Source organism: Macaca mulatta, chromosome 17 (assembly GCF_049350105.2).
Source record: "Macaca mulatta isolate MMU2019108-1 chromosome 17, T2T-MMU8v2.0, whole genome shotgun sequence".
Lineage (NCBI taxonomy): Eukaryota > Metazoa > Chordata > Mammalia > Primates > Cercopithecidae > Macaca > Macaca mulatta.
Genome location: NC_133422.1, coordinates 80273014 through 80345102, shown reverse-complemented (window position 1 = coordinate 80345102; position 72089 = coordinate 80273014). Strand labels below are relative to the sequence as shown.

General features: G+C 36.8%; 1 long non-coding RNA gene across 1 annotated transcript; it reads right to left on the bottom strand.

Moving 5' to 3' along the window:
• Positions 1 to 20407: 20407 nt before the first annotated feature.
• LOC144336143 (uncharacterized) lies at positions 20408 to 32303 on the bottom strand. Its single transcript, XR_013407648.1, has 3 exons — positions 32174 to 32303; positions 23058 to 23150; positions 20408 to 20694 (listed from the first exon to the last, which is right to left on the bottom strand). It is a non-coding gene; the product is annotated as an uncharacterized LOC144336143 (long non-coding RNA).
• Between the last annotated feature and the right edge of the window lie 39786 nt (positions 32304 to 72089).

The window sequence follows — 72089 nt, the reverse complement described above, 5'->3', positions numbered from 1 at the left end:
TTGTCATACTTATATCATAATCAGCTACACTGGTTTAAACGATACTGTTTTGATTATTTTTTCCTGCCCAGTCTTTCTTAGCAGCCTGCGGCATCATCTGATTTCTGGGGTTAACAGTTAAGCCTCAAAAGAAAGCAGTAAATTATCGCCTCTCCATTGAAGTTCCCAAGAAATGTGAGCCTATTTCTTTTTCCAAAGCTCATTCCAAAACTGACAGAATTCACTGCCAGTTAGTATTTGGATCTTGAACACTTAAAGGTCAAAAACAGTAGCAAAACAACAATGAATGAAAATTACTGTTGTCCTGAAGAAAGGCATGGTAATAATTTATATGTTCATTTGTTCTGGGTCCTATATTTTTCCCAAGCAGGTTCCAAAACTATATTTTACACTTTTCAATAGTTTCCAGCAGAACATAGGCTTCTTATAGTAAAATAGAGACACTGGGGAGCATAAGAAAAAACATTTAAAATAACATTTTATCTTTCCCAATGTGGGAAATCTCAGAAAATGAATCTATCAAAACATCAAGTTCTAATTTTTTGTGCTTCCTTGTTACGAACAAATGTCATGTGTCTTCTGCGAATCGTGTAAGTCAGATGTTTAGCGAAGATCACAACCCTGAAATACAACCACAGCTTCTTGCCTATTAGTTCAACCCAAACACCAAACACTAGTATTCCATTTCCTCCATTCACCAGCCTCATTACAGCTATCTGACTTCACCTTTTAAAATTTCATTTTATTTAACAAGCATTTATTTATATCCTAGTTTAACCTCACCGCTCCCAAGGCTTTTAACAATGTTTTATTCCCGAGTAAACATGGACTAGATTATTTTCTACTAGCTAAATTTACAGGAATACTCCAAATGTTTTCTTTTCTGGTCAAAGAGAGCTTTCCAGATTACCTCCATTAAACAGTCCTAAGTCAGTTCTTTATATGAGCCTAAAACCTGTAGGAACATACTCTTTAAATTCCAACACTTCTCCTCTCCATTAGAGACTGCTAGTCTACTACAGGTGTCACAAAAATCTTCGTACATTTTAAGGATTTTAAAAAATATTTATTTTTGTTCTACAGTAATTTCTAAATGCATTTATGTTGTAGCAGGATGAGTGGCAGACAAAACTCCTCAGACACCGAGTTACAGAAGGAAGGGGTTTATTCGGCCGGGTGCATCGGCAAGACTTTAGTCTCAAGAGCTGAGCTACCCGAGTAACCAATTCCTTTCCCTTTTAAGGGCTCACAATTCTAAGGGGGTGCATGTGAGAGGGTCGTGATTGATTGAGCAAGCAGGGGGTACGTGACTGGGGGCTGTGTGCACCGGTAATTAGATTGGGACAAAACAAGATAGGGATTTTCACAGTGCATTTCTATACAATGTCTGTAATCTATAGATAACAGAACCAGTTAGGTCAGGGGTCGATCTTTAACACCAGGCCTAGGGTGCGGGGCCGGGCTGTCTGCCTGTGGATTTCATTTCTGCCTTTTAGTTTTTACTTCTTATTTCTTTGGAGGCAGAAATTGGGCATAAGACAATATGAGGAGTGGTCTCCTCCCTTATTCCCCCCTTTTGAGAGTCTCACTCATTTTATTAGTGGGAGTTCTCACTTTCATTTTCACTACCCATGTCTTCTTGCAAGACAGATCGATAGTGATTTATATAGTACATTTGTGCTGAGGCATTTTGGTGAACTAAGGTAGCAATGAAGCTGTTTATCATTCGAATAAGTACAGGTAGCAAACAAGGGAGCAGTAGGCAGGTTCCTATTATTATTATAACTCCTATTTTAAGAGTTTTAAATCCTCCTAGCGCTGGGAACCATTTTCCAAACATGGCCCCAGGATCAAATCCATGCCACACTTGCATAGGCACATGTGCCAGTTTTGTCATATCTCTAACTATGTCTTGAACTACTTGCCCTTGATTATCTATGTGTAGGCAGCAATTATTAAGGTTAAATTTCCTGCAGATCTCTCCTTCAGCTGCTAGCAAGTAGTCGAGAGCTAATCTATTTTGATAGATAGCATTTCTCATCTGAGTTTCTTGCCGGGCCAGAATAGTCAAGGCTCTGCCGGTTTTATTAGTGATTATTTCTAAGACAGCTTGTACGGTATGATTCGGTTGATCATTTAAATGGGGGTCCAGTATCCCCATAAGCCATCTTGTACCCAAGTAGCAGGCCCATAATATTGTATGATTCTCTCAGGGGGCCATTCATCATCTTTCCAATTTCCTATAGCTATGCTTCTCTTTCCACAAGAAACATAGACAGGGAAGCCCAGGAGTTTGCCTCTTTTTATGGGCAGTAAGAAGAAAGATGGTTTAATAGTGCCAATAACACAACTGCCCACTGGTCAGGTAATTTGGCATAAGCTTGATGCCCACATATCTAATACAATCTAGTGGGGGCTGTCCAGTCCCAGTGGGACTCTGGGTGGGCCCACACAGTTTGCAACTTTGGGAATTTGCTAAATGGATTTCTCTCTGTGTGATTTGAACTCCACCAAGTGACTGTTTCTGTGGTACCATTATACAGTTTCTGTCCCAGACAACTAAGTCGTCCTACAGGGTGAGTGAATTCTTTTCCTTCTCTAGCTATGCAATATTGTCCAATAATTGAGGATTTTAGGACCCAAAAATTATCGGGGTGATTCTTTTGAGCTGGAAATTCATCAGGAACTGGGTCTGTAGGCACTAATTATCGGGCTTCCCATGGCCATTGATCTCCCGTTACAGTTCCTCCACGTACATAACATGAAGTGACATTGAGAGACTGGGCTATATGCTCAGCTAATAAAAAAACAAAGTTCTTGTTTTTTCTGGAATTTCTGGTACTGGTACCTTTGGTTCATCGTAGAAAGTTTGAAACACTGGCTCAGGAGAGCGTTTGTAAACTTCTCCTTGAACCAAGATATTTACTCGAGGATCCAGTCTGGCCCCGTCAATTTCTAAGGTCACATACTCCTCTTTTTTCTAGCAAGGATCAAGGGTAGTGGTTATTACTAGCTCTAAGGGATTACATTGTCCCTTAGTACAGGAAGGGCCATTTTTTCCTTTCTGAAGGTGGACTGGATCCTTTACATCATTTTTTTTCTTTTATCCAAGTGGCCTAAATGACACAAGACCAGTATTTACATTTATTTCCACACAGTCCTAATTTATGACAGATGTACTTATTTTCTGCCATATAGCCTCTTTTCTAATTAAGACAACCACAACTTATTCCTAACTTATTACTATTAATGACAGCACAGGTATCAAATTTTAAGGTGACTTGTTTGGGCACCCTTTTTTCTTCTATTTTGGCTAACACTTTACTCATATCGTTTATGAGCCCCCACCAGTCCTCAGTCCTTAATCTTATTTTAAAAACTGTGGTCATGGGAGGCTCAGATGGGTCCCAACACACGTCAGGTTGGTCATTTCCTGGGCTATGTACCTTGTGTAGAATAACATTATACAAACAAGTTCTTTTTAGAGTTCCAGTACACTTACAATAACTCTAAAATAATAGGACCGTAGCAACCTTTTGTCCTACCTCAGTGATTTGATGTATACACTGGGAACAGCCCTCAGTCTGAGGAAGGTCAGTTGAAGTCCTTACTGTAAAAGTCCAAATTTTCAGGAAAATGAGTCCCGTGATGAGTTTCCTCATGCTCCAGCCGTGCATGGACCAGTCAGCTTCCGGGTGTGACTGGAGCAGGGCTTGTCGTCTTCTTCAGAGTCACTTTGCAGGGCTTGTTGAAGCTGCTCCCATTCACGTACCGCTTACAGTCTACTAATGTTTAAGGATGGTCTCAGAGGTTGGGCCTGCTAGAATAAACTGAGTCCAACACCTCTCTCTACACAGTTATGTTCAACTGGGCTCTCTGATACTGGGAACAAGGTGGTGGGGTTTAAGGTTTTGCAAGCTTCAATGGTTATGTGGGGATTTTCACATAGCAAGCTTTGGTACTTGGTTTAGCTAGCATTTGTTAACCAGTGATGTCCTTTGGTATTTATTAAAGTTACCACAGCATGGGGGGTATTTATATTCAGGTTTTGGCTAAAGGTTAGTTTATCTGCTTCTTGTGCTAACAGGGCCTTTGCTACTAGGGCTCTTAGGCCTGGGGGCCAGCCTTTGTTAACTCTGTCTAGTTGTTTTGAGAGATAGACCATTGGACTTTGTCAGGCGCCAGTCTGGGTTAAAACTCCAATTACCATTTTTTTCTCTTTCTGACACATAGAGTGTAAAGAGTTTTGTCAGGTCAGGTAGCCTCAGGGCTGGGGACGACATGAGTTTTTCTTTTAACTCATGAAAAGCTCGTTGCTGTTGGTTGTAATAGATGTAGTTTATCTAATCGACATTTTTGTTAACCACCACCTACTAAAATATTGACTCAAATCCTGCAGCTATTTGATTTCAAGCTTTAAATTGATCTGGTATTCCTCATGGGACTCCAATTGCGTCTAAATAGACATGAGAGTCGAAAGACTCATAAGGGGCTTCTCTCGTTTTATGATGTCTTACTATTATTTTTTCCTTCTGGTTGATGAAATGCCAGGGTGAAAGGGATAGCCAATTGGACTAAAGTACAAGTGCCACTCCAGTTATTCAGCAGAGTGCCCAGTAAAGGTCCACCACAATACCACCACACATCCGCTCAGGGATGAACAAGGGCTGACTGATTGATAAGCTCTTGAAAATTCTTAAGCTCACTGCACCCTTTCAGGTCTCCAAGGAATGCTAAGTTTCCTCCCTGCTGTGAGAGACTTGAAGTGAACTTAGTGTTGGGAGACAGAAGCTGGATGGCCCTCGGGGGCTGAAACTCAGGGACTTTGGGATATAGCAGAGGGAGCCTGGCATGACTTGTTACTCCAGGCTGAAGAATCCTGGAAAAGAGCTATCATGCAGCCTACACCTGGTCAACTGGAGGACCACCTCAGTGGAAGGGGGACAATCTGGGCCTCTGGCCTGCCATGTGCACAAGCATAACAATTGCTTTTGTTTAAGGTGCAGATGGAATATTTGATCCATTTTAACCAGGCATTTGCATCTTGGTATCCTGTCTTAATTGCTAAAGTTTAAGTCTTTAACTCCTGTGATCCTCTAGTAAAATGAATGTATGGTTTTAGGGAAATTACAAAAACCACTTGGGGCAGTCCATCCTGGCTCTTTAGTGGTCCACAGAACATCGGATCAACTATGGAATGAAAGCTGTACATCGGAGGGCAACACTCCTGGTTGGCCCCGGGGTCTTTATCGAAATCTCCCTGGATTAAATGGTCCTAGTTTACTAATGCCTAGTCTGAGGAGAGTCAGGAGGGACAGAAGTACTTTTCTGAAGTAGAAAGCTGTCTTTGACTTGGCAAGTCCTCACAGGGTATAACAAGGCAGGCATTAAATGTAATAGTTTGAGGCGAAATTGACTTGGTTATATTAATAACTAAATGGTCAGCAATAGAATGAGGAAAGAAGAATAATAGGATAGATTAAACGAGTTAGATTTTTCTTAGCTTTAGTTTGGTAGGGTTTTCCCCTGGGACTATGGCCCATGACTCTGGAGGGGGTGGCGCTTTCTTGACTCGGGTGTGATAAGGGCCATCTTTTTTTGCTGTACGAACAGCAGTCTTGGTGGTTAGCAGCACAAGGTAGGGTCCTTCCCAGGGTGACTCGAGTTTTTCTTCTACCTTTCAATGAGAACGTGATCTTCAGGCTGGTGCTGGTTTACTGGAAATTCTAGGGGTGGTATATGTGCTAAAAGAGTTTCAGTTTTTTCTTTTTTTTTGCAAGAAAGGAAAGTGGAAGATAAACCAAGTACATAATTTTTAAGAAATCGACCTTTTGTTTTAAATGTGGGGACCTTGGCAGTGGACTTTATAGTCCTTAGTGCCTTTTTACAGAGAAATTTCCTTTAGCACCTATTTTTATTAGTTTTTAAACCAAAAAAAAGCCAAGTACCATTTTACATTTAACAGTGCTTCTTGTATGATTTTTATATCAGATAAGCTAAATTTTATCTTTGTATTAGTGTGTTATTAACGTTAAACCTAATTTTAATAAAATCTTGCAGACATATTTATTTAATTTTTAATGTTTGACCATAAGGTAAGATTTTATAGACTCTTTTTAACCTTTTCTAATTTTTGCTAAAGAGCAGGTTGGTGCTTTAAGAAAAAACCTGTTATACTTTAATGTCCAGTTCACAGAAAAACTGGATGATACTTCTTTAACTTTAGCTAATATGTTTACACACAGAATGTTCTTTACAATTAACGTTTTAAGTCTTGCTTAAAACTTCAAAACAGTAATTTTTAACTTTTTAATGTAGGTAAAATTTTACATTCTTATGCCTCCTTATAATTCTTTTACCAAAGGTATATTTTGCTTTTCTTATACACCTTTCACATAAACTATTTTTTTCCCCAATAGTTTTACATTCAGGAGGCCTAGTTACTTTTAAATTATACAACATTTTTTGCATAAATTCTTTTTTTAACACACCTTTTTTATAACCTTTATTTTTTTCTTTCACAACCTTTACAGGCAATTTTTTTGACATGCCTTAACTTTCTGTCTTATTACAAACATTTCTTTATTTAAATAACCAGTTAATTTATTTCAGGACAAGAATTTACCATATAACACTGTTTTTATATAAATTCTGCCCCCCCTTTTTTTCTTCTTTATTTTTTTTTTCTGAAGATGATAACTATTCTTTTCCAAAGTGAACCTTCTTTTATGTCTGTGGGCTAGACTGTCTAAAGCCACAAGAAGTTACTGTAATACATGTCACACTGTTAACTTTCAGCAAACTTCACTTTTGTTGAAAACCTTGTAAGTTTGGGATTTTAATTATCCTTTGCTATTAATAAGACTTGTTTTGTCCAAATTAGGATTGGTATGATGGCTTTTAAAGGAATAGGGTACACTTCGTTTTTTCTTAACTACTTATATATCTCTCTCTTTCTTTCTCTCTTTGACTTCCCTTTTGCCTCTGTCTCTTCCTCTCTCTCTGCCTCTGTCTTTCTCTCTCTCTCTCCTTGACTCCCTCTTTGTCTATCTCTTCCTCTCCATCTCTTCCTCTCTCTCTCTTTGCCTCTTTTCCTCTGTCTCTTTCCTTTCTCTCTCTTTGCTGGTCTTTCCTTGCCTTTGCCAGCCGCTTACGCTGCTGTTCTCTCAATCACTGTGTGTTGGGGGCGGGGGGTCTAAAACAAGCTGGTCTGGGTTCCCTGGCTTACAGGTTACCTTGTGCCATACCTTTGAAACAAGGGACCTGTCCAGGCTTCCTTCTAATGGCCAACCTACCTCTAATGCTGGCCAGTCTATCTTACACAAAGTTTTAAGTTTTCCTGGTGTCATAGTACTCCATAGTCTCCCTTAAATCCTTTTTTTGACATTTTTCAATATAGTTCCTAGTGCGGTGGGCTTACTTTGTGCCTCACCCATGTTTCCTCTAGACAAAGCACCACACTCACACCGCACGCACACCACAAAACAAACGACGGGTAAAAAGGGCACGCACACACTTTTATAGTTTACACCAAACCAAAATCACAACCAAAATCAGAGTATCCAGAAGTCCAAGCCAGGTCAAAACCAAAACCAAAGTATCAAGCAATCCAAGTCAAGTCAAAAACAAAAACCAAAGTGCCGGTACAGGCACACCATGGGTGATCAGGCCACGCTTCCACTCAAATGGAGTAGGCAAGTTCCCAAGACCAATCCTGTCAGGCAATTCAAACCAAGTCAAAACCAAAACCAAAACCAAAAAAGTGCCGATAAAGGCACGCCGTGGGTGATCAGGCCACCCTTCCACTCAAACGGAGTGGGCAAGTCTCAAAGACTAGTCTTACCAAGTTTTAGAAGTTCAGACTCCAAGTGCCCGTTCCTTCCTGGTGTTCAGCCACTGCGTTGATCCTCCACAGGGTCCTGCCACACACTGCTCTGGCGAGTCGTCCCACCGGGGCAAATGCCTACCCGGGATCTCTCTCAGGATCCGCGTGGCTCAGGCTGGTCGGAGTCCCCGGCAGGGATATTCCACAGGGCAGGCTTAAGCCGCCTAAGGAGCTGCCGTGACCATCCACTATTCACCTCGCTTCCCAGTCAGGGAACCAAGAAACGTAGCAGGACCAGCGGCAGACAAAACTCCTCAGACACCGAGTTAAAGAAGGAAGGGGTTTATTCGGCCAGGGGCGTCGACAAGACTTCAGTCTCAAGAGTTGAGCTCCCCGAGTGAGCAATTCCTGTCCCATTTAAGGGCTCACAACTCTAAGGGGGTGCCTGTGAGAGGGCCGTGACTGATTGAGCAAGCAGGGGGGTACGTGATTGGGGGCTGTGTGCACCGGTAATTAGATCAGAACAAAACAAGATAGGGATTTTCACAGTGCTTTTCTATACAATGTCTGTAATCTATAGATAACAGAACCAATTAGGTCAGGGGTCGATCTTTAACACCAGGCCCAGGGTGCGGCGCCAGGCTGTCTGCCTGTGGATATTTCTGCCTTTTAGTTTTTACTTCTTTCTTTGGAGACAGAAATTGGGCATAAGACAATATGAGGGGTCGTCTCCTCCCTTAATGTAACTTAGATGATCTGCTGTACTGTCTGTTTATATATATATATATATATATATATATATATATATATATATATATGTTTTAGGCCAACTCAAATTCCTTCAAGAACCAGGTAAGATAGATACCAATCTGTGAAGTTCCCAGGAGTATATTAGACTTTGTTATGTCAGAGGCTTCCTCACTATGAAGCACACCATTAATATTTTAAGGAAAAAAATGTGCTGCTAATTGAACTGTGATAAAATAAATTATTTAGAATACTTTATTCTTATTTAAAAGCTACTATAACAGATTTAAACATTTTTATTAAATATATTATCAATATAGAAAAAGAAATATTAATAAATAATAGTAGATAAGGATTCCTGTCTTCCCATTTAGGTTTTCTCAATCTTTTCTCAGCTGGGAGTTTTCCACGTCCACTGTTTTTTGAACAATCCACCATCTGTATATTAAGAATATTGGTAATGGAGCATTTTCTTTTTTTTCTTTTTTTTTCTTTTTTTTTGAGACGGAGTCTCGCTCTGTAGCCCAGGCTGGAGTGCAGTGGCCGGATCTCAGCTGACTGCAAGCTCCGCCTCCTGGGTTCACACCATTCTCCTGCCTCAGCCTCCCAAGTAGCTTGGAGGACAGGCGCCCGCCACCTCGCCTGGCTAGTTTTTTTTTGTATTTTTTAGTAGAGACGGGGTTTCACCGTGTTAGCCAGGATGGTCTCGATCTCCTGACCTCGTGATCCACCCGTCTTGGCCTCCCAAAGTGCTGGGATTACAGGCTTGAGCCACCGCGCCCGGCCCCTCTAATGGAGCATTTTCTAAAATGGCACTCTGTTCTTGCCTCTGAGATTTTCATTCAACCCATTGCCTCCGATGGCAAATCTTGATGCCATTGCATTTTTGAACTTTCCAGAAAGCCTAAGCCGATTTTCACATAATAGCTGGATGTCGTATTTCTTTAAACAGTTTTGTCGACTGAAACTTTGAGGAGTTACAGTGGTCTGGTCATGTTACCTGAATTTCCAACAATCAGTTTTCACAGGCAGTGACAGCCATGACAAATGGCTGCTGCTCACCAGCATTTGAACAATGCCATCAATTTTAAGATCTACCCAGTTTAAGAACTGTTTTAATGTAACAAAACGTCCATCCTAGAATCAAAGAAATACGACAATACAAATAGTTGGATCTGTTAAAAAGTAGACAGCATATTCAGAACCAAAAGCCATGTAAAGGAAAACATATATGAAAAATATACACTAGCATTATTTTACATGGATCATCTGTTTTTTTCACAATTCTACTTTACACATATTTATGCTATTCATCTATGCTACTTCTCCACTATTTTCTAATATTTAAACTAGCGCAAACCACAAACTTGTACGTTATTTCACCTCATCACTGATTTAAGTTTAAAAAAAAACACACAAGCATTGTTACAATATTCTTAAATGTTTGTTTTTGCATTTGTTTTAACATCTAGAGTATATTTAGCACACAGATTTATAGTATAATTTAGATAACTATTACTTCATGATGAGTTATCCCATATTTAGCATCTTAAAACCATATACATTTATTATCTCTTACTCTCTGTAGGTCAGAAATTCAGCTGTGGCTTAGCTGGCTGCCTTTGGTTCAAATTCTTTGATGAGGTTTTATCTCCCCATCAGCTGAACCTATTGTCTTATCTAAAGACTCAGCTTCTTCTGAACTGCCTCTCCATAGGGCTGCATCAGGCAACTGTTTTCCCTCAGGGCAAATAAAACAAGAGAAAATGAAAGACAGCCCACAAGGCAGTAATCACAATTGTTTTATAACATAATCTTGGAAGTGACATCATTTCTGCCCTATTATATTGATAAATACGAGTTGGAATCATTAGAGCCATCTTAGGGTCTTCCTACCACATAGAGCTACAAATGGTGCCTGTTGAAAATGTGGATGATTCAATTTCATCCCTTACCTTTTGTTTACTTACTTCCTAAATATGAATTTAATGACTACTAAATCCCAGACATTATACTTGTGACCGAGGTCTCAATGCCTAAACAAGAAAGAATGATCATTGGAAGTCAACGAAGGCAAGGCATAAAGTGTAAAATGTTTTGAAAGGTGAGTATATGTTACCAAGCAGCAAAACTATTCAAGTTGAGGATAATGACAAAGCTATGGGTGAACAAAATAATGTGGCTAATTTTGGCAAATGTAAATTTTCAGAGGTGGGGTGAAAGTGATAGTCATTAGAAATGATTTTTTAAAGTAGATTGTAATTCATAAAGGGTTTTAGGTAGGGTTTGTCAATGATTAAGCCATGGGAAACCACTATAAAGGAGAGTAACATGATCATAGTAACGAAAGTTACTATGTTGCTGATAACAAAAGTTATCAGCAGTAAAGGTGGAGTCTGAGAAGAAAGATTCAGTAATTATATAGGAGGTGTAATCCAAGGATATAATCTTCAATTGAATGTGGTGGGGAGAAGCAGGCCACAATCAATGCTGAAATGTATTTAGATTAATATTGGCTTTGGTAAAAAGTGGCACCCTTTAAAATTATAATACATGTATTGAAAAAGACCTTTTTTTTTTTTTTTTTTTTTTTTTGAGACCAAGTTTCACTCTTGTTGTCCATGCTGGAGTACAAGGGTGCAATCTTGATTCATCACAACCTCCGCCTCCCGGGTTAAAGCGATTCTCCTGCCTCAGCCTCCCAAGTAGTTGGGATTACAGGCATGCACCACCACGCCCGGCTAATTTTGTATTTTCAGTAGAGACGGGGTTTCTCCATGTTGGTCAGGCTGGTCTCGAACTCCCGACCTCAGGTAATCCACCTGCCTCGGCCTCCCAAAATGCTAGAACTACAGGCATGAGCCACCATGCCAGGCCTGGAAGAGACATTTTTTTTGTGGCAAGTCATATAAGGTAATTGTGATATATATAATTTAAGTTGCCTGTGGCAATAAAGTCTAGTGATTAAAAGCACAGGGATTGCAGAAAGTCATACATGCGTTAGAATATTGTGAAGTCCACTACAGAAACGTGGACAAGATTTTTAGCTTCTCAATGTAGGCATACAAATCTTGGTCTGCAGGTTTGGTGAAAATGAGCACATTGACATATAAATCTTATAAAAGTAAAATTTTACTTTGGTAGCTGAAAAGATATATTATTAGCAAATGAATCCAGAATGTACCTGACAAGATTATTTAGTGACAAGATTTAGTGACAAGATTACTCTGAGTCTCTCCATATTCTCTGAGGGGAGCATCAGGTGAATGCCATGGATAGTCTGCAGCACAAACCCCTAATGGGATGTTACAGCAATCTCTTATGCCCTGCTCATATCATAGTGTATGTACCTTTAGCACAACTCATATCCAGGTTTTAGGCAAAATATTTTCCTTTGTCCTATCAGGGTCATTTTGCTCCACTGTTTTTATGTTTTATGATGATGACCAGGTATCATGCATGCATAAATACAATGAAACAATGAAACTGTAATCTAATTCAGTGGCAATCTCCTGTTCTCTGATGAAATTTAATAATCAAGAACAACATAATACAGGCGGTAATTCTTTCTACCTAGTAAGAAAACATGTTATTGCTAACTTAATTGCTACAAGGCACATTATCCTATTTTTAGTAAGTGAACAGTTTATTGCACTCACCCTCAGACACTAATTGGAACGGATTTTGAGCCACCTTCAATTACTGTTGCCCTGTTTTAAGGTACAGTGGCTGATGAACCATTGTATTTTAATTTTCCCCCCAAATCCCTGACTGATTTATGTAGATATTTTTATAGATCAGAACATCATCTATCTAACATGGTGTGTAAATCCTCCAAACTGCCAGAAAGAAGTTGAGGGCCAAGTGATTTAGTGTTACAACTTCATAAATTCTATCCACTTCCTTTAGAAGAGCCTCCTGAATTCTTGTAACGATATTACCAATAATTTTTATAGTGGTGAAAATATTAGCAATCATACTTTTCAATTTCCATTCCCTTATTTCCAGAGAGCTTATATATAATATCCATGGGACCTAGCAGCTTACAGTATGCAGATCCCAGTTCTGAGGAATTTTGGCCCCGTGTGATGAGTAAACTACTGTGATAAGTCATTATGGAAGGATGGGAGATACAACAAGCCCCACTGCTGGTATCCTTGTTCCAGTAAAAAACAATAATTTATAAATGAATAAGTCTCCCAACCAGTAATATCACTTTTTAAAGGAAATCACGGATATGTAAATTATAGTATTAGCATGAATCAAGGTCATCTGCAGAGCGAGACAACTTCTGTTATGTTACTTGCACTGTGGTGAATATTGATATTCACTGTGGTGAATACTGATATAATATGTGAATCTTCTGCTTGTACCTCAGGGTGTTTCTGTAAAATTAACACCAAGCTTACTTCTTCCGTTATTGAAGGAACATTGAATAAATATTTTTTTCCTTCTAGACAGAACTACATTGTTTGGCTGTGTTGATTTTTTTAGCTAGATAGATAAACATTGGCATGGTAATTTTCACATGAATTACTATCAATCTGTTTCAAAATCTAGTGGTTATTGGGTAACCGGGAGGTCCAATGCACATGACCTGTTTTTGCCTAATACTGTATAGCTTTGGCTGTAAAATTATTATTTTTTCACTGTTGATCATTTGAGTTTATGCTTCTGAGTGTGCAGTTTGATTGGTGAGGATAATAATTACAGTTGTTGCAGGTATGAGCTCGCTCTATCTAGAGAAAGAATCCAGTGCAGTCAGGTCAAGGCATATTTTCACCTGGCCTTGATGGTAAAGATACCGTATAGTCCACTTTTCAAACCTGTGGACTTCCTTTGTGCCCTGGTGAACAGTTTTATGATGCTATAATCATGAAAGTTTCTTGCTGGCTTGGAGGGCTGCTGCTGTGATTGCTTTGTTCTTGATTAGTAGCTAAAGCAAAGTGTTTTCTAGTCCACAATAAGATAGCACTCAGCCATTCTGAGCCTATTAGATGTGAGGCCAGGTTGTAATTTCAGACATCTCGGTAATAATACCTGCTTTGCAATTCCAAAAGGCAGGTGGAGACCTGCCCCTTTGGTGGGTATTTGCATTTAACATGTTGGGAGATTTGTTCTATTTCTATCCATAGCCCCCAGCTGCACAGTGTGGCTCCACAAGTGAATCAGCTTTTACTATTTCATCCCCATACTTTTCTAACCATAGCAGGAGCCATTAATTAATGAATACTCTGCTTCCTTAGGCCCTCTAGATCTGTTTTTTGAGCTGTATTGATATTGCTCTCCTGTAACTAATGTGTATCTCTCATCCAGATAGGAATATTTTAAACGATGCTAATTCACTAGGTTACAGTGACTGGAGTTCCCGTAAAATATCTATCTGGACTTTCCAATAAGAGGAAGGACCTGTCAATAATAAATCTTCATTAAATTCACTTTTCACTCCTAAGAACACACAAAGCTAAAGAAATGTGTAATCCCCTCCCAAGAGATGGGATTTCATCTTACCAAAATAATATAGATTACATATTTCATCAAGCATCACTATTTCATGATGATTACTTGTTCCCTGGGCCCCTTATACTGCATAACAAGGGCAGAAGGTATGTCTTCATGCAGTGATAACTATGGAAGGCTGCAGGTGCCACTAACGCAGGCTAGGGATGGAATCTACAGGTCTTCTCTTAGGGACACAATCTGGTGGAATTCAGTTTTATTTAATCAAATCAGTGTGACCCATCACCACGCCTTAGGTTTGTAAACATTGTTCTTAGTTGCTATCTGTCATCCTAGGGATACCTAACATGAAATAGAAGTAGTTTCTGAGTATGTAGTACCTTGTAGCCTTTGTCATTTGCCTCATCTCTCTCACCCCTTCTCTTTTATCATTTGTCATGCTATAATTTAGAGGCAGTATACTGTAGTAATTAGAAACATGGATTCTAAAGCCAGACTACCTGTATTCCAATGCTGGCTCTACTGCTTTTGAGAAGTCAGGAATTCTCAATTTCTTCCTCTGCAAAATGGGGATCATAATAGTACCAAACTTAAATATCCAGTTGTAGTAACGGTTATTACTTGATAAATGTAATATGCATCTTAGAACAATATCTGGCACATAATAAGTATTCTATAGTATGAACCATCAATTACAATTACTTGAGCAGAAATAGTTACTGGGCACCTCCTCTCTGAGGAATTGCCTTGCCCCATCCTCCCGAGGTGAAAATGAGAAAACAAAGCAGATGCTGGTAACACTATAGCATTCCATTTTGCATAGATGCATAGAACTAGAAGAATAGCAGTTTCCTCTTCAGAAGACAATACTTCCAGATTCTTTCTCATCCTTCCAGCATTATTCTTTCTCAATAGCATAAATTGTGTCTAACAGAAGGAACTTGTGCATGCTTGGAGTATGCCTGTGGGCTCCAACCTCTCTACACTTGAGTGGTAATTAAATCAATCAAAGTCTTTCTCTGCTATGATTCCAAGTGCTTTCTGAGAGTGCAAGCTGCCTGAGGCAGCTTCTCCCCTTCTGCTTTCAATTAAGTTATCACTGCCCCCACTTGTCTAGTGAATTGAGAAAAAAGGAACATATGTCTTCCAGGAAGACACTCTACTTCCATTCCTGTGTTTCGTGCTTCTTGGCTGGTGCAATGTATCCCCTGGACCCTACTCCTGTCACACTTCTGGGCAGCGAGAGATCTCTCATAGGACTCCATGCTCTGCTGTGAATAATCATAGTGGGTTTCTGGCCATCTCCAGAGAAGGGTCTTATTCTATTTGCACTTTAAGACTTAAATCAACAGGTAATTTTTTACAAAAGCATTGGATTTTATGTGCAATAAAATAGAACATAGAGTCAGAGGATGGTAAAAATGAGCATGCTACAATATACACAGAATTTTCTTTTTCAATACACCTAAAATAAGCAATTTCAGGTCAGGATTTGTCAGGCTGGAGAGTAGTCAGTGAGCATGCCCCAGCTCTCATTCATGATAGATAAACTCGTATTGGGTGCTGATGGTTTAAGGCCTTTCCAGAGGAGATCCTGCCAGGTTAACTGATATGGTTTGAGTTTGTGTATCCACCCAAATCTCATGTCAAATTGAAGGAGAGGACTGGTGGGAGGTGACTGAATTATGGGGGTGGATTTCACCCTTGCTGTTCTCATGATAGTGAGTGAGTTCTCACAAGATCTGATTGTTTAAAAGTATGTGCCACTTCCTTCTCAGCTTTCTCTCTCTCTCCTCTGCCACCATGTGAGAAAGGTGCTTGCTTCCCCTTAAGTTTCCACCATGATTGTAAGTTTCCTGAGGCCTCCTAGTCATGGTTCCTGTTAAGCATGCAGAATTGTGAGTCAATTAAACCTCTTTTCTTCAAAAATTACCTAGTCTCACGTAACTCTTTATAGCAGTATGAAAACAGTATGAGAATGGACTAATACAGAAAATTGGTACCAGGAGTGGGGTATTGTTATAAAGATACCTGGAAATGTGGAAGTGACTTTGGAACTGGGTAACTGTCAGAGATTTGAACAGTTTGGAGGGCTCAGAAGAAGACAGGAAGATGTCAGAAAGTTTGAAACTTCCTAGAGCCTTGTTGAATGGTTTTGACCAAAATGCTGATAGTGATATGGACAACGAAGTTCAGGCTGAGGTGGTTTCAGATGAAGATGAGGAATTTATTGGTAACTGGAGTAAAGGTAACTCTTGCTATGCTTTAGCAAAGAGACCGGTGGCATTTTGCCTCTGCCCTAGGGATTTGTGGAACTTTCAACTTGAGAGAAATGATTTGGGTATCTGGCAGAAAAAAATTCTAAGCTACAAAAGAATTCAAGATATCAATAAAGTGTATTTACAAAAGTGTAAATTTTGTGCAATTTATAAAAATGCATGCTCCTTTGCATGAAGTAAGATTATCTGAAACTGGAACTTACATTTAAAATGCAAGCAGAGCATAAAAGTTTGGAAAATTTAGAGCCAGCCATGTGGTAGAAAAGAAAACCTCATTTTCTAGGGAGAAATTCAAGACTGCTGTAGAAATTTGCATAAGTAAAGAGGAACTGAATGTTAATAGCCAAGACAATAGGGAAAATGCCTCCAGGGCATTTCACAGACCTTCACAGCAGCGCCTCCCATTACAGGCCCAAAAGTCTAGGAGGGAAAATTAGTTTCATGGGCCAGGCCCAGGGCCTAGCTCTTCTGTGCAGCCTTAGGACATGGCACGCTGCATCCTCCTTGCTCCAGATCCAGCCATGACTAAAAGAGGCCAAGGAACAGCTCAGGGCATGGTTTCAGAGGGGGTAAGCTACAAGTCTTTGTGGCTTCCACGGGTGTTGGGCCTATGGGTGCACAGAAGGCAAGAGGTGAGGTTTGGTAACCTCCTCCTAGATTTCAGAGGATGTATGGAAATGCCTGGATGTCCAGGCAGATGTCTGCTGCAGGGTCAGAGCCTTCATGGAGAACTTCTACTAGAGAAGTGTGGAGGTAAAATGTGTGGTTGCAGCCCCCAGATGTGAGAAGAAGGCCATTGTCTTTCAGACACTAGAATGGTAGATCCACTGACAGCTTTTACATGTACCTGGAAGAGCCACAGGCACTCAACACCAGCCTGTGAAAAAAAGCTGAGAGGGCTGTACCCTGCAGAGCTACAGAGACAGAGTGCCCAAGGCCTTAGGAGTTCACCCCCTGCATCAGCATGCCCTGGATATGAGACATGGAGCCAAAGGAGATTATTTTGGAGCTTTGAGATTTAATGACTGTCCTTTTTGGTTTCAGACTTGCATGGAGATGCTAGCCCCTTTGTTTTGGCAGTCCCTCCCATTTGGAATGAGAGTGTTTACCCGATGCCTATACCCCAATTGTATCTTGGAAGTAACTAACTTTTCTTTATTATTATTATTTTACAGACTCATAGGTTGTAGGGACTTGCCTCATCTCAGATGAGACTTTGGACTGTGGACTTTTGAGTTAATGCTGAAATGAATTAAGACTGGGGGACTGTTGAGAAAGGATAGTTGTATTTTGCAATGTGAGAAGAACATGATATTTAGGAGAGGCTAGGAGAAGATATGGTTTGGATTTGTGTCCCTGCTCAAATCTAATGTCAAATTGGAGGAAGGGCCTGGTGGGAGGTGACTGAATCATGGGAGCAGATTTCCCCTTTGCTGTTCTTGTGAGAGTGAAAGACAGCTCATGAGATTTGATGGTTTAAAAGAGTGTGGCACTTCCCTCTCTGCTCTCTCTCCCTCCTTTTGCCATGTGAAGAAGGTGCTTGCTACCCCTTAACCTTCTGCCATGATTGTAAGGTTCCTGAGGCCTCCTGGTCATGGTTCCTGTTAAGCTGTAGAACTGTGAGTCAATTAAACCTCTTTTCTTCATAAAGTATCCAGTCTCAGGTAGTTTTTATAGCAGCATGGTGACAGACTAATACACTGCAGGAATCTCTGACCTCATCCCTGAGAATTTATAATCTTAACATGGTGAAAAGCAAAAATAATTATTCTATGTGACACCAAAAACTACCTTTTTAGCAAGCTGATTTCATGTAACCTCTGTTTTCTTACAGTTTTTATTGTCATACCCAAACCATCATGTTCCACAGTCTTTAGGAAATGTGCAGTGACTAGGCACCACATATGGGTATGCATATTGCAGCTCTGTGTCCACACGCAGTATGAAGCACAGTGGATGCACAGTGTGAAATGATCCAGAGGAGCCTAAAATTCTAAACTATTTGCCAGTTACCAGTGGTCTGTCTATGTGGTCAAAAAAAAAGTTCCAAGTTCTAATAGAACGTACATGCTAAGGGTGTGACCTGGATGCAGTTGGTGGGCATCTCAGGACCCGAGTTCAAACATCCATATTAATTATGTCATCTTACTTGATTTTTGAGGTAATACATAAGCTATCATTTAAGGTAGTGCCTGGCATTTAATATGGTTGATCAAATACTAATTCATATGCTTCAGGAGCCGAGATCGCACCCCTGCACTCCAGCATGAGCAGCAGAGCGAGACTCTGTCTCAATAAATAAATAAATAAATAAATAAATAAATAATTTATCTCTTATTGGACTTTGGACATAGACATTACATGTGCATTTAACATCACTCTAATGTACCTAATTTTTCTTATACCAATACTGTAATAATTCAGTTTTCACTAATGATACTAGCCTTTTCAGTTTTCTCAGTTACAGTGTTGGTTGGGTTTATTTAGCTTCATACTTCAAAGTAGAATCATGATATATTTCTTTCAAAAAAAATCTCAAGTCCTGCATTAGTTGATGAATAGCTGTTTTGGGGGGCAGAGAGGGGAGTGGCTAAAATATCTTAATCAAATAGGAATAAGGTTTGTCCTGTGTTCGAGATAGCAGAAACAATTTGAAGCTGTGGTAGTTATTATGACAAAGACTGGGAATTCAGTCTAGTGTAAGAGCAGCTCATAATTAAAACGATCACAGGGAATGCATAGTATTTCAATGTAAGAACTGTTCAAATAAGTGGTCTCTGAGGTAGAGTTGGCAAACGAGGTGAGAAGCAGACTCTAAAATCTTGCTTTAAGCAGCATTTTCTTGCTTATTAATCTGACAGCTTTTTCCGCTGCTCTCAAGCTAACTACAGCAGTTTTAATCACAGAGAGAGCATGTCAAATTGCTCGGAACTCAAGCCCATCAAAAATGGAATGCCTTCAGGATTTAAAGAACCTTGAGGGGTCAAAGCTCTTACTCCCTATTTAGTATGTTGTATGCCATCAACTTTGGTGAATATAGACAAGGAATTAAAATACTCATATGCCTGTCTTGTGTTTTACCTATTTTGTAAAGTTGTACAAAATTATGTCTCCTTTCACTGGAGATGTTCTCTTACTGCTTAAGTGCTGAAAATTTTGATACTGTCACATATAGAATATGCTGTATTTAAATGCTCCATTACAGGAAAACAAGCACCAATCATACCCCTGGTTGAGTCTTCAATTTGTTTATTTTCCAAATTATTTTCCCCATGAATATTTTCCTATCTAGTGAGTCCTAAAGTGACACAGAGGATACAAGCAGTACTTGCATTGCACTATATACTGTTCAATTGAAACACATATTTATCAGAACACTATCATCACTTTGCACAGTTTGTGGTAAACAAATACAAGAAATATCTCTGAAATCTAGGTCTATGATTCTTTCTTTTGTTGCAGTCATACTATGAAAATAGTGTTGGGTGTCAGATACATTTTAATCTGTTACTTTTGATTTATTTGTTTTAATGATCCTCATTAAATCTCTCACCCTTTGATTTGTCACCTTTCAATAGCATCTCTTTCTTCTCTGTCTCATCATCAATTGTCAAAAGCTGAGCTAAGCTGGAGACAGTTGAGCTGCCAGATGTCCAGTGGTTAGTTAAGAGAAGTCAAAATGAAAATAACAGTCAAGGCTTTAATCACTTAATTGTGATTGTATAAGGGAACAATGAAACAGGAGAAAGCATCGGCTCTCTTAGTGTTCCAGTTTCCCCCCATTGGAACAGCAGCAGGTGGGCATTGCTAGTGGATTAGGGCAGATGTGGGGGACTTTTCACTGCACAGAAAGCCTCAGACAGAAAGCCCCTGCTCTTTTATTGACTTGAAGGTGGTGTCAAGGGAAAAGGGAGAGGAAAGGGGTAGGTGTGAATAAGTACTGAGTACTGAGTCAAACAGAGGAAAAGCATTTCCAAGGTCCCCGGTAAGGAGTAGTCTTGACAGAAACACTTTAGAGAATACCTTAGTTCATCTGGGCTGCCATAACAAAATGCCATAGACTGGGTAGATAATAAACAACAGAAATTTATTACCACAGTTCTGGAGGCTGGAAAGTCCAAGATCAAGGCACCAAAAGATGCAGTGTCTGTTGAGGGCTCGCTTTCTGTTTCATACCTGACATCTTTTCACCAGGTCCTCACACAGCAGAAAGGATGAGAGAGCTCTCCAGTCTCTCCTTCATAAGGTCACTAATTCCATTCATGAGCGCTCCACCCTCATGACCCAATGGTACATAAATGTTATATCCATAACATAGGCTGACAATTGATTCTACACTTTGACCTTAATCATTTTTCTGTGGCCTTCATCATAATTTAATGCCTGTGGGAAAAATGTAAAGTTAAATAATGTTATTAATGTGATTAATAATGTATAATTGTGAGTATATGTGTATACACACGCCCCAGTTTTTACTCTCTACTTAAATGACATGTCTTACTAACAGTAGCATGGGCTAGATTTAAAAAAAAAATAGATGTCTTTTGACAATTTGGAGTTTAGCCAACTTTCAGTAAGGGAGCCTTCCTAGGGGAGCCTTCCAAGCCTTGCTTCTGTTGTCATAGAATGGGGTTATGGTTCCATTCCTTTATTTTGAACCACACATTGCTGTTTTTTAAAAAGCAGAAAGTAACCCCAATCAATGTAAGTTTTCAACCCCAATGGGAGTCATTGAATAAAGTGAGTAAAGGAGGCAAAGAGATTTGACACAGTTTAATTATTCCTGTGGCATGGCTTCATAATTGTATTGGATGTTATAGTAAACAAAACTCATAAAGATCACTTTATCAACTATCATGGTAAGTATTATTCACCAAAATATAATAAGTAGTTCTAGTTATGCAAATAGGTACTTGTAGCATGAAAGAAAGTTCCCAGTGATAGCATCACTCATGGATTTTAAACAGGTGTTTTATTTCAAACAATTTAGATGAAAATGAAAGTGATATGCCCTAGAAAAATTGTTAAAAATTCAAAAAGTGGCCGGGCGCGGTGGCTCAAGCCTGTAATCCCAGCACTTTGGGAGGCCGAGATGGGCGGATCATGAGGTCAGAAGATTGAGAACATCCTGGCTAACACGATGAAACCCCATCTCTACTAAAAAAAAAATACAAAAAATTAGCCGGGCGAGGTGGCGGGCACCTGTGGTCCCAGCTACTTGGGAGGCTGAGGCAGGAGAATGGTGTGAACCCGGGAGGCGGAGCTTGCAGTGAGCTGAGATCCGGTCACTGCACTCCAGCCTGGGCCACAGAGCGAGACTCCGTCTCAAAAAAAAAAAAAAAAAAAAAAATTCAAAAAGTGACCCCATTCATGACAAAGATGCTGAAACTGAATATATATATACATATATATCTAAATCGAATAACTTTTTTTCATAAAATGTAACTTAAAAAGTTTTATTTCTAAAAACAAAATATAGTGCCATATGTAGCACATCATTTTAAGTGTGTATTCTTAAATTTAAAAATTAAGGGCAAGTCACAATTCAACTATACATATTATATAAATGTTATATATTAAAAGTGATAAAAAAGGGAGATTTTCTTTTATTCAGAGTTGTCTCATATATTTCATGGTGATTGAAAAAAGAAAAAAAAAAACTTCAGCCAAATTAAATTTAAAAGAGTTTCATTGAGTAATGAACAATTCATAAATGTGGCAGCCTCCCAAACCAGAGTATGCTCAGAGACGCTAGCACAGCCACATGGTAAAAGAAGATTTATGAACAGAAAAAGGAAAATGATGTACAGAAAACAGAAGTGAGGTACAGAAACAGCCAGATTGCTTACAGGTCGGTATTTGCCTCATTTTAACATGGTTCGAACAGTTGGTTATATTTGATCGACCAAAACTCAAGGCTTAGTACAAATGTGGACTACAGTCTTTTTACACATCTACTTGTTATATTTCAGGATGTACAGATAAACCTTTAGTCCAAACTTCAAATATGAGAGGAGAGAGCTTTAGGCTAAACTTGATTTAGCAATGTTATATATCGTGTTATCATTTCTGTATAGAACTTTATACTTTGAGCCTGATTTGAAACTGCTAAGTGAAATGAGAAAGACCCCACTATGTTAAAGAAAACCTTAAAGTTCCATTTTATCAAAATAGATGCAATACACTTATCAATTTTATTCTTAGAAGAAAATGTTCTATCACAAAAGCAATGCCTATTTAGAACATGTTTTGAATTTGTTAAGAAAAGGCACCTTAGTTTGTACAAAGTGATACTAACTCATTTATTCATGTCCTTATGTCTTTGGCACAAGAGATAAAAGCTTGTTAGTGTTATTTATACAAGTTTCGAAATGAAGAAGAAAAAGGAATCCCTGTTGCTATATTTTTTTCTGCTTTCCTACTTTTGGCTGAGCCTCCTGTAAATAAATTACCTCATGTAATGCCTTGTGCAAACAGATTTAACTTTTGATATTACAGGTAAGAACTTTCATAGGACATTTTCTTTTTAATCCCTTCCTGTATCTTCTTGTATGATTTTTCTTGTCACAGGATCTTCACCGATATCTGTGGTCTGGCCAGGAGGTCCAGCAGAACTACTAGCTTCTTTGAAGGCTGATGTTATTGAAGCTGCTTTTCCAATTGCCAGCAAATGATATAAATTGTAGGAGACGGAAAAGGTCACCTCTGGAACAGTCCTACTTAAATTAGCTCAAATCATCACTAACCTGCAGCTACAGAGAGAATCTGAAGCCCAGGCTGCAGGAGTGGTCATGCCAGCTGACAGTGGGCTGGTGCCTCAACCCCACATTAGTTTTCATCTGGAAAACAAAATCAAAGCACAATTGTGGCTAAAACTCACTTAGATCTACTTTTGAAATGTAAAGGTTTTTTTTTCCTAATGTCTTGTTTCTTTAAAAGATATAACTGTCTGGTTGTTGATCACTTCAGTATGTCTATATTTCACATAAAATATATTTGGTTACATTAAATCTCTTATTTTAAAATAGGAATTTAGTTTATTATATATAATATGGGTACATATATATTCATAAATGTAGAATGTAGTAGAAACATAAAGAGTATCATTCCATTGTAGTTTCCTTGAATGTAATTTGTCAAAATGCAAGTCTAAATGCAATGACTTTCTGTTTAATTTATAATACCTAGGACCATACAGAATCACTTAGCGTTTGTTTCTGAGTCAAGCTGCTTGACTATAAAGGTCAACTCTCCTTGGGCAAATTGCTTAACCTCTCAGTACCCACATTGACACAAATATAAAAAGAGCATAATAATACTTAGCTCAGAGGTACCTAACAGCCAGTACAGCCAACTGCCCTTGCTACTCTATTTGATGGGGTCCTGTAAGCTTCCTGCTAGGCAGGATATCAACTCTTTAATTGCTAGAACACGCTGAGGTACAGGAAAATGCATGGAAGGAGCTGGTATGGCCAGGGTAGAAGTGGAGTGTATAGTGGAACAAAAGTATTTCAAAAGTTTATTACCAGGTGTGAGCCGGATGGAGCATATTTGCAAACTATTGGCCTTGTTTGTGAGCATGGATTAAGTTAGTATGCAGTTAATATGCATTAAACTTTAGATAGCACCAGGCATATAATTTCTCAAAAAACTCTTTTAGAACTATATCCTCAAAATGTTACAGTTTAAAGACTTAGAGGCCTGAAAGATACATTGGGAAATTAATATGGGAGGTTTTGCTGTCTCTAAGGAAGCCGCTAGTGTTCCACAGGCATTTACATTTTATTCAGTTGTTAAAAACAGATTACAAGACTAAAAATTCCTTCTAAAAAAGTGGGTTGATGGAGACATGGCCATTAAATAACGTTTCTAAAGAAGTTGCAAAAACTGAAATAAGATGTACATACACCAAACCCCAAAACAAATACTGTTGATTAAGTTTGTGATGATGTCTCTATTAGTAGTAAGTTCAGACCAAGTCAGCAATTTGGTAGTTTATGAAATGCAATGGTTGTTGTCTTTTTTCATGCTTAACAGAGAAAAGCAACAGTGCAATATAGTAGAGAAAAGTCTTCTTTGCCCTGCTCATCTGATTAGATTGGGCCAACTCACGCAAATCCCCTTTTTGATTGATTCAAAGTCAACTGATGAGGGATATGAATTACATCTGCAACATCCCTTCACCTTTGCTATGAAATGTTGTTAATGTGAGAATGGTTACCCCATCATATTCACAGATTTTGTTCTCCCCTCAGGGGAAGGAATTATACACAGTGAGTAGTACACCAGAGGGCAAGATTCTTGAGTCCATGTTTGAATCCTGCCCATCAAAAGAGTGCTTAGATAATCCAGAAAGTAGTGACATATTATGAACATAATTGCTGAAAATTATTTATCATCCCTCCAAGTGGTATTATTCAATAGCTATTTAGAGAAATGTATGTTTTTATGTAGAATGATATGTTCAAGTTATTTAACCTACACGCACACATATTTCATGCAAAATGTGACTTTTAAAATATTAATTAGAACTTTTTTCTATTATCTTTGCTCTTATTCTACATAGTCATATTTTGTGGACTAAACAAGTTCATTGATAATAATTATAAAAGTAGAGGATGAGAGAAATAAAAAGTGAATTATGTGTTTCAGAGAAACAGAGGATACTTGTCAACATTTATTATACTTACAAGAAAACTCTCTGTCTTTATAACAAACATTTTCAAAATCCTTTCAGAACATCTATCTGAACAATAAGATTTGGGCCCTTTTCAACAGCAAAATAATCAAAGAGAGCAAAAACAAATGCTTTTGGAAAACATAAGAAGAAAACATCTTTCTTTTTTTGCATTTGTTTGATGGAAAGTTTATTTCTGGCCCAAGGCAATGTTTAATTTAGCCTTAATATATTGATGTGAAAAATCTCACATGTAATGTTGAAGCTTAAATTATTATGGATTAAAACTATATGTTTTTAAAAAATGAACATTTAGTAAAATAGTTAAATGCCGTGTCATGTTTTCAAAAACTAAAGCTGAATTTCCAACAGTATTTCTATTTCCAAAGCTCAGCATTACTATATTCAAAATACATTTTATTAATTGATACTTGATCCACATTTTACTTCACTTTTTTGCTGTCATGGGACAACAGCATAAGGCACAGTAGAAGCACTGTTCTTTGAAAATTGCACTGGTATGTTATTTGTATTGGCTGATATTTCTGTCAGCCAATTGGAGCATTTGTGATTGCTGCTCTTATTGAAATTTTGCTCTGAATTTTTCCTTTTCAGACACAAGAAACATCAAGGTTTCCTCTAGAGCAGAAACAATAACAATAGTCCTATCTTCTTAGGAAAATATATGTAAAATTGCCCAGTTACCTAGCCTACCATATGCATAAACCTTGTGTTAGTGAAATTGTGTTGATCAGATAGCATTAAGAGTTGGGCTGCTTTTGGATAAATATTGGTAAAACATATAAGGCTTTAAATAATTATTGTCTACTACTTCATATTATATAGGAATATTAATAGTACTAACATAGGCAACATTTTAAATTAAAAATTTATAAAATGTTCAAATTTTCTAGAGTTGATTAGTCTAGGTTTTTTAACTCAAACCACAGAAATGTATTTAGTCCCTATTGTATGTACCATCACGGTGGCAAATTGGAAAGAATATTTTCTACTCTACTGTCAGAGAGGATAGGTTTCAATTCAGGCTCTCTCATTAATTAGGTGAACCTAGGTCAATACATGTTTTCAACTCTAAGAGTTTCAGATGTCTTATATGATAAAATAAAATTCTGATATTTAACTAACAGACAAATTAGCCAGGTTAATCAGGTTATTTTTTTTTACCATAAATGTGGTAACTACCTGGCGCGTTTTTCCTTTCTTACCTCATCTCATTTTTCTGACTAACTCCAATTAGTCATAATTCAGCTGTCAGTTTACATATCAACTCTTGTGGAAAACTTCCACTGCATTACCTTCACCTCATCCCTCCTTAGACAGATTAGCTGCCCCTGCTCTTTGCCCTTTGATTAGTTTTTCCTATAATCATAGCCCTACCATTGCCTTTCTCTTCCTGTTCTATTTCTAGCTCCTAGAAGGTTATCAGGCAATGAAAACATACACTTATATAAATTACACTTATACATTGTATTTAGTCCTAATAGTACGACCCAGTTCATTGGTAATCTTAGTGAGTTTAAGTGATTTTTCTGGATTGTTTATTTGAAGGTTAATCCCAGCCTTTGTACATTTGTGTAATGTTAAATATACTTGATAAAAAGGCAGGTACACAATAATTATTTTTGAAAAATTCATTAACAGTAAATAGCAACAATAGAGTACTTACAGAGTGCCCAGCATATAATTATTTACAAATATTAATGTCGTCAAACATTCCCCTACTTCTCGCATATATGAAGCCTTAAATTGTTTTTGTAATTGACTTAGTACTTGAGCCATTGATACCTTGGATTTATAAACACCACATGTACAAAAAGGACTGACTAAAAATAAAATGCTCTGTTTAACTAGTAATGTAAATAAATCACTGACCCACCTTTAGATAGCATAGATCTTGACATAGATCTATGTGACACAGAAATTGGAGAAGCTAAACTAGGGCTTTAACTTGCAAGATGTTTACAGATAAACATTCACACACACAAATTTTAGGAAGGAGATCTAAATTGCACAAAAGCATAGAAAAATTGTAATAAAATTAAAATAGATACATAAATATAAAAAACACATATAGGTGAAAATTTAAAAATACAATAATAGAAATTATACCAACTGATTTTATGTTTGAGAATACTATAAAATGGTTTTAAATGGATCCTTAGTGAAATTACATAAGCACACCATTTCTAAAGAAATAGTCAATAAATATTATATGATTGTGATTACTTGCATATCCCCTTTTGTGAAAAATAAAGCTATCTGATTTCAAAATTGAATTGCTAACATGCCTATAATTTTGTATGTGTTCATATTAGAAATTAACACAAGAAAATTAATAACAACACATTCACAGATTCATTAAGGTACCTTTCAGAATGAGGTTATTTGTACTTACTTTCAAGTTTTTTGTTTCATATGTAGTGTAAGCTCTGCATGTGGGAAACATTTTTAAGTGTAACTCATGGGAACGATCTTATTCTAGGATCCTCTATGGAAAACTATTGTTAATATACATAACATGAGAACGGCCTAGTTTCCAGGAGTTTCTCAAAACTCCAGATAAATATACATTGGATCTTAGCCTAAAATCCTTGGCAACTTTTATTGCCCACAGCTTAACAGATACAGTTGCTTGGATGAATGAAATACTTTTAATAGTAATTATCATGAAAGGAACAAATAGTTCCATAAAGAGTTGGACACAATTTCTATTCTATTATAGAACAGAGTTTTAACTGAACCAAAAAATAAACAAACATCTTCAAAGGTTTATTATGTTGGTGCTAAACTCTAAAATGGTTCCTCATTTCAAATAATTGCTCTATTTTTGTCTTAGCTTGATTTTTCACATTCTGCATGAGAAAATATTTCTTGGTTTGGCAATCTGTTACCTGAATTTAAACATTATTTTTTCCACTTATCTTGATTAAAAAAAGGAGAATAATGTTGAGGAAGGAAAACAAATCTTAATACTCTTTATAGATAACATGGCAAATGTATTCTAAAATAATGGCAACTTTCAAGAAGGTATGATTTCTATAAGACAGAATGCTATAGTAGAATAATGACATCCTCTCCAAAATTCATGTTGAAACCTAATTCCCAGTGCAACAATATTAAGTGATAAGGCCAATAAGAGGTGATTACGTCTTGATGGCTATGCCCTCATGAATAGGATTAGTACTTTAATAAAAGGGCTGGAGGTAAAAGAAAGTACTATCTTGTTCTTCTACCTTCTGCCATACAAAGACACAGCAACAAGGCACCATATTGGAAGTTGACAGTAGCCCTCATCAATGTCTGTACCTTGATCTTTGACTTCCTAGCCTCCACAACTGTAAGAAATAACTTTTTCTTATTTAGAAATTACACAGTATGTGATATTTTCTTATAGCAGGAAAAATAAACTAAAAAACATACAGTCATGCATTGCTTAAAGATGAGAGTACATGCACTGTTAGATTATTCCATCATTGTGCAAGCATCGTAGAGTGTATTTACACCAACTGAAATGGGATAGCCTACTACACACCTAGATTTGTGTGGTATAATTTATCGCTTGTTATATTTAGATGATATAGCCCACTATACACCTAGATTGTGTGGTATAACCTATTGCTTATAGGCTACAAACTTGTACAGCATGTTATTGTACTGAATACAGTAAACAACTATAACACAAATAACTAGGTGATAGGAATTTTTCAGTTCCATCATCATCTTATGAGTATTTGCAGTCTGTATTTTACATAAATGTCATTTTGCTGTGTAGGACTGTATTTAAATTTCTAGTCCAGTTATAAGACATAAATTAGGACATAAAAGAGGTTTGAATCCTAACTAATATGAAAACTGCAAAGTAAATTCACTTACAGTTTCTAATAAAGTGTGTGATTATGATACTATCTTTACATGAAATGCATATTATGTAACTTATGTCCTCTATCTTTTTATAATCTTGTACTTTTTAATGATAAAATTTTTGTAAACTATTTTAATGTATCTTTGTTTCTCAATTCTGGGAGGAAGTCAGTGCACCACCAATTAGCTCACTGTAAAAATTTCAATTCATAGAAAATTGCAGGCAATGATCAAGAAAGTGGTCTGTTCCTCCAATTGTTTTGCTTGATCTCAAAGTCATTAACTGGGTCAAAGGTCTAAATGTAATTGGTTGTAATTTAGTGAATAGAATTATATATTTCTTTGCATCAAAGATTATTATATTGATGTCAAAGATCACTAAACTCTATCCAGAATTAGTTTAATGTGAATCTAAAGAGGGATGTAGTCAAAGAGCTTAGGCTAGAGAAGAATATTCTGAAATAGGTCAAACCTCTGAAATTCCCTAGCTTTAAAGGAACAAGCTGTGCACAGCAAAGGAAAAAAAAAAAAAGAATTTTAAGTACTTTTTTTTTTAACACTTAGAAGAGTAGTGAAGGTTTATGTGAAGGTAAAGTATTGGCAGATGGTCTCATTACATAAAATGGTTACTAAGGAGTGTCATCACTGATAAAATGCAGTATGCTACCCACATTTAAAGTAGTGAATTACAGAAACACAAATCTGCATTATTGCTGTTCTGGTGGTTGTGATGGTTTTACTATAAATTCTGCCACTTCTGTGAAATCATATCTTATGTATGAATATTACACAATAGAAAGTTCTAAAGCAAACTCCTATCCATTATAGGAAAGAAATATTAAAGCTTTATTCTTGGTTGGTGTACAATATTTCATACATAGAGACAGAATATATGTAGCATAAATGAAGAGTTTTTGGCACCTCCTCCAAATATGATGAAGAGAGGCAGCTCAACTTTAGAATTCAGGCCAAGACACTCCCTCTTGTGCTTAAGGAACCAATTGCACATGGAGAAGCCTTCCCATCTCTAGTGGTGTGGGACTGAGTTTTGTAGATATGTTCTAGGAAAAAGTTTTTTATGCTTAAATGACCTCCTTTGATGATTCAAGAACAAATTAAACTTCAACAAGCCATCTTTTGATTCCATTTATTTGGACAAATTGAAAATCCAGGGGTACAGCTGTTAAAAATTTGCTGAGATAATATTTAGAATGATATCAGTTGAATTCCTCCTACAAGAGTGTAAGCAAGGATATTTCAGAGGCAGGAAGAAAAAATTTTTAATCCTCCCTAGTGTAAGTTTGCTATCCATATGCCTAGATGCAGCCTGACACTTGGGCTCTAATTTATAAACTGGATGGCAGTTTGTGGGCCAACATTATTGTTTGGTCCAGGGAGGCATATGGAGTCAAGTGGCATTGGCCTAGCCAGGTAAGGTGAATATCAGTGTCTCATTAAACATTACTTAGAGTTATGTGAAAGAAATAAGGACTTGGTCAAATAAAAGGGACACATTGTAAATAGTGTTTTTTAAAAAAATGATGAAATCAAAGTTGTAGGGTGTGTTTGTGTGTGTGTACATAAGTGCATGTTCAAGCCTCTTTGTAATGTTAGATATAGATCTAAATCTTTGAAACGCTGGTGTAGAGAAGTCTAAAGAATAAAATTCTGTAATTTCTTTTCTTCATTAATATTCCATTGATGCTCTCTTAAAGTCATACATGTATCTCTTGAGGCAAGTTATCCAATCTTGATGTGATGCGGTTTCTTCAATTACAAAATGAGTTAGTACCCATAGAGTTGTTATTTGGATTAAATGTGTTAATATTTCTGAAGTGGCTGGCTCATAATAGGCATTATATTATCTTTTCTTAAAAATATAAAATAAAATTTAAAAAACTATAATAAAGAAAATCAGAAAGCGTTCCTCAGAAAATTTAGGAAAACTTGCTCATTTTTCTAGATAGTAATTGTTCTGAATTATGCCAGATTTAAATTTCAGGTATGCTTTCCTTAACATATCTGTAATAAGGTCAGATACAAATGAGTTAATCTATTCTAGTTTAAGAAATCTTCACAATATGGAAGGTAAAAAGGATAAATATTTATAGCTGTGATCAGAAAATGACTGATTTCTACACTAGAGAAATAGATGATTATAATGCAAAATTTAGATTCAACATATAAAATGGAATAATTTGACCTTTGGAAATAATTTATTCTGCCAATGATATTAATAATAAAATTTCATTCTATACTGCTTTACTTTCATACAAAAAATGTATCAACCATTCTTAAACATGGTTGTTTATTCTCCTATGGGAATGTAATATTATGAGTCCTTGCCAGAATTTGAGGTAATTGAATCATATTTAAAGTTTGAAGGCTAAGAACTAAAGGAAATATAACTTAAAACTCAATTGAGACGAATAATAAAAAAGTCATTGAAATTCATGTGAACCTAAAACCAGTGAATTTCACACCGCCCAAATTAGGTTATCTCTCAGGAAACTAATGATTGTTTGTGGCATTTTAAAAACCGAATGTTGGAATGAAAAATCCTATAATAAAAATATGTTTATATTTAGCCATGTAAAAAGCTTTTAAATATTTTTCTAGTTATTTCTGAACAGAAACAGAATTAAGACACATCTGCGAAACAGTATATGGAACTACCTAGAATTCAAATGATACATTGACTGTGTTTAATCACAATGATGATTGAGGCAGAAATGTTATTGTTTTCCATTTAAAATTAATTATGCAACATTTGTAATATGTACAGTCATTTTTCAAATGTATATGACTAAGGGATACAATACAAAAGAACTAAATAAACAAAATCCCCAACATGTAAAAAAAACCTCTTTCTTTCGAAGGGTAAAATGGCATTACACATCACAGTTATTTATTGGCTGAAGTGGTTTCCCTTGCCCTGAACTACTTTTGCCTATCTCATGTGAACATCCGGGTGACAATGACATTTAAGTGAGAGTCCATGTGCATTCATTACTGTGTATGGAGAGAAAGGTTACATTTGGTAAAACTAACCTCTTTGCAGTCTCAGTAACAGAAGAACAATTTACACATCAAAGAGTGAGCTACCCAGATAGACCGAGAGCTTTTCAATAGACCTTTGAAAAAGAAGAAGAAAGAAGAAGTGATCTAATCCTCTAAAGCAACGTGAACTCTAGACTGATCTTAACTCTAAACGGTCTCTCTAAAGGATAAAATAACTTTATCATTATCATTTTTTAAAATATGGAGATTCGGGACTATGTATAATGATTTGCTCTCACATACCTGAAAACAAAATGGTGTTTCCTATTTGGCAGTAGCAAACGTTCACATTGAAAAGATGACTTGACATTCATGGTTAAAAATTCCCACTTCCTCTGTGACAGCTGGATATCTGAGATCTCGTGGTCATGCTACAATGATGGAAAAATGAACAAAACAAACCGAGGTCAGAATGACTTCCCTGGTGAAGTACAGGATATAAGCCATTTTCTGTTTGAACTAGCTCTTTGCCCTCTATCTATGAATTCCAGTTCATCAATGGAATATTATGAATCAGTATTTGTGTCTGTAAATTTTGTTTTTTGCTTTTTTCTTCTCGAGTAACCTCACACAAAGAAAGGGGTTTACAAATAAAAGGTAGCTTTTCCTTCATTGAGATGCTCTAAGTGAAAGTAATTGAGAAAAAATAAACTGGAAAAAAATACTTTACATGAAGCTGTGCGTTCAAGTGCCAAATCAAAAGTGATGTAACCTTGCTATTTCATTTTCTTCCTCTGCAAAATGAAGTTAATACTATCTTCCTTACTTGCCTCATAGCATCTGGGTAAGGTAAAAAGAGATGATACATAGGTGAAAGCATTTGACAGAGTATAAATCTATACACATTTCTCATGATCACCATGCCTTTGTCCGTTTTCTGTTTTTCTCTCTCTGATAATCATTGTTCTGTCAGATGTATTACATAAACTCCTGAAGTGAATGTATAAAAAGTGAGCTGTATTTAAAACAACTGTAAGAACATAGGATTAAACAGAATTTCACTGACATCAAAACATGGACTCTTTTTATTTAAAACACTTTTTCATTTAAAGGCCATCTAAAGTCTAAAACAATAACCTCATTATAGAGAAATTCTCAGGATGTATTGAGAACTTAGTGGCAGGTACCATGTTTAAAGAAAATACAATTGTAATCCAAAAGTCTGGTATTGATTATTTTACTAGTTTACTTGGATTCCTGTGACATTAAGAGAAATTTGGAAATTGAATGAAGATAGACTTTTAAAAATATTTTAATTGTTCTGGTTTTGATTTCAAAGGAAATTCTATAAAGTATTCTTTAGAGAGAACTAAGTTATTGCATAGCATGTGGTTTTAGGGATGTGTTTTAATGACTGTGTGTTTATGTGTATGTGTGTGTTTAAAAGTGACAACCTGTTTTGAATTATTGGCCTGTGTAGATATGACTAGGATAAAAATGGTAAGACAAAACAGGCCCTTTACACTATACGAATCTAAAAATTCCTTAATTTGAGGCCTCCATTTTTTTCCCCTAGAATAGTTTGTTGAGATTTTATGACTCTTCTCAAAATAAACTTCACACGGAAAGTACTAGTGAATTAACTGTAGAGTTGAAGAAGTGTTAAATGTGAACAGAATTTCCCAAGTAGGGTTGGCAGATTTAAAAATAATAAATAAGCAAACAAATAAACAAATAATATAATTCAGGCTATATACTAAATTCAAATTTCAGGTAAGAAACAAATATTTTTGCCCCATGTAATATTTGCGACATACATATACCAAAAACAAACTTATTTTTTCCCTGAGCTTTAATTGTCAATGAGTGTATCAATTTTTTATGCTGTGTAATAAATTACCACATCTTTAGGATCTTAAATCAATATCCATGTTTTATTCGATCATTTCCTGTAAGTCCAACACCAGGGCATTTCTGATCAACATCTGAGTTCTCTGCTCAGAGTCTGCAATGGTTGAAATCAAGGTATCAGCTGGGCTGTGTTCTTATCTGGAAGCCAGACTAGAGAAGGATCCATTTCTCCAGCCTGGTGAGTGAATTTATTTTGGTTGTATAGTTCACAGTAGCTGCCTTCTTGGAGGTCGGCTGTGGAAAGAAAGAGTTTCTGCTGCTTTGAGTCTCTGACTTCAGAGAAGACCTAGTTTTTTGTTTGTTTGCTTGTTTTAAAGGCAGAGTATAGTTTGGTTAGTCATACCCAGAATAGTTTCCCTTTGTATTAACTGAATGGCAATCAATTAGGGACCTTAATTACATCAACAAAATCTCTCATTTTTACCATATAAGAAAGCATAATCACTATGATATCTCATCACCTTTACCATATTCTCTTGAGTAGAAGCATGTCACAGGTCAAGAGGATGGGCTTACACAAGGATGTGTCTCATTTTGGTCATCTTAAAGTCTTCAATCACATTTATTTAGCAAGTCTATCCCAGAAAGTATGTGTGTTTTAATTAAGTATGTGTGTTTTAATTATGGATATCTCCATAATTGGAGATATCAAATCTATACAAATTAGTTTTTAAGTGATATGTATATAGAATAACACAAGAGTCAAGAATTTTAGAGAATGAATGTTATATAGTGTCTACCAGCTGTTTCTATGTTCGTGTTGTTTTCAAGATTTATCAAATTATCTCCAAATTTGACACAAATTGGAAAAAAATAGCATCACATTAATTTGAGAGTGATACAGTGTTAGAATTACAATCATCATCACTCGATTATTAATTGTATAAACATATATTGTGTTTCACTATGTTAAAGAATTAAGTTAAGTCCCAGCATTATAGAGATGGGTAATATCCTACTGCTTCCCTCAAAGAATCTGAAGTCAAGAGAAAGAGAGATATATATATTCAGATAACCCAAAATTATTAAACAGAAAATAATTGATTGAAACTTTTTCACTGCAATTTTAGTTTGTCAAAAAATGTCATGAGGGAGTTCAACTAGCAAGTAAGTTTTCGACAAGTCAGGAAGTTGCATCCTATAATCATTCTTTGAAGATACGTAATGCACACATTAATATATTGTGGGGGAGTTCAACTTGCAAATAAGTTTTAGATAAATTAGGGTGTCAGGAAGTTGCATCCCATAATCATTCTTGAAGATATGTAATACACTCATTAATATGGAAAGTCTTTGATGTATTGTGCTTGACTTTGCATAACTTAGTATTTCACAATAATTTCAGACTGTCAAAAAAGATGTTTATGTAACACATAGTAACATATAGAACCAGAATTCTACCAGATACCCTCTGAATATGCTGTAGTAGAAAGGTGATATCGAGAGGCAACAAGCTATTGGCATGCTAGGTTGAAAATGATGCATTACAGTAATTGTGCACCTATATTTGGATTCGCCATCTAAACCTTTGCCCAGCATCATATCTTGGAGTTTTTCTATATTCCTCCTTTTTACTTTGCCCCAGCTTTTGTTATGTAGTCAGTGCAGTCCACTCCACTTACTAAATAAGTAAATAGATCAAGTGTGTCTTATTGGCCATTGTAGCAACCCCGAAGGAGAAGCTTCTTGGAGACAGGTTGTCAGGAAAGGTCATTTTTGATAGGTTGTCAAAAATATTTTCAGTGACAGATATGTGTTGACTCTGCAACTGTATGTGGATCTCAGTGAAAGAAGAGAGGTGTCATGTCAGCATAGGTATGTAAAAGCGTTCTTTATTCTTTCATTTAACTATCAATAATTTTACAGCTGTTTTGCAAACTCTCATAGCAGTGCACCTGTACAGAAAATGAATGAATTCCATTTACATATTTAAGCAATTAAAGGTGTTAAATCTCACTAATTATGCATAATTACAATTCAGTTATTATACCAAACAAACCATACTTTACAATTTAAATGATGACTCTGTAATGCATTACTATTCTGTGTGATTCAGCAAAAGATAGCATTTTTAGGTTCCCATCTTTAAAAATATTCGATGTCAATATTTTTCTATGGGCTTGGCTGAAAACATAAACTTCTTATTTGCAATGCAGCTCAGGCAGGAGAATATTTGTGCACTGTTTCTTAGTCACTGGCTATGACCACTGCTTGCAGGACCTGTCATCATACAGGCTTTTGCCTCTGCCCCAAGGACTTCATGACATTTTTGCACAAATCGAGCTTTCCCTATTCAGTAGCTTGCATGCTACTATATGTATTTTTTCTTTCCCTGCTGTCACTTCTCAGCCATCAGCAATGTCTCACACTGCTTCAACTTGCCAAATAATGAGGTTTTGTGATGTTTTCTCTGCCTGACTTGTTTGTGATCACCCTATTTCAACTTATCAGTCAGTATGTGGTTTGACTTCCTGTCATTCACCCTATTTTACAGACTAGCCCCATAAAGCTAAATTGTAATGCCTGTGACTCCATTGCCACTGGGCTCACAGTGTATCACAACCGAGGAATTGTCTAAGAATTTTATTTTAAGTAGAAAGTATGAGCTGGAAGCCACAGGACAATATGCTGTCTGTTAGTGTGCCAAAGATGTGCTCACTTTCCTCATTAGCCTCTCTAGCTCATCTCTGCATGCATCATTTGATTGGCATTTTGCTAAACTAATACACTTTCATGATCAATTTTAGCTGAGAATTTTCAACTTTCTATCTTCGCTGAAATTGGATCTTCTTGACATGACCCAGGATTGCTTCAAGGCAAATCATCAGCCTAAAGCATTCCTAACATTATGCATTTTCTAATGGACATTGCTGGACCATGATGCTTGCAGAAACATGTTAAGGAATTTGGCAATAACACAGGCTGCTGAAGAAAAAGAAGTGTATAAAGGACTACAATAATTTGAAACCAGTCAAGGAAATAGCAGGTTATCCTCTCATCAGTGGTGACTATGTTTGAAATTGATTCTGTGGTAACCTGAGAAAAAACAGATGTTTGTTTTCGAAAGTAAACTAGTGCTGATTGCTCAGGTCTGATTCCACAGGCAAAACTGAGGATCTCATTATTTATTCCCAAATAATAAATAAAATGTGTTTATATGGAAATGTTAAACATCATGATATTAACTGTCTAGATCTATCTGTTCTGAGACTTGTGTAAAATTTTGTCAGACCATTCAGAATTTTGTATTGCTTTCATCTTTTTTTCTTAATTTTATAAAAATATCTTCCTACTTTATATGATTGGCAAAATAATAAGTGCTTATCTTGAAAAGGGGGCAATAGAGAACATAAAATATAGAAAATAACTCACTCAAAATGTTATTTACACAAAGACAATTATTATTTATATTTTGCCATTTTATTCCAGATTTTCTGTATCTATATCTGTGAGTAATATAGAGAAGTAGCTCCTGCTGTCATTATTTGCAGAAAGACCATATTCTTATTTTCCTGTGAGCCTTCCCAAGTATCTTACAGAAGCTATATATATCTTTTTTTTTTCTAGAGAAAGTCTTTCACTGTCTATCAATAACTCAGAAAAGACCTATTAGCATTTCAAGACTAGATTCCTGTTGCTTTTTTAGAAGGTGCATTTCTGAAATCACAAAAACAGAAACCTAAACCCAGCGGTACTTGTGGTTAGTTCCCTCATTGTGTTTTCTGCCTTTCTTGGCATGTGCATTTTAATCTTTGTTTGAAAAATGCTTATGCCACTAAATATCGATATTTTCATTTAGAAAACTCATCTCGCTATTGTCTTGAGACCCTATAAAAAAGAAACCTTCGCACAAAGTAGTTCATGCCCATTTCCTATTTTGAAGCAAGTTGACCTCAATATAGCAAATGGAAGTTTTAAGTTGTAATAAAAGAAAAAAATCTCAACATGAGACATTCCTATCAGACAAAATAAATAATTTAATCTCTCAAACTGACCTAAAGGCATACAAATGACCAGGTTTCATATCAATTTCTGTGTGTAAAGTTAGAATGTTTGTATTCCTACCATGATGAGATCATATATTGACAGCCACAACTACCATTGCTGCTAGGATTAGGTCAATCGAGTGGTTTTGCCTTTAGTGTGTTGAGGCTAATACAACTTGGTATGACGTGGCTTTACTGTTCTGACTTCTCCTTTTTGAATATAACACATTTCCTTTTTCACAGTGTTTTTCTACAGCCATGGTTACCACTGCATCACTCTAAGAGATCTCTACATTAGTTTCATTCCTAAAAGGTATTCTGGAAATGCCGGAAACTTAGTATTAACTAAGTTTACAGAAGTAAATAATACAATGAACAAATAAATTTAGAAATAAACTCATATTCTGCAAAATTGCACAGATGTCTTTAACTGGAAGCTTTAATATGCTGATATGCTTTCTGAATTTCTATGATTTCCCAAACGTATTTGCCTATAAATGCTTTATTGGAGGCATCTTGTGGATTATTTGTTCCTTGGAATGTCTTTGTAAAATCCTGTCCTAGCTAATTAACTGTAGATCCTCTGGGTCTTCTTAATCTAGGCAGTGATTATAATTTTCATTGAAAAACATAGGATCAGCTTAGGATTAGCTCCTTGTGGGTACCAAGAGTTGGTCCCAGAATTCTGATTTTATTGTTTGTTTTTCTGTTTAAAGCAGAGAGTTTCCAGTGATGGTCAGTTTTTGCTTTGACCAACATGGAGTTAAATCCAGAATTCTGGTTTTTGTTTCTCTATTTAAACAGAGTTTCTAGGGAAGGTCGGTTTCTGCTTTGGCCAATAGGATGTCTATGATCTGATACTAGGTAAGGTGGTTGCAATCTTATTCAGTGTTTGAGTTTACACATATTTCCAACCACAGAAGCAAGTACCCTCTCAAAGGAACTATTTGTCCATGTCTTGGATAATCTCTTATTAATTTTCCCTTGCTTTTGTTATGCAATGGAAAGTTTTTGTTGAGTTCATTGTATAAACATGTTATAAACTATGATGTAGTAACAACACCACTCTTACCTACTTAACACTACAGAAGTCTGTTTTTTGTGTGTGCATATTTAGGGATGATCCCTATAATATTCCTGGGCTATATTGATTCATGTATCAAATCAGTGATTCTAAATGGCTCTCAAACATGAGGCCTCCATGTTAATAGCTAATAGGAAGAGAGAATCTGAAGAATGATATAAGGGATGCACTCTGCCTACACTAACAAAGTTCTTCAAATTACCTGCATGAAAACTAAGAATGTGTAAGTTTAGTTTAGAATCTATGCACTAGCTAAAGTGGTCCTCCGCTCTGCTCTTTTGTGATTAGCTGCTCATTCATAGTTTGATGAATCCCTTCTGATATCAGATCCTAAAAATAACTAATTTATGCTAGTAAAACTTACCAGTGTCTATCCTAATTTATTTTCTCACATTTACAGACTGCATTTTTCACTTGACTATGTTCAATTTCTATTTTGTGAAATCTACTGGATCCATCTTGCCATAGTCCTCTGCATTTGAAAAATACAGAAAGGGCTTCTTTGGGAAAGGAGGGCCAACTCTACTTTCAGTTTCCAGCAGGGAAAATAGTCATGATTAGAAGCACATATAGATAGTGTGACTGAGTATATTCTAAAGCATATACTGCTTTAGTTAACAGAGAGGCTAAGCTTACCATAAAATTAAGTGGAGAAGCAAGTTGGTCTTTGTCTCTCTTCCATACTCACGCTTGACTCTCTTCCTCTGCCCACTCGCTTTTTAAAAATATCCTCATGAGGTGAGTTAGAAGCCAGGTTTAAAGCAATATTTAAGGCGTTATTGCCAGAACAGTTACCGATGCTCCAATAGAGAAAGGGTAATAATGAGTGAGTATAAATATAAAAATAGAGAATAGTTTCTCTTTCTATCAAGGCTGATAGAGGTCATCCAACATCCGTTTTAATCCCTATTTGTTGTTGTGCAGTTTGGAACTAGTCACACATACTCTAATTTCCCTTTCGTAAAAAAAGAATTTGGATCTTATTATCTTAAAATTCTCCTTAGTTCAAAAAAAAGTAGTAACATCTCTTAACATCTTTATTTTCAGTAAATCCAGTAGAAATTTCATTTTCTATTAGGTCTTTCTAATTTAATTGTCACTTAGTAGCATCTTCTGCTTAACAATAGTCTTGATAAAATATGAGGTAATGGAACAATGCAGAATAATAATACAGGCTTCAAAGTTAGAATTCTAGTTTAAATCCTAGGTTAACAGCTGGCTAGTGTGTATCACTTGGCATATTATTTAACTCCTAAGTGTCAATTAATAACTTCTTAAATGATGGTTTAGTGAGGCAAATGTTTGCACAATACTAGGTGTGTAATGTACACATAAGACTACGATAATGAATAATGTTGTCTTTTCTGTTTTTAAAATGATATTTGGACACTTATCCTACTAACAATTGCCAAAATGTGGGGGGCAATTTGTAGGGTAGATATTTGGACACTTTGAGGAGCCTATGATATTATGCCATTCAGGTGATGTAATTTGTGGTTGAACATACTCTTCCCTTATGGGTATGGCCCAAAGAAAAAGCCAACAAGGTCATTGTGGAAATTCTAATATCAAATCCCAGGTTACTGCACCTATGGGAAAAGCCACTTATTCTATGGCTCTCATGCTAACAATAGCAAACTCATTTTAATCAGTGATATGGTTTGGCTGTGTCCCCACCCAAAGCTCCCTTTGAATTGTAGCTCCCATAATTCCCATGTGTTGCGGGAGGGTCCCTGTGGGAGATAATTGAATCATGGAGGTGGTTTCACCCATACCCTTCTCATGGTAGTGAATAAGTCTCACGAGATCTGATGGTTTTATAAGAAGAAGCTCCTTTCACTTGGTTCTCGTTCTCTCTCTTGCCTGCTGCCATATAAGACTTGCCTTCTGCCTTCCGCCATGATTGTGAGGCTTCCCCAGTGACATGGAATTGACTCCATTAAACCTCCTTTTCTTTGTAATTTATCCCATCTTGGGTATGTTTATCAGCAGTGTGAAATCGGACTGATAAAATCAGACATTTATTTTTGGAGAAAATATATATACCCATGGCATGTACAATATAAATTCTTGCTAACAGTTTTTAAAATTAGCTTCTTTCCTTGATGAAGAGACTTAAAACTCAGGAAAAACAAATTCCAATTATTATGCTAGGATGCTCATTATCTAGCAGAAATAATTAAATTCAACTTTCAATTATTGTTAAGTGTTTTCCTCTTAATATTGGACAACAGAAAATAATTATTTAGATTGTGAAGCTTGTGATAACGTCTGTCAACCTCCCAGAGCCAACAACAATATGTTATAACCAAACTAAACATCTACAAAACCAAACTAATCATAGATATTTTTACTTTAATTCACAATTGAATCTTTCAGAGATTCTAATAGCTATTTGGTTGAAAAGAAAAAAAACATAAAGATATGTATGAAATACTGAGTAAAACAAATTTGAGCAGTTTTCTTAATTGTAAGGTTTTCTCAACATTTTAATATGCTGGTTCAACCTTTTAAGAGAATATATATATTTATAATAAATACACGTTTATAAGAGGAAATATATAGTATATATAATATAAAATAAACACATACTAAAAGGATATGAAATGCATTGATAATAAATATAGATTAAATATATAAACAAATTCATATTATGTTTTCAGATAACAGAGTCTTGTATAAAAATATATACTTTATTATTTCTGGGAAATTAATAATTTTAAAAATGTTGTTCTTTGCTGTCCATGATCCCAAATACACCCTAAAAAAAACTGAATGCTGTCAATTTTAATTATCAGTGCTACATTTAAATAACTATAGTAAAAGATTACATTTTTCTGAAATCTCATAAGAATGTGTGCTTTATGTGTTTTGTTGTCAAAATTTCCAAAACACAGCTTACCCTGAGCCTTCTGTTTGGCTTTTCTTCTGACTTAGTGACAAATGGAAAAAATATAGAAAGAAAGAAGAAAGTAAAGCAGACTGACCCTTTGCTTTTCTCAGCCATTTTCTTTGCTTAGATAGAATATGTTCTAATTTCCAAGTACAATTTTAAAGCTACACAGAGATGAAAAAAACAACATAATATTATGAAAGTCTCTAGTCTTTCCAGCTTTCAATCTCTAGTTTTGACATTATCACTTTTGAATCTTTTAATGTAATAGTTTGTGACATGTATTAAATACCATATTTTTATTGAAATAGGATTAAAATTTTAATATATCCAGAGCTATATTTGCATCTGAATTCCATATGGTTTAAATCATAATGTTCTACTACAAATTGGTGAATTACAATATTTCCCATATTTAAACATAGCCTATGTTCTTTCATTCATATTGTTCATCTTTGTATTCAACACTGTATAGGTTTGTGGGAAAGGGAGATGCTATTTATTTTACTTACATGTGATAGTAATTGAAAAGCTATACTTGTATTAACATAGTAGATATAGGAAAAATGAAAAGTAGCTAAGATATACATGGGCTAAAGCAAAGGAGATTTAACATTGTTTTACATTTGTTATTTATACCTGATTTTCCAACACTTCGATATTAGACAGGCTTGGAGTTACTCTTAAGCAATGACAAGTGCAGGTGGCCCGGCTGACTATCTAACATCCCGGACCACCAACCACAATTACTAGAAACTTATGGTGAGAAAGCAGTTCAAATGTTCAGTACTTTTGAAACTCTCTCCTGCCAGGATTTTCCCTGAACATACGCAAACCTCTTACACTACGGCTTTGTGCTGCTATAGCTTCATCTAATGGGGCTGGCAGAGCACTTTTTTGCCTATAGTTTTAAAAATTCTCCTTAATATTTTTAGGTCCTTATGGCATAACTGCTTTATTGGCTAAGTGTAGTTGTTAATATTGAAGTCTCTTATTCTTTCTTGTTCCAATATCTTTAAAAACAATTACACAAATGTAAATTTATGTATCACTAGTTAATCACACCACCTTTTATAGTAGAAGTAACTTGGGTAGAGAAATAAAATTGTGTCAGCATACACCTACCAGGTTTTTTTTTTTTTTTTTTTTTTTTTTTTTTTTTTGAGATGGAGTCTCGCTCTGTCGCCCAGGCTGGAGTGCAGTGGCCGGATCTCAGCTCACTGCAAGCTCCGCCTCCCGGGTTGACGCCATTCTCCTGCCTCAGCCTCCCGAGTAGCTGGGACTACAGGCGCCCGCCACCTCGCCCGGCTAGTTTTCTGTATTTTTTAGTAGAGAGGGGGTTTCACCGTGTTAGCCAGGATGGTCTCAACCTCCTGACCTAGTGATCCGCCCATCTCGGCCTCCCAAAGTGCTGGGATCACAGGCGTGAGCCACCGCACCCGGCACACCTACCAGTTTTATACAACAATGAATAGAACAGGTAAATTTAATTTTAAAAAATCTAAAATACTTTTGTAAATTAAAAATGTAAAGAACAGCTAAGTTTACTACACTGTCCACATCTCACTTAACTCTAAAATCATTTGAATAACATTACTTGAAACTAAAAATGTAGTAACAGTTATCAACAAAGAAATGCTTAATTATGTCTACAGGTTTTCTAAGTTTTCACTTTATACACATATATTAATATTTTCATCAATAAAGGTTTACATATGTAGGAAACTCATCGTATTTTTAATGTTTCTTCCATTTATATCTGCATTTGGCTACTACAAAATTACTTTAATATCAAGAAGCTAACTTTCATCAAAATGAATAAAAACTACATTACATTCTTTGAATTCTGGGTCACTTTGGAACAGGAAAAGAGTAATACAGAATTTTCAAAACGAAAGCCAAATGCAGGAAAGTCGTCCAATAATATTTTTTGCCTGCTGTGTTGTAGTTTGCTTATTGTTAATATTGGCTCCAAGAGGTTTGTTTTGAATTACTTCCCACAAGTTTGCTGTTTCCTATTGAGCCTTAAATGACTGACATATTAAATTATGCATGATCAACTGAAAAGGATCACTTAAAATGTTGGCACTCAGTCACCATCTGTGCTTTGTACGTTGACATATCTCACATCATTTTCATGTTTGCTTTGTAAATGGTGTGACGGTTAGGCTTTTCATAATGTTTGCTGTTCCATGCAGCTAATTCTAGTGATGGTCATATTCTGAGAATATAAAGATCCATTCAGGAAACTGTGAAGAATTTTGAAAATGAAAACCTTCAGTGGGTGTTGAGAATTATTTCTAATATTTCTCATGAAAATCAATGCAGGTATATATTAATCCAGGATTTCATTCAGTAATATGCAATATTAATACCTAAACTGTATCACAACAAAATTTCCTTCAGAAAAGTAATCAGTGGGGCCTTTCCCCCATAATGTGCATAACTTCAAAACTTGCACTAAAAATAAATCAAATACCCAAAGAAATCTTTCTTAACTATTATCACTTGATTAATCTTGAACAGTTAAGAGATCATTATGCACACAAACTCACACACAATATTTCACAAGTAGAAGATACACTGAGTAACAAAATCAAATACAGTAACTATAGTGCATTAGAAAATAATTTCAAAGTTGGGGGAAAGAGTATTAGGATATATGCGCCAGAATACTAAGTAAAGCATCTTTATCATTCTCGTGTTCCCGAAGATAGCATGAACCTAAATCTTGGACACATCATTATTAGTCTCACATAAGCCCCAAGTATTTTTCCAAAATTTATATTAAATTTAATTTCTACATCATTGTCTGGAATGGTTACGATTTCCATAAAAAAAGGGAAATCCTGTGGATCATTTTTGTTTATTCATACTACTTGACTTAATAGGGTGCTAAGAGAATCATTTGCAACTATAATTGTACGTGGCAATTACTTCGTGTAAAATAAATTTAATAATTACGTATATAAACCATTATACTCCCCACAAAGAAGGACTTTCCAGAAGTCCAAATACAGCTTTGAGAGATCCTTATAAATTATTTTCTTCTTCTAATCAGCTCAAAATTTTTCCTTAAAATTTATTCCACCAGTGCAGGCAAAATATGCACCTAAAATGCTTATTAGAAAAAGCCTAGATCAACAAAGTTCCTATTATTAAAATGTTCACAGAGTAAAGGAGAGCAAACACAAAGTCATGAGGAAGAAAAATGAGCTCATTTTCTTGGCAACCAAAAGATTATTTGGAACCCAGAATTAAATGAAGTAAAATTTCAGTTACACTCCCCCCCTTTTTTCCTGAAAGTAAACACACACTGAACCATTCTTAGGCTATTACAAAACCAAAGATTATGAAAGTCTTACTTTGTGTATTTTGAATATGGACATTTCCAACTGATAGATCTTTTAAAAAAGTTCTGGCTTTCAAACTAACTACAGAATCGTTAGGATTATGTGATTGAAAATAAAGAGGGATAGATAAATTCTTTTATATTCTTTCCTATGCTCCTTTTAAGAACCCTGTACTTATTTTTTTCTCTTTTATCTGGAATAGGGGTTGTAGGGTTATATTTTTAGCTATTTTTATTAACCCTTATTTTATAAACTTTGTCTCTGGCACCTCTCTGTTACTGCTCTGTGTTTTGCTTTTTTAAACAAAACTCAGTCTTCATTTCTACTCATGATTTCAGCTACCATTGTCCCATTTCTTCTTTCTTCCATATAGTTTCCTCTGTCAAAGTTTTCTGGTATTCACCCTCTTTGCCTTAGTCTTGACCTATTTTTCAGGTACCTTGAAAGACTTCTTTAGTTGATTTGTAAGTAGAAAAATTTTATATGCTATTTTCCTACCATGTTTGGCAATCCTATCTGAATATCAGCATTTCAATATCTTTTCCACAACTTTAAAATTCGAAAAGCTCTGAAATTGTGTTTGTGACAAATGTAATCATACAAACTAGTGTTACTGACATGAATTATTTCCCTATTCACACGAATAGCATGTCCAGTCCTATATCTACTGCAGAAGTATGCCCCAGACTCCACAGTACATTGTATGTAACATACCATGTATATAGAATACTAATTTGCTTATAGGCAGTTATCTTCACCAAATATATTTGCTCTATCTTTGTTTTAACCATTTGGTGTTTATTCAAGATTCTACCTTTGATTTGCCCTTTTTTTTTCACCAGGTGATATAATCTAGGCACTTCTAACAACTACCTACAGAATATTAATCTGCATTTCTATCATGGATCTTTTTAAAGACTTCATACAGACATGTCAACTCTGTTTCTATGTAGATATCTTGACACCTATTAATAACTACAGCTACTGTTTGTAAAGAAAAGAGCCCATAACATGTGTCTGGCTGTGTGACAACTTTAAAACATTATCTTGTATATATACCCAACCACCTAACAAGGTAGTTATTGGAATTTACTTTTGACAGATAATAATAATTTTCAACATTAATCAATGTTTCCCATAGGCCTGGTGCCATTCTAAACATTACCTTTTTTATACTATAATATTTAATTCTTACAACCAACTAACCAATAGGTAATATTATTGTCCCATTATACAATGAATGAAACTTGACCCAGAGAAATTAAGTAACATACCCAAAATGACACAGGGGAAGTTTCATTCTTTTTGTTATTCAAGCTGACATCTGTTTTACTACAAGCCCTGTATTTTACACTTATACTGACACAGCTTTTCAAATCTAATCAAAATATGTACTTAGGGTTCCCCCATTACCATCTCCTTATGCTTCTATAATTTTTGTTTTTATTTTTATTAATAACAACATGAAAGTAATGTTAATGTTAAACACGACCTGCCTCTTTCTCAAACACTACACTTCATTTGATGATGTATTCTGTCAGTGCTGTCTCCTAGTTCTCACTTTTGTTGCCAGTTCTGAGTGAGCACAGTTACTGCTTGAATCCATCTTTTCCTACTTGGGCTACTGCAATGATCTCTCTTAAATTGTCTTCTTGCCCCTATTAGACACTCCTTGTAACCTGCCCTAAACTCTCTAATAATAATGATTTAAAAATCTTATAGAAGCATAAGATTAAATTATTTTAACTCTTCGGTAGCTCTGCATCTCATGCTCCTTTATAAGACCAATGTGACTTTTTCCTTCCGATTATCCCAAACTCAGTAGCCTATTGTTAGCCCTTCTGCTAGTCACAGTAAATTAATCCCTAGATGTATATGAGGTATTGGTTCCAGGACATCCCAAGTTTATCAAGATCCACAACAACCATTGTGTATTACAGCCCTTGTGTGTGTGTAAGTCTTATATATACAGGCATATGTGCTTATGTACACAAAAGCACATATATACACACACATATTTTGATACAGATCTTAAAAGAATGTATATCAATTGTTTGTTCATGCATTTCCTACTTGAATGTAAGGTTCTCTATTTGTAGGGTAGAATTATACACCTTATTGTGCAAAGCAAAGAAAAAGAAAAACTTTATAGTGATTCCCAGGATTTCAAATGTGGCTAATCAGTTGTCATTGCAATTAAGATAAACTAATATGTATGGATTTTGTATTTATTTATATTTCATTTTGTTCTGACATATTGTTAAAGTCTTACTACAACGTATTAGTGGAAAAATTATTTTCTTTTTTTTTTTTTTTTTTTTTTTTTGAGACGGAGTCTCGCTCTGTCACCCAGGCTGGAGTGCAGTGGCCGGATCTCAGCTCACTGCAAGCCCCGCCTCCCGGGTTCGGGCCATTCTCCTGTCTCAGCCTCCTGAGTAGCTGGGACTACAGGCGCCCGCCACCTCGCCCGGCTAGTGTTTTGTATTTTTTTTTTTTAGTAGAGACGGGGTTTCACCGTGTTAACCAGGATGGTCTCGATCTCCTGACCTAGTGATCCGCCCGTCTCGGCCTCCCAAAGTGCTGGGATTACAGGCTTGAGCTACCGCGCCCAGCCGGAAAAATTATTTTCTAAAATAGGGTACAAAATACGATGTATACTTGATGCCAACTACATTATAAGCAACACAAATGAAGAAAAAAGCTAAGATTACCTTTTAGAAAGTTCCTACATGTGGGCCAGGCACGGTGGCTCATGCCTGTAATCCTAGCACTTTGGGAGGCCAAGGTGGGCGGATCACTTTACATCAGGAGTTCAAGACCAGTCTGGCCAACATGGTGAAACCCCATCTCTACTAAAATACAAAAATTATCAGGGCATGATGGCAGGTACCTCAAACCCCAGCTACTTGGGAAGCTGAGATGGGAGAATCTCTTGAACCCAGGAGATGGTGGTTGCAGTGAGCCGAGATGGCACCATGGCACACAGTACTCCAGCCTGGGCAGCTGAGTGAGATTCTGTCTCAAAAAAAAAAAAAAAGTTCCTATATGTGAATGAGCTATTTGCTCATGTGGTTGAATTGCCTATGTAATAAAACCTTAAATTATTGAAAACTACTTAAACCACTGGTATTAGATGAAGAAAATAAAAATTAGACAAACAGCAAACAATTATTTTTTAAATGTTACTGTGTACACTATTTAGAGATGTATTATTCTGAAAAAAAATTCAACCATTTAAAATACATATTTTGGTATGGGCCATTTTTTAAACATTATTTTATATTTATTGTGATTAAAGGTACACAACCTAAATTTTCATAATTTTAATCATTTCTTAAACTTTACAAATTCACAAATTAAAAAATATAAAGGAGCCACAACTTATAAGCATATTTAAATAATGACTTTTCTATTGAAAAATATCCTTTTAATATTACTTTCAATTTATTTTTTATAATAGATTAAATAATCCAAAGAAACTGAAAGATATTATTAATATACTTAATTATTAAACTTTAGTCTTTCCTATAAAAGTTATACTGAACTATAAATTTCATAAAATAAAGCTATGGTTATATATATTAATATATACTGAGTAACACTTTTACTAGGAATGTTAGCAAAATAGTTAGGCAGGGTATGTTTATCCAAATTGGTAATGATAAGAATAGTGGAGGCACAAAAATGTCAACTAGCCAACCCTCAAACATAAAGTCAAAACTAGGGTAAGAAAGGATCTGAATCTCGATATTCTGCCAAAAAATCAAGTATCACAAGACTGATAAACATTATTTCTCATTTGGCTCTATTTTCAACATTTAGGGATACAATTAAAATACTAATATTATATATCTTAATCCAAAGGGAGATTAGTTATTCCATTTAGTGTAATCAAAGTATAGTGATCATCAGTGCTATTCAGTTGTATGTTTATGCCATTCACTTACTTGTTACAGCCACATGCAACTCAATAGCATTAATGAATTTTCACTGAATCTATTCTAAACTCCTTGATGTCAGAGGATACATTATAACATGCTTTATATTTTCAGGCCTTGCCTAGACCTGGCATGAAAAAGAAATATTTCTCTGTACACTCTAGATGTTTCAACCCAAGACAATATGTCTATCCATTAAATTGCTAAGATCTGATGCTAAGGTTACATTTTAAAAAGTGTCTATATGTGAATGAGCTATTTGCTCACGTGGTTGAATTGCCTATATAATAAATGCTTAAATTATTGAAAACTACTTAAACCTCTGGTATCAAATGAAGAAAATAAAAAGTAGACGTTTACTAACCATTTAAAATGCAGATTCTGTTACCAAAACGCCAGTGTATGGCCTAGGTTCTGCTACTCACTGGACAGAAAGTCAATTACTGAGACAGTAAATATTGCCAGGGAAGAAGGCTTTATTTGGGTGCTGCAGTGAGGAGAACAGGAATCGGTCTCAAATCCATCTCTTTGGACAACCAAAACAGAGGATTTATGTAGCCAGGAAGGAATGTAACTACATGCAGGTAAACAGGAACTAGGTAGGGGAAAGGAAACCATGAAAGATAAAGGGGTGTCTTCCCGGTGTGTGAATGTGGTGATCTGATGAGTTTCAGTCCCTTGACACTATTTGGGAAGACTGAGGGTGGTTTCCTGAGGAAGGGAATCAGATAAGACAAATATAACTTTCAAGCATTAAGATAGGAGGTTTGAGTTCTATGTTTATTTAAAAAGACTAAAAATATCAGTTCTTTGGGACGATTGGTCTGGTTTCAATTTCATCACTAGAACTGAGCTGGTAACATTACACCATGTTAATTCTGAAACAAAGATTAAAAAGAGACTGATCGAGTTATCTTTAAAAATATTTTATCAAAGTCATACCATTATTTTTTGTTTAAGATGTTTTAGAAATTTACAGACTGTAAAAGGATCATGTCTGAGTACATATTTATTAATAATATACATCCTCAAAGTAATAATTGAGTAAACAAAAGTGAAAGAAATATGATAATTTTCATTACCACTATAAACCAGTAATACATTCCCACTTTCCTCCACTGACCCTGGAGTTTGAACCGACAGTCAATTTTTTTTTTTTTTTGAGATGGAGTCTCACTCTGTCACCCAGGCTGGAGTGCAGTGATGCAACCTCCATCTCCAGGATTCAAGCAATTCTCCTGCCTCAGCCACCCGAGTAGCTGGGATTACAGGCACCTGAAACCATGCCAAGCTAATTTTTGTATTTTTCATAGAGACGGGGTTTCACCGTCTTGGCCAGTCTGGTCTTGAACTCCTGACCTCATCATCCACCTGCCTCGACCTCCCAAAGTCCTGGAATTACAGGCGTGAGCCACCGCACCCAGCCCAACAGCCATCATTTCTGATACTGCATCTAAACTTAAACAATTCGCTTTTCCTTTTGGCAATCTTTTCTTTCCCGTATGTATAATAAAGTACTTTTATCTATTATCATTGCTTATATTACCACACATCCTTAGACACAATGGCCACAAAGCAGGTGCCATGAGAGGAACAATGCTTAAGATGTTTGAGTTATTTCATAAAAATCAGATTCCATGGTGAAAAAAAATTGAAAACTTTAGAGTTAAAAAAAATTTTCCAAAGCATTTTTTGTATTCTAAGCTGACTGTGACTCTCTTAGTGGATGATGGAACACATTTTTTTTCCTCAAGATGTTTGATCTGTGAACCTTGTTTTAAAAAGCAACTTTTGGATCTTTTTCATGAGACATCCTTTGGGAAATAATGTTTCTTTAACTAATTAATACTTCTATGGAATAGAAAGATTCCATTTCAAATCATATGCCAAATCAGAAAGAAATATGTCTAAATGTTTATTTGATCTTTCCCAGATTAAATACTTTTATGAGTATTTAACAGGAGTGAACTATATTAGAACTCATCAGAACTAAAAGCCAATCCCATCATATTTTTTTTCTTTTCTAAAAGATTGATACCATTTAATGAGTTTTAAGAATGTTTATCGGTATCTTAGAAGGAAATTGTAATGGCAATATTTACTTCCTCTGGAAGTTTGTTGTTACTGTTTTTTTGGAGCATTAAGGCAATAATAATTCATATTTTGATCAATAAAGACAAAATGAACAAAGATTAAAAAAAACTACTAACAGCATTTGGAAGGATTAGATGCTTTATATTTTATTCCTCAGTCATCAGCATTTTTGCTTTTTTCCCCCACTTTTTAAGTTTTAGTTGAGTGTTCTTGAATTTTGTGTCAGCTAGCTTAATACAGCTTCCTTTCCCTCAGGCACAGTAGATTAGCAATAATTAGATATCTATAAAGAATGAAATGTTTTATACAAGCAGATGTGGACTGATTCTCTGGAAAATAAAAAAGATGATCTCTTATTGAAGACATATGTGTGAAAAAAATAGCCACAGTCCAAATTGATTCAGAGTTAAAATATAATTTTAATAAAAAGCAATGTTTAAATCACATGTAAATATTTTTCACTAAATCCTAATGAGTACACACTATGTAAGTACTACAGAAAAATAAATTACAAATTCCATTTTAAGAAACGAAACTTGCATAAGTAGTTTTTGAAATGAGAAGCATTGGTCATGTGTTGATGACATTACTTCATTACACTTTAATTAGCACTGCATAAATCATGTAAGGTTTATAAAACAAGTTAATAATTTAATCTTGTAAGACAAATTTTTGTACTGTGTTGTAACATTACTCATTATGCATTTTTAATTAAAACCTACTATTTCAGCAAATAATTCATCTATTTAAATACCAATTTTAGATGTTTATAAATCTTCACAAATAGAAAGTTTGCTTTTTCTCCCAATCTCTTAGGAGCCAAAAGTAAGAAAAGTTATAAACAGTATACACCAAAGATTTTTTTACTCTATTGCATGCTCTTGGGCTGGTGATGGCATAAAAATAATAGATAATTTACATAATGCATTTCTGCAATTAAAGGTCATACACTGTTCAGATTGAAAACCTTCAGCCGAGTGTATTTTTCACCAAAAAACCTTGTTTTAAATGGTCAAAATGAGAAATCTACTAATGTTTATCGTAAAAGCTGTGAAATTGCTATTGTAAAGGTATCCTAGTCACAGTGCAATTCTGGAAAGCTAAACAAGCAATGTGGTCTAGTTATGGGTTCTGCAAATCAATATTCACCATGCTGACTTGTGATTACAGAAGAGGTTTGGTACAGTAGCTGCTAATGAAAGTAGAGAGAAGGAAATGCGAATTCATTTTGGAAAATAAGAAACACAAAGGGGTGTTGCAGGAAGTCAGGGACCCTGAATGGAGGCACCGCTGAAGCTGCGGCAGAAAAACATAAATTGTGAAGATTTCATGGACACTTATCACTTCCCCAATCAATACTCTTTTGTTTTCCTATGCCTGTCTTTACCTTAATCTCTTAATCCCACCATCTTCTTTGTAAACTGAGGAGGATGAATGTTGCCTCAGAACTCTGTGATTGTGTCAACTGCACAAATTGTTTGTAGAGCATGTGTGTTTGAACAATATGAAATCTGGGCATCTTAAGAAAAAAAAAAAAAAGAACAGGATAACAGCAATATTCAGGGAACAAGAGAGGTAACTTTGAATTCGCCGCCGGTGAGCCAGATGGAACAGAGCTATATTTCTCCTCTTTCAAAAGCAAATAGGAGAAATATTGCTGAATTTTTTTTCTCAGCAAGGAACATCCCTGAGAAAGAGAATGCGCCCTGAGGGTAGGCCTATGAATGACCCCCTTTAGAAATGTGCCCTCTTTTATGGTGGAAGCCTAAGGGATGAAATAAGCCCCGGTCTCCTGTAGCGCTCCCAGGCTTATTAGGACTAGGAAAATTCCCACCTAACAAATTTTGGTCAGACAGGTTGTCTGCTCTCAAACCCTGCTTCCTGATAAGATGTTATCAACGACAATGCGAGCCGAAACTTCATTAGCAATTTTAATTTCACCTCATCCAGTGGTCCTGTGATCTCGCCCTGCCTCCATTTGCTTTGTGATATTTTATTACCTTGTGAAGTATGTGATCTCTGTGACCCACACCCTATTCGTGCACTCCCTTCTCTTGAAAATCGCTAATAAAAACTTGCTGGTTTTATGGCTCGGGGAACATCACGGATCCTGCCGACACCTGATGTCTCCCCCACACACCCAGCTTTAAATTTCTCTCTCTTGTGCTCTTTCCCTTTATTTCTCAACCCAGCTGAGACACTTAGGAAATAGGAAAGAACCCACGTTAAACATCGGGAACGGGTTCTCCCCATAAAGGGAGAGAAATAAAACTATGACAGTTCTTGTGTGGGAGTGTGAAAATTTTAAAGGATCAGAATGATAAAGGCAGTAACATTAATAAAATCCAGACTCTTCGCTGGATCTAGTAGGTATTTGACATATCCAAATAGAGATTTGTAAAAGAAATTGAAGAATAGCTGAACGTGTATAACCAAATACATGTTATTAGTCAAATAATTAAAATAATATTATTATTAGCCAAATTATAGTATTATTATTAGCCAAATAATACATATGGAGAGAGAGAACAGGCTTGTGTGAGAAACAGCAGTCAAACAGTTTGCAAGGAAGATTTCATGGGTTCAGTTTTTCAGATCAATTATCATAATATTAAGGATTGAGAGATTCTTGGGGCCAAGAATCATATCAATTCATTCTTTCCTGTAAATATCAAAGGAAGTTATCTTCTGGAGCAAACACATTTTTCGTTTGCTGTACATGTTGGCACCCACTTGCTCAAATACCTCCAAAGGTTTAGTACTTCCTGTAAGATCAATGTTCCTCTCACGTGTGTTTCAACTCCCGCAAACAGGCTTAACGTCATATTTTTATGAGTATTCACATTTTCCCCAGCAGAAGTCCTGCACACTCCCTGTGAGCTCTCCTAGACGCAGATCAACTGACATGCCTTATATATTACCTTCCAGACCCTGTAGAATGCGTTCTTCTCTGCTTGTATTGTTTCTGTTCATACTTCAGATCCTTTATCAGTGAGAAGTCTTCCCTGATTATTCCAAGCTGCAGTGTGCAATTCGTTCTTAATAATTCAATAGTGTTTGTCCAAGGCCAGGAAAACATGTGAGATTTACGAACTGTCCTATTTTAGTGGTTAACTTTCAAGTATTTCTTTTTTCAAATAGAAATATAGTAATTAATACTGTGGTTAATTTATAGTAATATATTAACAATTGTAAAAATTGCCGGTTATTAAAATAGATTTTCAGAGAAATAACTCAAAGTTTTACCTAACAAGCAATTCTACGTATTTATCTGTACCATTAAAGACTGCTTTTTATATTGAAAGCATTGAGTATAACAGAACTCATCTCTTCATATTCAGTCTTCTTTAGATTCTTCTCAAACTCTTTTTTTGTTTGTTTGTTTTTTTCTTTGAGACGGAGTTTCACTCTTATTGCCAGGCTTGAGTGCAACAGCATGATCTTGGCTCACTGCAGCCTCTGCCTCCTAGGTTCAGGTGATTCTCCTGCCTCAGCCTCCCGAGTAGCTAGGATTACAGGCATGCGCCACTACACTCAGCTAATTTTGTATTTCTAGTAGAGAAGGGGTTTCTCCAAGTTGCTCAGGCTGGTTTCGAACTCCCAATCTCAGGTGATCTGCCTGCCTCAGCCTCCCAAAGTGCTGGTATTACTGGTGAGAACCACCACGCCCAGACTCTCAAACTCTTTTACCATTGCTAGTGCACACTTCAGCAGGAAAAACATTGCTTTTCCTCACCCCTGGATCTTGTCTAACATTTTGGCATGTTTAGATGGAAGGTAAGATTTCAAGGCATATTGAAATACGCAAGCTTTTTCCTTTGCATTTTTAATTTATATTCGTTAGTTTATAATATTTGTTCATTTAAATAGATAATACAGGGAATAAATACCTTCATGGGAGGGGTAGATAAAAGCATAATACAAATGGATTTTGCCTTCTGCATGATACTCTTTGCAACTAAATGACTTGATAGTATAGATCTTTTAATAGCAATCATGTGGTGACAAATGGGTGTAAAAGCAGGGACTGTTTGGATAAATAGGAACCTAACCTCATGCCATCATGCTGTGAGAACATGTGAGGGTGCAGTCAGTTCGTGTGACACTGCGTGGGTGTGTGTATGTGGTGTGTGCGTGTGTGAAACTGAGGACTGATTGCACTTTCACAAGTTCATATATATACAGACATACACACACACACACACAGACACACTTTATGTATTTTAAAATTAGATATTGAATATTCTGATGCTCCATTTCCCCAAAATTCCAAATATGTAGTAACTTTCATGTAAGTGATACACTGAACACTTACAGTGATAGTGATATGAAGAAGACATTTTCCATGTAATATAAATGATAGTGATACTGATATTTGCAGTGTAATATAAATTTGGACCCATAATTTATCACTTAAAATATGTTATCAGTATCACTGTAATGGAAAACTGAAATGAAAGTTATGACATATTCAGAATTGTGGGGAAATGGAGCTTTAGAATATTTTCTATATTCATCTTCCCTAAAATAAACATTAGGCCAGTATCACTACTTTCCAAAAGAAGCTATTGCTCTTAGCAACAATAGTTGCTAACTTTATTTTACCTGTTTTTTTTTTTTTTTTTTTTTTTTTTTTGTGGGGAGAGACTGAGTCTCGCTCTGTTGCCCAGGCTGGAGTGCAGTGGTGCAATCTCGGCTCACTGCAAGCTCCACCTCCCGGGTTCATGCCATTCTCCTGCCTCAGCCTCCTGAGTAGCTGGGACTACAGGCGCCCGCCACCACGCCCGGCTAAAGTTTTTTGTATTTTTAGTAGAGACGGGGTTTCACCTTGGTAACCAGGGTGGTCTCAATCTCCTGACCCCATTATCCGCCTGCCTCGGCCTCCCAAAGTGCTGGGATTACAGGCGTGAGCCACCGCACCTGGCCTATTTTACTTGTTTTAAGGAGATAATATAGTAATAGAAATGTCAATAATAAAGACATACCTTTATTTTATCTCTTTCTCTCTGTATCCATTTTTTTAAAACCTTAAATGGAAATAATGGCTATCATTTGAAAAAACAGTTATATATACACCAATGAACAAGAACACGTATTTATTTTCCTTTACTGGAGCTAAGAGACTGTTTGCAATTACATATATTAATCGAACTACATAATTTCAGTTAAAATTGCAAATACAATTAAACAAGAAACAGAAGGATATGTGAATAAAAATAACAGCATCGGTTGTATATATCTGGGTACAGTGTGGTGGTAGCAGTGCTAGATTTATAGTGAAGAACTCTCTTGGTAAACATTATTTCAGTTTGTAAGAAAGTACTATCTAGTTGAAGACTGGAATGGAGAGCATTTGATACAGAGTAAAGCAAATGCAAAAACATGTGGTAGGAAGAAGAATAACCAGATTAAACAACAGAAAGAATCCGAATGTATATGGAATCCAAAAACTATTGGCAGAACAACTTCTGTTGACCTTACTGTCTACACTCGAATCCTTATAAAAAGAGAATGCTGGATAAACTGAAAATTGATGGGTTTTCTTAGACCACATGGAGAATTGAGGTCGCAAAGCAAACCACCATCCTCAAATCTGGAGAGGCAGCCACATCAAGAGAGACACAATCAAGATCTGCATATCTGGAGACAAAAGCTAGTATGAATTCTTACATGATACATTTTGATACATTACTAGAGGACAAGTAAGAACTAGTGTGAGAGTGAGAAACTCTGTGTGGGCCACAGTCTTAGTGGGATCCCTCAAACTTTCATAGGCTTTCTCTCCAGGAACATGAACAGATTTCCATGGAAAAGAAAACCCCTCATGGCTCTGTCAGAGAGAGAATATAGTAATCGCTGCGAAATACACCCAGAGACTTGTCCATTAAAACAACAGCAACAAAAAGAACAAAAAACCTTTACAGAGAAAAAGACTTTTTCCAGAGCTTTTAACCAGCTTGGGGTAGGACATTGCTTCCATATCAGCTCCCTCTAGCCTTCCACTGTCTGCTGTTGTGTAGTGGGGAGCAAAATTAGTGTGAATCAGAGCTTGAAGAATGTAGATCAGGATGCTGTTGTCACTGAAGAGAGAAAAGAGCAGGAGGTTAAAAGGAAAAAACAGCTATATCACTGAATAAATATTTGTGAAAGTCACAGCCCGGAGACACTGGCCCACTAAATGACTAAGATTTCATCAGAACTATGATTAATATGTTTCAGGCGCTAATGGAAAAAGTAGCTGGAAAATCTATTATATGGACAATTTTGTATGTCTTCCAGTATAAAGGATATACCAAAATACGTGGGTCATGTAAGAAGAAAAGATGGGAAATTTAAGAAGGAATAAAAAAGAATTACCAGAAAATTTTAAAACCAAAAACAGAGTAACAGAAATAAAGAATGTGTTTGATAGGCTTTTCAGTAGATTAGATCCAGCCAAGAATAAAAACAGCGATTATGAAAATAGTTATAGAGAAACTGCCAAGCGGATGCTGTCACAGGTTCTTTGGGGTGCTGCTTCGCCGGCCAGAAACTTCTGTGGCCAGCGGCACCTTCTGCTTGAGTATTGCTTGTGCCTGCTGGGCTCATTCCGTCCACTCAGCCCAGTAGGCTGTGCTCAACTTACACTATCAGCCCAGAACCCACACCTGCCAAAGGCAAGCCAGGCCTACAGCAGCGAGGGGTGTATGGTCGAGCCAGCGCAGGGTCCAACCACTGCACACCGCCAGGCACATTTGGCTGCTGCAGCGGGGCAGGCAGCTCCAGGCACTGGCACAGGTGCCAGCTCCATGTGAGGCTGCAGCTGGACCAGATGTACTGCATGCGGGTTCTGCTGCAGACACCCATGTCTGGAAGAGGGGAGCAAGGTGGTGCCAGGAAGTCTAGAGATGCCAGAAACCACGGAACCTCAAAGTGAGCATCACAACCCTGACTCAGGGAGTCCCTAGGTCTGGGTTCCGCAAAGGCCCACAGCTCTTCCTTCCTTCTAGAGGCCCACAACCTGGCAAGCAGGGGATGTGTTTCAGTCCTGTTTGTGTTACAGCGCTGTCAGTCCTGCCATTCAGCGGGGCTCGAGTTCTTGTCCTGAATCCAGGAAGAATGGGGTATGTGGGTAACTGGAGGGTGAGCAAGGCAGAGAGGAGCTTCACTGAGTAACAGAACAGCTCTCAGGAGACCTGAAGTGGGTAGTTCCTTTATGCAGGCAGGTTGTCCGAACAAGTGTCCAGCTCTGAGCAGATAGGAAGCCTGCAGTTCAGAGGTCGCTTTCCACAGTCACGTTGTCCCAGCAAATTGAGGAGAACTGAAGTGGGCAGCTCCTTCCCACCTCTGGTAGTCCTGACATCTGTGTGAGTCTGGCTGAGTCCAGAGGTTTTTACGGGCTCAGAAGGGATGAAGTACGTGATGATTGGTCCATGAATGGCCATGGGTGGGCCCAGAAAAAGCACCATAAGTTCTCACTCCAGGCCCACATTCCACCTGCAACTGGCAGCCCAGGATTCAGGCCGTCCCTGGCCAGAAGGTGGGATTTCACCAGCGATCCACCCCTTTCTGCCCAGGAATCTCTGCCTCTGACATCGACATGCTGTCCACAGCATCCAGGCTGTTCATGCTAAGGGATGCCTGCAGGCCCACGCTGAGCTGCCTTCAGCTCCCCGCAGCCTCCCTCCTGCACTTATTGGTACCCAAAGTCCAGAGGGGGCCAAGGTGGGAAGAGGCTGGCCTGTGAGTGCCACCTTGAGTGTATACACACCTGGCCAGGTCGTGACAGTGCCTGGACTCAGCTTCAACTTTGCTCCAAAATCAGAGTGGGCATCAGGAGTGGAGAAGAATGGGAGCAGGCACTGCTGAGCCTGCAGGGGCAGAGGGGCTTTCTGGGATCCTAAGAACTCAGTGATACCTGGGTCGGGTGCCATGGTTGGGTAGCTGCAGCTATGCCTAGAAGCGTGGGGCTCTATACCTGCCAACTTGGTCAGGGACAAGGCTCCCCCCATTTCTGGTTCCCACTGGCTGCAAGGGGAGCACAGCCCCATCCGTGCCTCCCTGACTGTAGCTGGCATCCCCTCAGTGGCTGCTTCATATGTACAGCCACTTCTATCACTGTTATGAAATTTAAAGACAGATTTCCATTTTCCTCATTATTTCTATATGTTTTTATTAAATATATATATATTTTTTTCCGAGACAGAGTCTCACTCTATTGCCCAGACTGGAGTGCAGTGGGCACAATCTTGGCTCACTGCAACCTCTGCCTCCCGGGTTCAGACAATTCTCCTGCCTCAGCCTCCCGAGTAGTTGGGATTACAAGTGCTCACCACCATGCCCAGCTAATCTTTGTGTTTTTAGTAGAGATGGGGGTTCACCATGTTGGCCAGGCTGGTCTTGAACTCCTGACCTCTTGATCCACCTGCTTTAGTCTCCCAAAATGCTGGGATTACAGGCTTGAGCCACCGTGTCCCACCTGAATATTTCTTAATAAAGAACTTTTATAGCAGCACAAACTCATGGATACTTATTTTATTCTGTGGATTATAACTCAATAGTATTGAATATATCTTAAATATAGATGTTTTGAACAATAAAAAAATGACAATGGCATATTATAGTCTATGCAATTGTAAATTTTTACAAAGAAGATATAAAATATAGAATACTCCTACCAAGAAATAGGATACAACATTCCAGCAGTACCTTCCGTAATTCTATCCTCTGCAAGTGTAACTAGTATTCTGTCACCTAAGAATATGACTGAATATCTTTTCCTTCTTTTTTTGTTTTATTTTTGTTGTTTAGTTGTAAGTTGTATTCTTTGGAATATAAATTTATTTCACCAAACATAGAAAATGTATTTGTTAAAAATTTCTCAGTATTCTTCATTAAAATTTTTGAGGCCTCTTAAGTCTATATTTATATATACTTTTTTATTTCTAATGTTAGTAATTTGTGTTTTCTCTCCTTTGTTCTTATGAACAGTCTAACTAATGGCTTATCAATTTTATTGATATTTCCAAAGCAGCAACATTTAAATTTAAATTTTTTACTGTTACACATGTGTTCTTCCTATCACTAGTTTCTGCTGTTATCTTTACTATATTTCCTTTTAAAATCCCTAGGCTTTATCTGTTTTTCATTTTCTTGCCTCTAATTATGCAAGCTTAAATTGTTCCATCTTAGACAGTTTTTTATATGTTAATTTAAGGTAATATTTTTTTCTAAATACTGCTTTAGCTACATCCTACAAGTCTCAGTATAGCATATTTTCCCCATCTTTTAAAGTACTTTCCTATTTCTGGGGTGATTACATCTTTGGCCCTTGGGTTGTTTAGTAGTCTATTACTTAATTTCCACATTGTTGGCCTTTTCTGGTTTTATTTATGTAATTTATTTTCATTTTAATACTACTATGGTTGGAAATATATACTTAATGATTTAATTGTTCAGGACTTGATATAGGATTTGAAATTTTATAAATATTGCATATGTTCTTGAGAATAACATATATTATGCAGTTTAATATGGTGGTTCATATTTGTCAATTAAGTCAAATTTGTTAATTATGTTACACATATGAACTATAGATTCACTGATTTTTGTATTTTTTGGCTATTGACAGAGAAGTGTGTTAGAAGTCACATAGTTGATACTTAATTTGCTTATTCAGCCTGTTAGTTGTGTTGATTATTGATATGGACATTCTAGAGCCATCTTATTACATGTATAACAATTTTAAAAAGTTGCATCTTCTGCTCTCATTGTCCATTTCATTTCCTTTTCTTAGAGATAGCATCACCTCGGGACAAAATTCTTCTACATGCCATGACATCAATCTTTTTACTGAATTATCTGAACTTCCATGATTTTTCCATGTATTTTATTGTTCCAGTCTTATCACTGGGATGGGAGTCCTATGAGTGCTCTCCCAGGTTCATATATGTGTAGACCATTCTACCAACATTGTGTTGCAGCAACTCACTTTCCCTTTTATGATCAGAATCCAGGTCACATATTTTTCCTTTCTTGTCTTTATTTGGTCATAAGGATCCCAACATGGCCAGACCACAGTCTAAAATGTCCAGAGAATTGGAAATGTCATTGTGTCTCCTAGAAGAAGCATTTCCCTCCTTTGGAAATTAAAATCTCTGAACAAGCAAAGACTTAAAGGTGTGGAAAATGGAAACAAAGTATTTGCAGGTTTGTAACTATGAGAAGTAATACTTTCACTTTTATCCCTTAGTTTATGGACCAATATAGTCTGGCAATGACAAAGACATCATTAAGCACTATGTATTATATCAAAATTTATAACAAATCCTGTGGTACGCCACCTTGAAGTTGCAAATTTTATCTCTCAGCTGACTTTCTAACGGAGTCTTCTGGAGCTCAATTTCATGCACTCCTAATACCTGCTGCAACTTCTTGTTGAGAAACGTGATAATATTAATTAATCTTGTTAAATTATTTTGTTGACTGGTCTCCTTTTTTGGTAAAATGTAAACTGCAAACTTGTGTTCAGAAACAAAATCGAATGGGATGCCACAGTAATTTACAAGATATTCAAGAAATTTTTGAGTGGTGCCACTGTTAGAGGTTTTGTGGGCTGGGATAGTAAATCCATCCCCAGTATAAGTGTTTATTCTGGCAAAGACAAATTGTCATACACTACATGATGGACATAGTGAAATGTAATTGAGCATCTTCATTTACCAGATGGATGGTTATATCAGACATTGATATGGCTTGAATCTGTCCAAATCTCATGTCAAATTATAATCTTCAGTGTCAGAGGTGGGGCCTCCTGGGAGGTGACTGGATAATGTGTAGCAGGACGAGCCGCAGACAAAACTCCTCAGACACAGAGTTACAGAAGGAAGAGGTTTATTCAGGCGGGGGCATCAGCAAGACTCCTGTCTCAAGTGCCGAGCTCCCCGAGTGGGCAATTCCCTTTGAAGGGCTCACAACTCTAAGGGGGTGCATGTGAGAGGGTCGTGATTGATTGAGCAAGCAGGGCATATGTGACTGGGGGTTATATGCACCGGTAATTAGATCGGAACAAAACAAGATAGGGATTTTCACAGTGCATTTCTATACAATGTCTGTAATCTATAGATAACACAACCGCTTAGGTCAGGGGTCAATCTTTAACTACCAGGCCCAGGGTGCAGTGCAGGGCTGTCTGCTTGTGGATTTCATTTCTGCCTTTTAGTTTTTACTTCTCCTTTCTTTGGAGGCAGAAATTGGGCATAAGACGATATGAGGGGTGGTCTCCTCCCTTAAATGGAGGCAGATTTCCACCTTTGATGCTGTTCTTGGGATAGAGTTCTCATGAGATTTGGTTGTTTAAAAATGTGTGGCACCCCCCTCCCCACTTCCTCCTGCTGTGGGCATGTAAGATGTGCTTACTTCACCTTCACCTTCTGCCATGATTGTAAGTTTCCTGAGGCCTCCCCAGAAGCAGAAGCCACCATACTTCCTGTACAGCCTGCATAACTGTGAGCCAATTAAACCTATTTTCTTTATAATTTACCTGTTTTCAGGTATTTCTCTACAGCAGTGCAAGAATAGACTAATGCAGACATAGAAAATTATTCTCAGGGCCTTGGGCCACCCTACATGATCTATAGTCTACAGAAGTTCATTATTGCCCAGCGTCAGCACATCATGCAGAATTACCTTTCAAGCATCTTAATGTTTTGTTCTTTGGTGACTTGAGCCTTGAGGCTATCAATGTGAGTTGAGTAAAGGCAGAAGTTCATCAAAGAGAAGATGTATTTGGAAATGAGCCACGAGTTCATAAAGGTGCTTATGCCTTAAGAACCTACTTGTGTCTGATGTCATATTTACAACTTCCACTTGATTCTGCTGCCCAATAAAAAATATGACTAGGTGGATCAGATAACAACAAATTTTTAAACAAACTTTTTAGTAGTCATAGTCAGTAGATGCTCTAAGTTGAAATATTCAACCTCTATTAGGACTCAGAAGCAAGGCAAGGTCTGTTTTCATGAGACTTGTTTCATGAGATGTGCATGGATTTACTCCAAAATCCTAAGTTACCACACTGTTTTTCTCCTATTATTGTTTGACTCATTGCCTATATAGTATATATTATCTTGATCAGTCAAAAGATAATCCCAGTGGGTCATAAAGGCAATATTACAATGCTCCTTGCTTCTAGCAGACTCCTACTAGACACATTTATCCTTTATTGACTGAAAGCCAGAAGGCTTTTGGCAGCCGTATGTGTTATTCAGTAACAGCTTCCAGCAGCACACCTGAAAGCTTATCACCACATTCCATGGACTCCTAGTATCTCATTTTCTAATGCTGATTAGATCTTTAATACCTTCACCCTCAAGTGGATCAGATGCCCAATCTTAGATTTCCATTTTATTGGTCATTATTACTTAGAATTAATCAGATCATTTTTTATTTATTTTAATTAAACATAGTAAAAATAATTTTCATTCTAGAAATTAAGTGACTATCAGAATAATTTAGAAGGTTGGGTTATAGTAGGTAGTTAGGCAGACGTGAGTAGGGCAGAAAGGCCCCAACCCCCTCAACCAGGAATGTCAGATGACCACCAGGTGATGGGCAGGTGGTTGTTACTCTGTCACTCTAAAATAAGAATTTGTCATGGCCAGGGCCAGGGAAAGGTGGTCTCTCAACAGATAAGAACACCTGAAACTGGTGATCATCAGTTTTCCTATAAGACCTCAGGAGTTGGGCAAGTGGGCTCAAGCATGTGCATGAAAAGGCAAAATGGCAGAGTTTACCTGGTATATTACCTTCTAGGAACATTCGACTGGTAAGGGAAGAATTCCTCAAGGGAAAGTGTGTACAACTCCAGTAAACACACTGGGCATGTGGCCCCTCTCAAGTACCGGCAGGCCACTGCCCATGCAGACAGCCACCACAGGGAAGAATCAGGGGAGCAGTAACATAGACCCTGGAAGAATGCCAATGTATAAAACCCCAAGTCAAAGGTAAAACTGTACACTTGGATCTCTCAAGTTGCCCACTTGGCCCTCTTCCAGGTGTACTTTACTTCCTTTCATTCCTACTCTACAACTTTTTAACAAACTTCCTCTCCTGCTCTAAAACTTGCCTCAGCATCTTACTCTGCCTTATTTGCCTCAATCAAATTATTTCTTCTGAAGAGGCAAGAATTGAGGTTTCTGCAGATCCATCCAGATTCACTGCTGCTAACAGGTGAACACAAGTTCTGCTCCCATCCTGGCTATGGCAGTATAACTCAATATGATCAGTTCCAGCAAAATGCAGCTCTCATGGTGGCCAAAGAATATATCAGAATCCAACATATGTGTCCTTTGTCTCACTGCTGCCTTCTAGATACAGCTTGATTTCATCTGAGGGAATATAAATCACATCCAGAATTTTACCTGTTGACGATTCTAAAAATGTAAATTTTTTGCTTTCTAGCATCTGCAGTGTTGTATAGCATACTATATTCCTACATACAAACCACAGTCTGTGCAGTAATTACCAACACGATTTTAAAGTGATTACGGATATATAAATGATGAAAATTGCTTTATAAAATCAAGATTTACATGTAGAAAAATCGAAGCAAAATATGCAATATTTACTAATTCAGTGGTTTACTAATTCAATTCAATGGTAAACAATATACAATATTTACTAATTCAATGGTTCTTGTATGTACTGGAGATATATTGTCAAAAAGAACTATACTAATGTGGCTTTATCTTAATATTTTATCCATGTCCTAAGATTCAAATGGATTAGAATACATAGTTCTTGAATAAAATATCGATAGATATTTATTTTTATGCAGGTTTGTAACATTTTCTTTCCTGAAGTTTTGATTCTTTAAAATGCTTAGATGATTAAAAAAAGTTTTCTCTCTCTCTCTATGTATATACATATATGTGTGTTTGTACATGTATATAATCAAGTGTCATAGTAATTAAGGCGTGGGGGAAGTGTTTCACTTTTTTTAAAGTAAGAGTGAAAAATAAAGCTTATTTGGATTAGAAAATGTATATAAAGAATTCCTTGGCTGTTACTGCCCATTGGATTCGTCTTCCCCACTGCCCAGATGGAGCCAATGTATCAAAGCAGGGTAATTGCAATGGAGAAAGTGTTTAATTGACTGAGAGCTGACTGAATGGGAGACCTGAGTTTTATCATTACCCCAATCAACCTCAGAGAATTCAGGGGCTATGGATTTTCAAAGGTAGTTTGGAGGAAGGGATGGAAGTGGCTAGGCAATGGATGCTGGCTACTGATTGGTTGCAGGTTTAATCCTAGGGGTATGGGAAATGGTCTTCCTGCATGCTGAGTGGCTTCTGGGTGGGGCCGCAGGAGTGGTTGGTGGGTCCGGGTAGAGCCATTAGTGTCAGACATGCAAAACCTGAAAAAGATATCTCAAAAGACCAATCTTAGGTTCCGCAATAGTGATGTTATCTGCAATAGTAATTAAGGAAGTTGCATATCTTGTGACCTCCAGAATAACGGCCTTCAAACTTTTCTGTCTACACCTTAGCAAAATACAGGTTCCTCTATCCTCCTAGTCTTCTGGACTCTAATTAGCTTTACAAAGGAGGTTGAGTTTTGGGGAACGGCTATTATTCTTTAAACTATAAACCAAATGTCTCCTAAAGTTAGCTTGGCCTAAGCCCAGGAATAATTAAGGGCAACTTGAAGGCAAGAGAGGGTTGGCCAGATCAGATGTCCTTCACTGCCCTAATTTTCTCATTGTTATAATTTTCTTTTTTTTTGCAAAGGCAATTTCATGTATAAAGGAATTTCTTGGTTCTTCCTATAAAAGCAGGATATACCAGCATTGTGCTTTTTATAGAAGTATTAGGAAGTTGCAACTCTTTCCAACCCTTACTGCTCCCTAATTAGGTAGCCAGTTTGATTAGCAAAATTCTGGATAATTCTTTCCAATAAACAATAACATGTTTACTAGTGAGTATTGTTACTGTGTTAAATGCAACTGCTTATACATTGCAGAATATTTCTTGCATTCTTGGTCTCTTACCTAGGTGCCTGATCCACCTTCTTGCTGTATATCTATCTCTAAGGACGAAGGAAATCAGCCGAGACCTACATTTTGCAGGCCCATTAAAGAAAGTACCCTCTCTGTTAAAATGACTTAGTCATTTTTAGTCAGCTGTGGTTAATCAGAGAACCTATTACATTTCCCACTTTCTTTTTTTTTTTTTTTTTTCATTTCCCACTTTCATAGATTTCCCCATGGGACTTGTCCAATTGTCTAGCCCAATAGTAAAACTGAGGATTTGCATTTAATTACCATTTAGTTGTTGCCTATTTATGTGTAACAGCAAGAACACAGTGAGATCGTGAATGGTAGAGTTTGAATACAAATATTGACTTTATTTAAAATGGTGTAGTAGATTATACTTTGGCTTTTGATTTTCTCACTTACCAGGGACATCTTCAACTACAAATACACTATCCATTTGTTTACCTGTGATGAGAAATACTTTCATAGAAGCAGAAAGAAAACATTTCTAGCTTTTTAATCAGAAAATATATTGCTTTTTAATTTTTGTAATTTTAGTTTTACATTTAGGGACTTCTCAATGTACTTAACAAAGACAGCAATTCTATGTGAAAAATAGGAGCATTTAAAATATGTAAATCAGAAAAGAACATTTTTTAAATTTAGAATTTAACTGTAGTTCACTTATTTCCTCTATTCCTTTGTTTACATTAATGTATAAATGACTGACATTTTGTTTTATTCTTATTTTTGGAGAAATGATACAAGATTACTGACACAAAATCTTGCCAAACTAGTGGCAATCATAGCAATGTCTAAGCTTTAGCTCTCATTGTGAGAAAAGAATATTATGCATTTTCAAACTGTATCCAAATGGAAGTGTTCATTACTGACACTTGGATAATTGGTTTTATATAATATGCTACATGACTATGATAAAATAAAAGTTTTCTAATAGAAAACATACTAATTTTAACATACAAAAGTGTGTTTTTGGACTGACTCCTGATATTAGGAACAAACAAAACATGTTAATTTTGAGCTGAGCTTTATAGTGTGGCTCCATGCAAATGTTGTTACAATCATCTCCTTCATAATTAAGTAATATACTGTTATCTTTGTTGATGTTGCCCGTATATTTAGGAGTTAAAACATCCATAAAAATATCAAAGCCATGCCAAAATGTCTTCTTGTTACGAAAACACATATTCTGTATCTAATCCAGTCAACTGACCTACCCAAGGCAATTTCTGATTTTTACACACTAAGAAACAAGGCTGATTAGAAATTAAAAAAAAAAAAAAACTTTAAAATGTCATACAGTTTTATACTGCATACAATAGAGAAAAATGTGACTTCCACAAATATGAAAAATAACTATTTCTAAATACAATTGTCCTGTGGTTAAGAAAATAGTTTTATACATGAACCAAAATTATGTATTTCTATAGATTTTTGCTTAAAATTTATGGCAAACGTCACACTATCTCAGTTAAAGCTCCATTCTTCATTATAAATCTGAAAACATTAGAACCTTATGTTTGGAGGGCTGGTTTCAATAAGTAGAAGAAAAGTGTCACGTGTGTCTATGTGAAGAGACCACCAAACAGGCTTTGTGTGAGCAACCAGGCTGTTTATTTCACCTGGGTGCAGGTGGGCTGAATCCAAAAAAAGGAGTCAGCGAAGGGAGATAGGGTTGGGACCATCTTAAGATTTGGATGGGTAGTGGAAAATTACAGTTAAAGGGGGTTGTTCTATTGCGGGCAGGGGCAGGGGTCACAAGGTGCTCAGTGGGGGAGTTTCTGAGCCAAGAGAAGGAATTTCACAAGGTTAATCGCTCAGTTAAGGTGGGGCAGAAACAAATCACAATGGTGGAATGTGATCAGTTAAGGCAGGAACCAGCCATTTTAACTTCTTTTGTGATTCTTCACTCGCTTCAGGCCATCTGGATGTATACGTGCAGGTCACAGGGGATACGATGGCTTAGTTTGGGTTCAGAGGCCTGACAAAAAGGAGTGGGAAGGAAGTACGGATGGGAATAAGGAGAGAGAAAGAAAAGGACAAATTTAGAAATAGTCATACAAAATGAGTTTGAATTTTCTGTGCTCCCATTGACTCTTCCTTCAGTTTTCTTAAAAGAAAGAGGTCCCGATCCAGACCCCAAGAGAGGGTTCATGGAACTCACCCAAGGAAGAATTCACAGCGAGTCCACAGTGCAAAGTGACGGCAGGTTTATTAAGAAAGTAAAGGGACAGGCCGGGCGCCGTGGCTCAAGCCTGTAATCCCAGCACTTTGGGAGGCCAAGGTGAGCGGATCACGAGGTCAGGAGATCGAGACCATCCTGGCTAACACGGTGAAACCCCGTCTCTACTAAAAAAAATACAAAAAACTAGCTGGGCGAGGTGGCGGGCGCCTGTAGTCCCAGCTACTGGGGAGGCTGAGGCAGGAGAATGGCGTAAACCCGGGAGGCGGAGCTTGTAGTGAGCTGAGATCCGGCCACTGCACTCCAGCCTGGGCAACAGAGAGAGACTGAGTCTCAAAAAAAAAAAAAAAAAAAAAAAGAAAGTAAAGGGACAAAAGAATGGCTACTCTATAGACCATTTTTATGGTTATTTCTTTCTGATATGCTAAACAAGGAGTGGATTATTCATGTCTCCCCTTTTTAGACCATCTAGGGTGACTTCCTGATATTGCCACGGCATTTGTAAACTGTCATGGCGCTGGTGGGAGTGTAGCAGTGAGGGCAACCAGAGGTCACGGTCATCGCCATTTTGGTTTTGGTGGGTTTTGGCCAGCTCCTTTACTGCAACCTGTTTTATCAGCAATGTCTTTATGATCGGTATTGTGTGCTGACCTCCCATCTTACCCTGTGACTTAGAATGCCTCAACCATCTGGGAATGCAGCCCGGTAGGTTTTAGCCTCATTTTACCCAGCTCCTGTTTAAGATGGTGCTGCTCTGATTCACACGCCTGGAGAGTTTCACATTCCAGTCTCTGCCTGTCTTCCTTCTATGCCTACCTAGAAAGAAAGGCTTGTAATTTTCTTGGAATGCTTAAGCCCATTTAGAATAGGCTTTTTAATTATTTGCAATTAAAGGAATATTAATTATCATTACAATATATTTACAATAAACTGAATGATTATTATATCTTTTTTTTTTTAAGTTAGCAATAGATGAGTGGGCTGGGCAAATGTACTCCTGAATGTTACATGTTTTCAGAAAAATTCTATAGCTGTAATTTCAAAAAGAGAAAGAGAAGGGCACCAAGGACATATATCAAAAGATAGATATAAGTTGAAATGTGTTAGAACAAATAGAAAGGTATTGGGAAAACTGGATCCCATTAGCATTTTCTGCATTCCTTTGGCGATAGCAAATTAATTCAGTACAGAAACTATAGAGGGAAAAATTTCTACACCTGTGTGCTGACCAGATCTCTCTACCCATGCAACTTCACTTTTTTAGAATCAATTGGTCATAATCTCTTAGTGGAAGTGGTACTTTTTAAAATCAGACGATCAACAGTATACGTATTGAGAAGACTGTATAACCTTCAAAAGCAAACATATGACCAGGCACAGTGGCTCACGCCTGTAATCCCAACACTTTGGGAGGCCAAGGTGGGTGGATGGCTTGAGCTCAGGAGTTTGAGAGCAGCCTGGGCAACATGGGGAAACCTATAAAAAATACAAAAATTAGCCAGGAATTTTGGTGCGAGCCTATAGTCCTAGCTACTCAGGGGGCCAAGGTGGGAGGATGGCCTGTGAGGTGGAGGTTGCAATGAGCCAAGATCGTGCAACTGCATTCCAGCCTAGGTGGCAGGCCAGACCCTGACTCAAAAAAACAAAAGAAAACAAAAAAGCAAGCATATGAGGCATATAAATGAATTGGTGCCTTTTTAAAGGATAAATTGAGGCTCTGTGATTCACTAGTCTTGCATTTTCTAGATTACAGAATAAAGAGGTCTTTTACAGAAATCTTTGTTTTTTCCCCTCAAGTCTTTAAGACAAGGAATCAGTCCCAGTTAGCCACTAGCCACTGTGCGTGTGTGTGTGTGTGTGTGTGTCCGTGTGTGTGTGGACATTTACTGTAATGACTCATTAGGGATTTCATTGAAAGAAAAGGGAATTGGCGGTTGTCAGGCCTCTGAGCCAAAGTTAAGCCATCATATCCCCGGTGACATACACATCCAAATGGCCAGTTCCTGCCCTAACTGATGACATTCCACCACAAAAGTAGTGAAAATGGCCTGTTCCTGCCTTAACTGATGACATTACCTTCTGAAATTCATTTTCCTGGCTCATCCTGGCTCACAAGCTCCCCGACTGAGTACCTTATGACCGCCCACCCCTGCCCGCCAGAGAACAACCCCCTTTGACTGTAATTTTCCTTTACCTACCCAAATCCTATAAAATGGCCCAACCCCATCTCCCTTCCCTGACTCTTTCAGGACTCAGTGCGCCTGAACCCAGGTGAAATAAACAGCCTTATTGCTCACACAAAGCCTGTTTGGTGGTCTCTTTTCAGGGACCCGCATGAAAGCAATGAAACCATATTCCATAAGGATTCATTAAGAGAGAATATGTATGCTATGAAGCAGCAACCTTAGCTGGAATTATTTCCTTTTCTATAAAGAATCTCCTAAGATACATACCTCCAAATAAATAAATTCATTTTTTAAGATAATGTTTATAATGTAGAATGAAACCCTTTACTGTAGGATCCAATAAGATTTTTTAAAAAATTAATTGACGTGATGTAAGAGTATGTGAAAAATCAGGGTTAGGATCCTGTTTTGTAAAGCTGTGTTATCTGATATTATGGGTGAGAATTTTGTTTATTCTTAATCTTGCGAAGGACATTTTTTTCTTTACCAAGTCAAAGGCTATTTGAATATTGATCCATCATATTTTGAGAGTCTGAGATTTAAAACTGTAGTCACTCGTTGTCCCTATTTTTCCCCCTAATTTTAAATGACTTGTGTTATACAGAACAACTAATCTCTTCTGTTTATTCAATTATTTTAAACTTCTATAGGCACACATCTATATACAAAGCTATCTCTGGAGATTGGGGCCTACTAATTAAAACATTTTTAGGCAGGAAATTTGAGACAGTGAATTGAGACACTATGGGGCCAGAAGTTCAAATATCCATTTCTAGATCTATTATATCTTAATCTCTTTCCAAAAGCTATTCAAATGAAGAGCTCCCTACTGGTATCAATAATAGATTATTCATTTTATTTTCGAAAATATACATCTGCTTCTTAGAATACAAAATAATGTACTCTGTTTTGTGTTGGCTATATTTAATATCTCAGATGAAAACTGCTCATAAAAAAGTAATGGCAAGCCTTTCAAACTTATTTGCTAAACGTTTCATCCTTTTTATGTAATTTAAATGGATTTATTAAAGTTTATTTACTAAAATAAAATGTAGTGAACATCTCTTGTTTTTGACAGCTCATATTCATTTACCTTTCTTTTCTTACAATAAAAAGAGAAGGCAAAAAGGGAAACAAAGAAAAAGCAGACACTTCAATGTTCTGAAAACGATTATCTAACCCACTTAGTGGGGGAAGTTGACAACCCTAGCTACAAAGTCAGTCCTGATTGGTGTAATAATTAGTGTATCCTACCTTATAGGACAAAAGGCATGACTCAAGAATTGTTTATATGATCTAATTTAGGCCATAGAGGTCCAGATGTGGGGGACCTCTCCATTGTTGGAAAGCTATGATTTATCTTCTGCGTGGGAAGCTGTGGCGTGACAAGAGTTCAACATTAAGGGTATCCTGATTGAGCATGAGACCAGCACAGAAGACATCAGAAAGCAGAGGAACCAAGGTCTTGGTGACATCATTCAGCTCCATAAGCAAGAATGATGAAGCAATAAGTCCATTGTTTGCTGTAAGCAAGTTAGATTTCTAAAAAATGAGTTTG